The following is a 72,089-nucleotide window of genomic DNA, read 5'->3' on the forward strand; positions in this document are numbered from 1 at the left end:
GTAAGGGGTTGACAGATTTTTATGTTGTGGATTTTAATTTTGTAAGCTGTCCAGGGACACTGTGTGTGAGTTGGGCAGCCATATAAATCTGTTTAATAAATAATAAATAAATAAATAACAATCCGGCATTCCAGAATGTGTACTAAATCAGAACTCCTGATTCTAAGGGGTATCCAGAGAAAGATATTATAGATGAGGCCTATCTTCTGAGTGAGCTATTTAGTGGAAATGGCCATGATAAAATGAGGCTGTATTTGAAAAGATGCCAAGGGTTCCATGGTAGATTAAATATTGCATAGTTTTCTTTAGCCGGAAAGTTTGAAATCCATTGCTCTGTGTGGTGCCCCCAATATACCTTCATCTTTTAATATAAAACATTAAAACTGCCTCAACAGCAGGTTTCTTGCTTCTGAAAAAAGGAAAGGTAAACATACCTTATACTTTTCAGGTTCACTATTGTATGAGCTTTCTGTGGCACATACAATATATGTATAAATTAAGAGAGAAGGACAAGAAAAACTTTGTGTAGTCCATCTGATTATGCTGAGAGTTAAATAAAGTTATTAAAAAAGAAAGGTGTCAAAATTGTGTCTCATGATTCCAACATACTTTTCAGTCTGTTATACAGAACCACAGTATATTCTAATTCTACTTCTTGCCAGATCTGTTTTACATTTTTTCAAATGGGAGTGTGACAAATTTAAAGGTTCATCTCTTTTAGAATATGGACAGTGCAATTTAATCTTGTAACAAGAGATTAGGCTGGTAGAATGCAAAAGGTGAGATGTAGATATTAGGAAAGAGTTGAGATCCCCATCCATATGCTTAAACAGAAATATGAAATATAATGATGACTATAGAAGAGAGTCTCAACCTGGGGGTGAAATGAAGAATATGAAAAAAGACTTCATTAATACTCACACATTTTAGAGGATAGAAAAGCAAAATTATGAAAATGGTCAATTAAAACAAATATGCATGTACTCTCCTAAAAGCTCATTTCAGAAACTCTAGCATAGTTTTCTAATCACTGTCTCCAGTGAAAAGTAAACACTTCAGATTGATGTAAATTATTATTAATTAGTTATAATCAAAGAATTGCAAATTATAAACTAGAAACCATGGTGACAAAAGAGTAGACAAAAAAGATTCCTGGATGGTTTTGACTAGGATTTCTGACTTGTAGTAATAGGAGCAACAAAATGAAGACATATTATGAAAGCAAGAATAGATAGTTTCATGAAAGGACTGTAAACTCAGTACAGGTAGTCCCTGCTTAACAACCACAATTGGGACTGGAATTTTGGTTGCTAAGCAAAACAGTCATTAAGCAAATCTAACCCAATTTTACAACCTTTTTTGTGGTGGTTGTTAAGCGAATCACCATGGGTGTTAAGCAAACCACATGGTTGTTAAGAGAGTCACACGGTTCCCATTGATTTTGCTTGCCAGCCAGGGAGGTTGAAAATGGCAAGCGTGTGACTATGGGACGCTGCGACGGTCATAAATGCGAACCAGTTGCCAAGCGCCCAAATCATGATCATGTGACTGCAGGGATGTTGTGACAGTTGTAAGTGTGAGGACTGATCCTAAGTTGGTTTCTTCAGCACCGTCTTAAGTCCAAACCATCACTAAACGAATGGTTGTTAAGCGAGGATTGCCTGTATAGTTCTCCGAACAAATAAGAGAAAACTAAAGCAATACTGAATGGAAACATTCTGAGCTTTCTAGCAATCCCAGAATAGAACCACATCCCTGATGATGATGACAATGGCTGCAATGAAGAAAGAAATATTGTCTACCACGAATATGTTTGCAGTCATCTAAGAAGTCACACTACATTCCATCTCAGGGCAGCAAAAGTGCAGCCCATCAGCGTCTGTTTTGTGGCTTTCATTTATTTTAAGTTTGGGAAGGGATAAAGATCAGGGAAACTATTTTATCTCTTAAAAGTCCCCAAAGCCACTTTAGAGTGTGCTTTCACCCTTCAACTTTACTATTAGCATCAGACCTGATGGAGACTGCACTCCTGCTCTAGCCCATAATTCTGATTTGCTATAACTAGGAATATTTAGCTCAGCTCATGAGGTTTTTTTCAAGGCTGACTTACAAGGCCTTATAACTGAACGTGTCTGGCAGACAATAATATACTTTGCTGCTTAGGTTGCAAGATGATCATCTCTTTTCAAATTTTGTACCTCTCTGTATACAATATTATGAAAGCTCCCATGGTGAAAAGAGATGTTAAAACAGTATGAGAAATAGTTACTGATATGGATATTTGCCTCTAGGTTCAGGAGTTAAGGAAAAGGATGGATTTCTAATGGGAAGCTGCTTATTTTATATGGCATACATTTCTATTCAATTTATTCACATTCAGCACATACTCACTGTTCACCCTAACTCTTCTTATAGTACCACATACACCTTTTAGTAATTCATTCCCACTGCACTCAACTTACTTTTATGTTTCTCTTGATGTACCTAATCTTCACCTCCATATAACAAAGTAGACAGAAAGATGCTCTTTTACACAGCTGTTTTCATTCCTCTCATTTCTCACAACAAAAAATATCTTTCTGCCAGCATTTGTACATCTTAAAAAGTCTCTATTTTCCCAGCTTTAGTAAACATTCTACCAAGGTACACATATTCAGGTACCTGCTCTAGGTTTTTTTACACACACACCCACACACACACACACACCTTGCAATTTCTCACTCCATTTTCTCTGACAAACACAGCTACCTTGATCTTTGATATATTTGCATCACAAATATGTGATGCAAATGATGGGGTTCTCGGGCAACACAGATTCATCTGCATATAAAGTTATATCTCTATCCTCTACCAAGATATACCTTCTGTCACCACAGGCATATATTATACCTATATTCATAAATACATATATTTACCTATATTCGTAAATACATGAAGTAATCAAAGGGTCATCCATCACACATCCTTATCTTACTGCCTGTTCAGTGGGGAACCATTTTTACACAGCTATTTTCATTCCTTTCATTTCTCACAACAGAAAACATCTTTCTGCCAGCATGTGTACATCTTAAAAAGTCTCTAAGCTTTCTATTTATTCTCATATATGCTTTACTTCCATCATATGCTGCTTTTATTTCATTTAGTCACTGATCTTCATGTAAAACGATATGTTTATTAAATAATAGTAATAATACAAGCCTGTTCACCAGTGATGTCTACAAGGAGATTAAAAAAAACACACACACAAGATGGTGGAAGCAATGTCATAATGCAAGCCCTTCCCCTTTTTAATGTGTGTTCATGTTGCCCATGAGGTTTGCATCAAAATATTGCTTCCACCATATTTTTTGCCCCCACTGAAGACTCCATTGCTATTCATATTATCATTATTCACATTATTGCTATTCAGTGGTTTTTCTAAATCATTAAATGTATAATGAACTTTCTTGCTCACATTAATACATTTTCCAATAACCTGGAGTATAGCAAAAAATCTGGTTCACATACAGTACCTTTTCTCCACCATAAAGCCATGTTGTACTTCTGAAATGTTGTTGCTTGTCATTTCTTGTACCCTTTCAATCAGAATTTTGTCAAACACCTTCCTAGGCAGACTTAACAGAGTAATTCCTATAGTTTTAGCATTAACCCTTGCTAACTTTGCCTTTGTATGAAGGAATAATGATGATGGTATTCTTCCAATCCTCAGGCTCAGATGGTTTTGATATACAGGTTAAGTAAGTCATACAATCATTTCATTAAGCAAATTGCCTCCATACCTGAAGCCTTATCCCTTTTCAACATTTGCACAGCATTTATGACTGCTTTTTTAATATATTTTTTTCTCCCTTGAACAATAATATATATCCCATTTGTTTCAATTTCACTGTTCAATTTACAACTATTTTTTCCATTTACAACCCTCTAAAATATTCCTTCCACTTTTCCTTTGCTTCATCCCAAATCTACTGTTATCTCCTGTTTGCCTCATTTCATCACTAATTTTTAAATTTCATTCACTCTTCTGGAGGCTTCTTGTTTAGCCTACTTTACTTCCAAACCAATTTCTTATTTCTGTCAAAATGTTAAACAAAATTCTTCTCTCCTTCTTATGTTTTGCATTCTCTCATATGCATTTTTTCTCATGCATGACTTCTTTCACTTCATAATTCTACCAACCCTCTTTTTTCATAATTCCTATTAGAATGAGTCCATGCACTTCTGTTATACTGTATGACATTGTTCCTGTTGTTCCAAGCAACATCTACACCCTCTTTCCTTATACCCATTCATTATGTTGGAAAATTATCCTTCTAATATTTTTTTCATAAAGGACACAGGCTTTCTCTGCTTGTAGTTCTACTTTCACTCTCATTTCCTTCATTTCTTTCTTTTTTATTCCTTATCTATTTTTTCCCTCAAGATCCAGCCTTGACACTATAAAAAGGTCTATCCCACACAGAACCTCTTATCAACCTTGTATAATTGTATAATTTACTAATTCTCTCAATCTTTCATTATAAACAATGAAATTAATCATGCTTTTAGATCATTACTCATTCATTTGTTATCTGAATGTATCAAGTGATCTGTGCTTAAACCAACAGATCTTTTTCTGAGCAGACACTCACCAGTCACCATTTTCATTTGTGCTTTGTTCCTTGAATAACTTTTTCTGTACTCTCTCATCTTGTCTCCACACAGAAACATTAGAAATAACATGAAAAGCTAGGTTTTAATCCTCTGTCTGGTTCCACATATGTAACCATGTCAGCTTCTCCCTGTGCCCCCCCCCCCCACACATTATACACAGTTACAATGCTGCTAGCTTCAAGATAGAATTACTTTGGCCTATTTTATCACATCCATCAACTAGGATATAAATTTTAGAAATATATCTATTCAGAAATAGATCTCAATCAATTTCATGGGACTTATATTAAATCTTAGTTTGACAAATATTGTTTTATATCCATTATTTAGCTATATAGATCTTGCGGTTTTCATATGCAAGCCCTAGCAACACTAATGATCTCCCTTAAGCGCATTACACTGGCCTTATCTTGTCTCCAGCTCATGATTTAAATGGTCTTATATCACCCTTTGTGTCCCACAAAACCTCATATTTTTTCCTTATTTAAGCTACAATAGAACCATGATACATAAACTGTATTGTACGTCTCCTCCCCCGTCTCTGGGAAGTCTGTTCATGTAATCAGCTCAGCCTTGAAAATTTATGGCATTGGCTATTCATCAACCAAGCATCATCAGCAAAATATTCTTTCTATTACCACCCATGAGGCCAATACATTTAGTTAGCCAGCAAGAACAGCAATGAGAGTCAGAATAGAATCTCATTATTCCACAAGAAATCATATTAGTATAGCAAAGGCTGAGGTACTCAGAAGATTCCTGGTGAGGAAAGGCTCATAATCATGAAGTAAATATATTCCCAATACTTCCTTTATGTGAATAGGTTATCCTGTATCTATTGTCTACCTGTCTAACTACCTACCTACCTACCTACCTGTAACAGGGGAAACTGGAGAGATTAAACTGAGGGGTTTTTAATGTTTGTTTGTTTTTAATTGCTCTTGGATATGTTAAGATCACCAATTTAAGTTCTTTTGTTTCAGAAAAAGTAGTTGGAAATTGCACTGTCATTGTTTAGCGATTTGATATTGCTTTTTGGCAGCATAATCTTGTGGGGCTCTGAGGGCCACAAAAGTAGGGCTGGAGGTGGTGTGCAATCAGTTGGCTGCATTTTGCCAGCTTTATTTTATATGAATGTGCCAAATTCTTACAGATTCAGATAGTACAATGAGAAGAGTAATATGGCTGTCCTAAATCTACTTTGAGTCAATAGAATAAAAAAGCCTGTCTGCTACAAATAAAATCTCAAGCCATCTGCTCTTTGTGGTTATATATTTCTAATCTGCACTTCATCCAAATCTCAAGGCCTCATTTGTATATTTAAAATAAAACTGGCTTCTAAAACAGTTTCAGCTGCATGTCCAATTTGCTTAACAACTTTACACAATATTGTTTAGAATGAACACCTTTATTTTTTATCACTTTTTAAAAACAACTGTATTCTTTACATTCAATCTTGAATCAGTTCCCTTTAGTGACAGTTGTGAACTGCTGTGCGTTGATGAGAAATATTTATATTCCTATTCTCAGATCAATTGAACATTTCATGAGAGCTCCAGATGTTACCATAATAGCATTTCATTGTTGTTGTTTTTACACTTTATTTTTAGATGGCTTTGAAATACTCCGTGGAGGGGGAAAACTAGCTTTATTGTGCCTTTGAAACTTCACAGTATTTTTTGAATAGATTCAGGTTCTGTAATGGAGAGTGAACATAGTTTAGCCTATGAAGCTAGCAGTGTGGTATAAATAGATAGAATGCTGAACTAGGGCTGAGAAGACCTACAGTTAAATCCACACTTAAAGAATCTAGAGTCATTTTATTCAGTCTTTATTCTCAGCTCAAGACTGTTGTTCTAAGGACAGAATGGGAAGAGGAATTACTCTGGGTACTGTCTATGTATGCTCCTAGAAGAAATCTGGAATATAAATCCAATAAATAAGAAAGAATACCAAGTCAAACCATGAATCCATGTAGTAATGTTGGCTCTGACTAGTCAAAGCTCTCTAGAATATTAGGCTGAAATCCTTCCCTGGCCTGTTTAATGAGATCATTTTTTCTGGAGCTACCAGAGATGAAGCCTGCAACCTTACGTGTTTTTTCTTGTTCTTGTTGATGGATTTCTTTGTGCCTTCAAGTCAGTGTTGACTCCTGGTAACTGCCTGGACAAGTCCCTGAAGTTTTCTTGGCAAGGTTTTTCAGAAGTGGTTTGCCATGGCCTCCTTCCTATGGGTGAGAGATAGTGACTGGTCCAAGGTCACCCAGTTGGCTTCAGGCCTAGTGCAAGACTAGAACTCACAGCCTCCCGGTTTCTAGCCTGATGCCTTAACCGCTACACCAAAATACTCACCTGTGCCAAGGCTCACAAATAATGGGCTACTCCATTTGTAACCAATACGATTTATCTATCTATCTATCTATCTATCTATCTATCTATCTATCTATCTATCTATCTATCTATCACATTTATATGGCCACCCATCTCACACTAGGTGGCTCTTGTGTTACAAATCTTTGCCTCTAGATACGAGTTCTTAGTGAACAACAAAGATATAAGCCAATTTGCTGTAGCGAACAGCAAGCTAAGAAGCCATCTTGAATGAAGACAGATCATTGTCCAATTAGCTCAGTATTATCCACATAATTGACCAGCAGAAGCTATCCAGAATTTCAGACAGAAATCTTGACGTAGTCTGATATGCCATGGATTTGAAGCTAGGTTCTTTTGGATATAAAGCAGATTTTCCACTATATTATATCCTTTTCCCTGTGACTAGAGAGCTGAATTAGATATTCATTCATTCATTCATTCATTCATTCATTCATTCATTCATTCAATTTATTTATTACAAGATGTCTATTCTGCCCTGACTTCTTACAATAAAGAGCACTATAGAAATGGAAGATCTGGGCTCAAATCCAAGCTCAGCCATGAAACTCAGAAGGTGACTTGAACCCAGTCATTATGTCTAAATTTCACCAATCTCACAGGATACAAGTATAAAATTTGGGAGGGGGGTGGGACAATAATAACTTCTCTGAGGTGTGGTATAATAGATGTTTCTGTACAAAATGAATTATTTAAAGCTAAGATCTTTGACTTGCAATTAGTTCTGAAGCATATCTTACGACACAACTGATAATAAAATAATTAAAAGATAAAGCCTGAGTTTTCATATTACAAGTGTGGAATATAAAATGCTAGGAAATATTTTTAATAACACTTTTTCTTTCTTCAAACAATTTTTCTTATACAAATGTGTGTGGTTCATTGAAAAATGCAGCACAACATGAAACAAATCATAGAACAGGCAGAACTGGGACAACTAAAATCAAAATAGAAATGTTTTCTAGATGGTATTTTGTGTATTAGGAGGATGTCTGAATGCAGGTTTCCAAATAAGGCAGAAAACTGTGCAAATGAATGTAATATCATTGCAGGTGTCAAATCTTATTTGACTTTTTGAAAGAAATATCTATCTTTATGGTTCTGTTTTGACACAATTGTAGGTGGAAGTTTTACAACAAAAGCTTACAAGAAAAGATGCTGGCTGATTAACATCTCATTTTGAGACTTTGATAGACATGAATTGGATATTTTTTTTTCATGGAAAGCAGAAAGTACAAATAATGATCAATCAGATCCAGTCTCTCTGGATGAGCCTAGTTTTCTGAGGCCAAAGGTTTTAGGCCAGGTATTGGCACTAAAATGCCAAATCCGATGAAATGTCAGTGAAAGCTGAAGGCATACATCCTTGCTGATTGTTCTTGATCTTGCAATACCATTTTCTTGGGCATAATATGCTTATGAACCAGATGACAAAGTTGGGTTAAGCAGGACTTCTTGTGCTTATTCTTCTCACACATAAATGGCTATTTACAAAAATGGTGCTGGGAGATTTCAGGACTGAATATGAATTCTTCCAAATTTGCTTATGTGTGTTGTCTTCAGAATGTTTGAAAAGCCTGATGCCCATATTATTGCCCTTTTGGCATCAGCTTTGTTCTTCCTATACTCCATCAATATAATTTGTGATTTTAGCCCCTGTATTTACTGCTGATTTTAGCTCCTGAAACATTTTATTGTTGGTATTTCTATAGCTTGTTTCGTTCCACTTGATCTGGAAGGTTATAGTTGAATTTTTTATTATTATACTATTTTCAACTCTTAATGTATATCGCACCATAATTAATATATTGGTTTTATAGATATCTAGTAATAGATGACAAATAAAATTCACTAGCAATCTTAGATGAGGACTGTCTATGCAGAAAGCTAGAACAGTAGCAAGTCTGCCCTTTTATTTTAAATATACCTAATAACAATAAAGATTATTGAATTCAGTAAAACTTATAGCAGATATGGTAGCATTGGTAGTCATTCAACGATTTCTTCACAGTGATTCTATTGCTTAATGAAGGAAATCTCCACAGAGGGTGGAGGTTGTCAAAACTGGACTATGAGATATCAGTTTTCTGCAAATCAGGACTGGAAACTGGGGCCACAAAGCATTCCAAAACAGAAGGGGACAGAAGGCACAATGACAGAACACAAGCCATGCGGTACACACTGGAACTCAGGTAAATCATGATTCCAAAGGCAATCTACATTACAAACAACTTTATTCTGCTTCTGCTCAGAAGGATCCAATAGCCAAGCTGGATGGGCAGATGTCCAGATCTAGAAAGTTCTTTACTAAGAAGTTACTACTTGCAATTTAGTAATTCACTCTATAGAGCAGAGGTTTTGGGGGTTTTGGGGGGTGGGGTACATTATTAATTCCATTTATTCCACATTTTCCAGTTTGGTCCTTTGTTATTTTAACAAGTTCATGAAGCACTGTATGGTGTTAATGTGCATGATGGTTAAATGCTAGACAAGGACTAGGGAGTCTTGCAAGTAGGTAGCATACAAAGCACGAATGAATGAATGAATGAATGAATGAATGAATACACACACACACACACACACACAGCCATGGAAGCTCACTTTGGACTTGTCATCTGTCTCAACTCAATCTTTTTCACAAGGGTTGTTGTTTTCTGGGGTGGAAGATGGAGAAGGGAGTTTTATATATGCCTTCTTAAGGAAAGGTAGGTCCCCCGTGTGGGGGAGATGAGTGGTGATAAAAAATATGATAAATCAATCAATCCAACAAATGAAGCCTTGGGTAAAAGTAGTGAAATAAGGAAGATGCCTATGTCTCCATAAAATTCAGGTATAATTTCTTACAATTTACAAAATTCAGGTCTATAATTACAATGTATAGAATTGATGTATAGAACTGGTGATGGACTAAGTAAGTTTAACTAAATAGTCAGATCAGACAGGATAGAACTAATAACAGCAGAGGAAGCAGAACTATGGATATTGTAAAATGCATCTCTTAGATAAGATCACCTTGTAATGTCACAAAGTGGCATGGGAGGTTTCTTAATTTCTTCTTTTATGAACTATTGGCATCTCCTAAATGTGCTTTCTGCTTTTTTGTATCAGTAAGAGAGACAGTTTGGTCTCATGGTTAACGCATTGGACTAGGAATGGGGAAATCTGCATTCTAATATTGCATTAGGTGGAAAGCCAACTGGGTGACTTTGGGCCAGCCATTCTCTCTCATCCCTAGGAAGAAAACAGCAGCAAGCCACTTCCAAAAATCTTGCCAATAAAACTGCAAGGACTTGTCCATGTAGTCACCAGGAATCAAGACTGACTGAAAGGTGCAAAAAACAAAAACAAAACACAGTACCCTAAAAGGTACATCAAAAAAGAAGAAGAAAGGACTCATTCCCTCTTATGTGTGTGTGTGCTTTCGAGTCAGTTTTTGACTCCCGGCAACTGCCTGGACAAGTCCTGCAGTTTTCTAGGCAAGATTTCAGAAGTGGTTTGTCATTGCCTTCTTCCAGGGACTGAGAGAGAATGACTGACTCAAGGTCACCCAGCTGGCTTCACACCTAAGGCAGGACTAGAACTCACAGTCTCTAGCCTGATGCCTTTAATCACTGCACCAAACTGTATCTCCATTCCTTCTTACCATTGGCTAAACACAGTGCAGAATACAATTTTCTGTAACTGCTTTGGATTTTAAAAAATGGGGAAAATACACAGTTGAATTTTAGAGGTAGTTTGAATACACTGATTTTTTTCTTCCTGTCACAAACTGTATTAAGGTTTATGTGAATTCAGTATTTGATGGGCTAATCCTATACTTCCCTGAATACCTGCATAACTTATATGAATGCATCTAGACAGACAACTTGTTGTTCTACCAGTTTAAAAAAATGCCATTGTGCTGCTTTTTCTTAATGGGTTTCTGTGATAAGAAAAAGATGGAAGAAACAACAGAAAACACACAGTAGGTTATAAAAGCCTGTGAGGTTGTCAGACTCTGTAAATGGAGAAGGGAGAGGAATGAGGCAGAGGAAATGCACTGTATAAGTCTCCTATGGAAACGGTTAATATTGTCTCCCATTAGTAAGGTATAGACTTATTTATTAGCCAATAAACTACATATGAATTGCTCCAGTCAAAATATGACCTTGATTAGATTCCCATATACCACCATACAATGCAGAACCGTGTAGATATGTACTTTGTTCTCCCCTGGAACAATGTTTTAATTCTTTAAAAGCAGCGTTAGACATAGGTTTAGTATCTAAACTAGATGTTGCTGTTATAACTGTCATGCTGAATGTCAGATCATTTTCCTCAGCAAAAAAGATCCAGCTTTTTGTGATAAAGAATAGTCTTTGAACTCATCTGTCTACATTCTATCAAGAAAAAATCTTCTATTACAAATCAGAAGTAGCAGTCATTAGAATTTTTATTTTCCAACATGGAACAGAATGTGGCTCAGCTTAAAAGCAAATATGACAACTTCCACTGTGAACTTTGAGCTGATCAGAAAGATGGCATTTAGAGAGCCTTAAGCAGATGGCTTTTAGAGAGTGATGTTACATAAGTGGCAACAGATACTGTTGTTCTTCAGTTTTCAATGAAGCCTAATGAAAAATCTAACTGTTGGTATTCTGTCTTCTTAATTTAGCAGTGCAGGGGGAGCCTACAGGTTATACATAATCTCTGCTGTGCCCTTTTGCAACCCTTGGGACCTTTTAAAATCTGCCACAAAAATGTGATACAAATTTACAAGTGCACAAAGACGTCTGATATTGTATAACAGCAGTCATCCTACTGACTACAAGAATTTTTTTTTTCCTTTAATAAATGAAGATGTGCCCTCAGAAATCTCTGGAGGGTTGATGGTCTTGTGCACCATAACCTGGATAGCTCAGGAAATGAGGTTCATGCTTTCATGTAAAAGGTTGTTTTGTTGGCAAGGGATACAGATTTGGCAGACTGTGTGTCATTTGGTAAGCACATAATTCTAATTCAATTTCTGTAGTATATTATAAAGCTTGCAGCTTCCAAAGCAGAACTACAGAACTGGTATATAAAAAAACCAAAAAATGCTTTAGAAAATATTTATTTGGTACATACATTTATACACAGATGGCACAGAGTAATGAGGGTTAAGCAAGCTTCTGTCCCAATAAGTTCCATTGATTTTAAAGTAACTTAATACCATGCACTTAACATTGTCACTATGGTTTCTATTTAATTAATATATGAACATTGTGTGGAGTTAATGTTAAATGGCATCAGCTGTAGGTTTTTTGTTTTTTGTTTTTACTTCTATTATATTTAAACAGTGACCAGAACTGACAGCAGATATAGAAGGTTTGAAAAGACTGTCTTCTCCAAGAATTCTCCATCTTGTTCCAAAAAGTTATTTTTATACTGGGGAAAGGTATAGCACATAAGAACAATCTGAGAAACAATAACTTCAGTTTGCCTTATATAAATGTCTGGGTGGGAAGGAGGGGAGATTTCTGTGATAATGTGCTTTTCCCAGCCAGGATTATAGCTTGAAGAAAACAGCATTTGTATTTTATCTTTCCTTGACCTGCAAAACTGTACCACACAAATAATTCATGGAATTTAGCCCTTTTGGAAAAGATGGGAAATCCCTCCTCATAATTCTTTTTCTTAAAAGATAAATTATATAATACAAATTATGTAATACTGTGGATGGATAAGTTTTGGATAATTAGGGGCCTAATTTAAAATTTCTGGGGAGACTAAGATCCTTAATAAGTACAGCAATGATACAGCTATGGCAGGGGTCTATCACAAATTTGGGTGGGGCCAGGATTTTCTCTTTTTTCTGGATTTTGGAGGGAATTTTGGTGTCCTACTCTTTTTTAAAAAAATAGACTTACCTTGTCTGTTTCAGGACTTGTATAACATTTTTCATGTATTTCCTGCCTCAAAATGGGAAGCTAATGCCATTGATTTTTGGTGAGTTAGTCAGAGGAGTCTTACTTTGCAACTAAATTGGCCTAATTCCAGGGGATAGGGATAGTATTGCCATATTAAGTAGCACAAGGGGGAGTCAGCCTCTGAAAAGGAAAGCTTGCTCTACTTCAAGTCTTTTATGCTGCTTTAATAAAAACAGCAAACAAATAAATCTAAGCCTGGATGACGTCTCTGAAAGCTTACTACTTATATTAAAGCTGAGTCCTTTCACTCAGGGAATCCTAATTATAGGTATCAGTCAGTCATTCTTCCTATGCTTCTAACTGAAGGGCATCTTGCAGTAATTTCCTGTTTTTCTTCTTAATAGGGAAGGAAAAGACAGAAGAAGGAGAGCAAGAGGGGAGGTTAGGAACTGGAGATGTCATTACAGTGCTGTGAACAAAGCAGGGCAACTGCACAATACACTCATGCTCATTTGGAAGCATCTTCTGATTACACCAACCTCTTTGCTGTTCCATCAGTTGCTGGATTCACACAGTATGCTAAACTATATGATTTGTTTCATTTTAATGTAGCATGTTTGAATCCAGACAATTTGATTTATAAACTATAGGTTATGAGCTACATTATATCTTAATCCATTGCAACCTATGGATTAAGTTATATGGTCAAACCACACTATGACTAAATATGGGACCGCAAAAAATGTAGCCTAGGGGTTGTATATGACTGACCAGTGTACCTTTTGTAGCCCCTAAAACTCTGTTCTTCTGAGTGACACACACACACACACACTCATACACACATACACGTACATACAGTATATACACACATACATACATACAGAAGTATAAAAAGTTGGGGAGTTTTAGCAGCAAAAATCAATGCCTTAAACTTACAAATGCTTAAGACAATCACCTCACCCCTTGAAATGCCTCTAGACCAGAGCTTTCCAAACTTTTCATGTTGGTGACACGCTAACACACTGCAGGTGCAGCCTAGTCACTGGAAGTCATGCAGAATCAGCTGTTTCAACCCGATTACGCATACTGCGCATGTGCAGTACCTGTATGATCCCTCGACCGCACAACACACCTACACACTGCAGCCAACACACTAATGTGTTGCAACACACAGTTTGGAAAGCTCTGCTCTAGACCCTGCCCCAAACTGGCTCTGGCTCCATCTACTTTTGTGGTTCTTGAGGCTCATATTTCTCAGATATGTATAGTTATATATCTCATTGTCCCTTCCTGCCAGACACTTCTGATCCTTTCTTTTTCTTTCTCATAATTTCCACTCATACTGATATGCATTTATATGTGAATATCAAATCCAATGGGACTGTTAAAAAAAATCCCATAACCTTTAAAAATGGGGAGAGTTTTCATGTATCTATGTATGTGCGTGTGCATGTGTTTTGATAAATTCACTTGAGTTACCTGGAGCTAGCTGCTCTACCTGTGCACAGTGGAGTGAGTTGTGATATTCATTACTGCTCTCTGCTTGTGGTAATTCTTGGCAGCCTGGATGAAATGAGTTACTTGATCGCTTGCTGCTGAAATGTCACAGGTGGACTTGCTGGCAAGGGCAACCTCCTGAAGTTCTTTGATGTCTAATCTTGTTTCCAGACGGTTTCCAGTTCTCATGTTGGGTAGTAAATACTTCAGGAAGGGGTGGGTAGGCGAGTAGCTTCTTCTTTTTGCTTCCCTCAGTGTTTCTCTACCTGATATACCTTCAGGCATGATAGAGGACCCCCATCCCCTCCCTTTCCAGGCTAATATAGGGGGAATTGGGTTGCAACAGGTTGCAATAAGCTGAGCTGCCCTGCTACCTTATCAGGCTCGCTGGCCCAGTTGCTTGGTTCATCTCAGGTTACCTTCTTCTTGCCTCGTTAGCACCTGCTTGAGGCAAACAGCGATGCTTGACATAATAAGGATGCCTCAGCCTAAGGAGACCTGCAGAACGGCTCCAAGCCTCTCGGTTTCTTTGAGCTGCCTTGCGCCTTTGCACACTCAGCCGTTGCCCAGGGATGCAAATGGCCTCGCGATGACCCAGCCTCCGCCCCCCTTTACCAACAGGCCGTTCCCCGCGTCAGACCACCGCCTTGTGGTGCGGCGGCGGTGCACATTGCCTTGATCGCGGCATTCTCCCACCTCTCTCCCATCTCTCTCTCTTTCTCACTCACACCGTGTTTACGCATCTCCCCGTTGCCCACCCCGTCCTCCTCCCTCCCCCTCCTCTCTGTAGCCCCTCCTTAGTCCCCCTCCCGCTCCCAATCACACTCCAGCCTGATGCTGGAGCCCAGCGTCATTTCAGCTTCAGCCGAGCTGCAGACATGGCGACGACGCTGACAGTGGTCCAGCCGCTCACTCTGGACAGAGGTAAGTGCTGCGCTGGGCGCCACGGTCTTACGTCCGCCTTCCCTCGCTTTCCTCCACCTTTTCGATGGCAGCATCGGAGGATGCTTTTGTAGCTGGATGTGGTGTCAGTCTTGCTGCTGCCATAAAAGACTCCCCCTCAAGAGCCTTCGCCACGTTGGACTCCCTGGAGGCAACTCCATGAAGGAGCAATAGATTGCCCAACCGGCGGCAACACGTTGAGGTTCAACCGCCGGCCGGCCGCCTGCGTTCTCTTCCTCGCCCCGTGCCGGACGGGAAGCGCGGGGACGAATAGACAGCCATCAGCCGAGTGGGACACGCTCTTGCGCCTCCAGATCAGTACGGCGGACTTGAGGCGTACGAACAGGGTGGCGGTAGTGAACGAGAAGGGAAGGACAAGGAAACTTTATTACCAAGCTGGGTGTCCGCGTGCAAATTTGGAGGAGCAGGATTAGCACCGCGGAGGGTCAGCAGCAAGATCAAATTTCCTGGAGACCTTGGAGTTGCTTTTGCCAACATGGCAGGTTTGGAAGGCAAAGAACTGTCACTACAAATAAATACAGCCCCCCCCGCAACTGTCAGTCTGTAATGTGGGGGAGACGCATGTTCCACACCTAAAGAAAGGGGGAAACTGGGAGAGGAGAGCATTTGTACTTTTAGCACTGTTTCACACAGTAGTACAAAAAGATGTTTATTAATCTGATTTCCCTGACTTTGAGTTTTAAGACTTGGTTACTAATGGCTAGCATCCGCTTGTATACTGTTATCTATAACTACTTTCTGTTGATATATTATCCCTTGTGGTGGAAATGCTATGGATTACTTTTTGCTGTTGACTGTGGGGAGTTATCAACCAATCCCCTTTTCTTTTTTCATTCAATAGGTTCACCTGAGATGAGGAAAGTCTCATAGATTTGCAAAACTAAAATCTCAGTTGCAGTCTTTATTGCATGCTATTGATAGCAATTCATTTGCAGATGCCTTGATATAAATATACACATTCTAAAGCTATCAGAATGTTTGCAGTCCACATTTCTGAATGAAAATAGAAGCTGGCAGTTTGGCTGGAATCGAATCCTCACATACTTTTTTTTTTTTAAGAGTAGTATGTAGATTGAGGACAATTCCAAAAGATGATGAAACTGAGGGACTAAAGACTAGATGAAGCAGTGGAGTGGAATGAAACAAGAGCGGGTGGAAGAGACAGAGATGTGAAAAAGACATTTCAGTGCAAGTATGGGACTGAAATTTCCATATTTGTCTCTTTAGAACTGCATTTTTCTAGCCTTTCCTTTTTCTAGGTTGCTCAGGACATTGGTTCTCCTGTCCCCCCTTTTATATTAAGTTAGGTTGAGAAAAAGTGTCTGGCTCCAGATTATCCAATGAGCTTCATGGCCACATGAGAAATTTAATATAGGTCTCATTGCCCACCTGGTACCCTGTAGGTATATATTATAACTTCCACACACAAGTGGACTATTTGTTGCTGCACAATTATCAGAATGGCTTTGATGGATCAGGCCAAATGTCTACAGGTATCTAATTTAACATTAGGTTAAATTAGTGTTAATCAGCTCTATTCAAGTGGAAAGCCAGACAAAGGATGACATAATACCTTCCTTTCACTCACATTTTCTAGCAAGTCATCTCAAGAGGCATTCTGCCTCCATTATTGGAGAAAATATATACCCAGCCATGATTTAAAGCTGTTGGTAGTTTTATTCATGAATTTATTAAACATCCTTTTAAGTTGGTCCATGTTATCTTGTGGCATTTAATTCCATAGGTTATATGAAGAAGTACTAACTTTTCTGAATGTCATGCTATGCAGGTTCATTGGATAAGCCCAGATTCTAATATTTTGAGACAGAGGAATAGAAAGCTCTTAGGAATTATACTTTCACATACTTCTCTTTGTGGTTGTAGTTAAATTGTACAGTCAAAAAGATTTCATTTGGAGGAAAAAAAAATTTTTTTCCTAATGCAAACCCAATTCTCTATTTGGCCTAAGAGAACACTTTGCTTTATTAATGTAGAATATAGGAAAGAAAAACAATTTGTTTGCTTTTTAGTACTACTTGTTACCTGTGTGACCCAAGAAGTAAGTTCCATTGATTTTAGTGGAACTAACTCCCTGGTAATATAAGTAAGATTGCCATCTTAGTAAATGACATAAATTATATCCAAGAGCCTTAAAACATTTCTTTTTTAATCCAAATATAGTGTGACTGAAAGCTTCCTAAGAACTCTTAAAAGTATCCTTAATTTTTAAGTAATTAAACTAAGTGCCATGGTTATAAATATATTATCTGTAAATGAGAATTACAACAAATCCCAAAATTCTTGCTTTACCCTCAGTGTAAAATTCAACTTCCCAGTATAAATTTGGACAGCTTGTTGGATTCTAATGAAGAAGAACCCTGGAATTTTTATATTGCCCAAGCTTACTTAAAATTCAGTTCTGAAATTGGCAAATTCATAGTAGATAATCCAAAGAGACAAAAGTATAAAGTGTTAGCAATAGAAAAAGGACCATTGACAAAAAGGAAGGATGTATATTTCTACCAAATAGTTAGAAACTCAGTGTGTAATCTGCAGTTCCAACCCAGTGGACTACTTTAAGCAGGATAAATTATTTCTTAGCAAAAGGCTGAACAGATGGCAATCCATTAGGAAGCATAGATTTTTTTTCCAAAGGAAAGTATTGCTACCACATAGTCATTACCCTTTGCATTTCTAATCTTTATTCTTTAAAAACTAGATAGATCTGAATTTACACCTAACTTTTTATTTTACGTGTTTAAGTTGCAACTGCAACTTTAATGAGAATGTAGAAAAAGTGGTGAATAACAGCTATGCAAGAGTAGAATACAAATATAAATAAATAAAACACCAGGGAGAAAAGCTGTCCTTAGTTACATAAACTTATCACAAAATATAGTACATGTTATTTAGATCAGAATTTAATATTGATATTATATTAAGTAATTTTAATTTTAAGCTACTTAAAATCTCATATGAAATTGAAAATAATTGTTCATTAAGAAATGCATTTGCATAATAAAATAATTATCACATAATATAAGTGAAATGAAATGAAAGCATATATATTTGAAAACAGCCATGAACAAACCTTGCAAAATATGTAGCCTTAACCATTTATAAAGAGATGTTTCTTCTCGCTAATGCACCTTGAGAGACACCTCTCTGAATGCTTTTCACAGTCCTGATAGGGAAGGTGGAGGACAGAACATTTCTGCAGTATGTCCAGGGTAGAAAATTCTCCATATGAATTCAGTAAGATCTTTTCCTTGTAAACGTGATTAGAAATGCTACTAATGTTGATCCTGTTGCAGCCTTGGTACCCAGTAAATCGTATATGTTTATGGATCACCTATGGGCTTCCAGAGGAAAGTTAAAGTTCTGATTTACATCCAGTACAGTAATCTCAACAGACCATACCTCCAATGCAGTTACAACGATGCTTGTGTTTAGAAAACCAAACTAACAGGAAACGATCTAATATAAAAAGCACTGTAATATAAAACAGAAAATTGCTGCTCCTCAAAATAAACAATGTCAGAGTGGAAGAGACAGGGAAAAGAATTTGAACAACTTACTTAAAGGTAGCATTTTGATTACACAGTTAAAGAGGAAAACAGCAGGAAAATTTCTAGGAGGCCTGGCCCTACATTGTTTCTCCTCACTCGTTCTCTCTTCCTCTCCCCTCTACTCATAGCTGCACATAGAAGAATCCCACTCATATCTCAGTAGTAGTAGGACCAGTTTTGTCTTGCCTCAGATGCTAAATGTGATCTCATGTTGTTTGTTCTTAGATAGGAGACAAACAAGGAATGCCAGGGGTGAATGCTAGACTTCTAAGTGAAAACAGCATCCCAAAAGAAGACAACGGGAAACCATTTAATGTATTGCTGCCCAAAAAACTAATGTGGATGTATCCATGAAGTCACCAAGAGTTGAGTTTGACTCAAAGCAGACTTTACTTAACCACATGGAGATATGGTTTAAGTGGAATAACACAAGCCCAGTGGAAAAGGGTCGATAGGTTTCACTTTTCCCCATAGCCTCTTATGAAACGGGAAAAATTGCACTGACACGCCTACAACACTGAACCAGGCTAATCAGAATTACAGATGCAGGGACAAGTGATAGATAAATGATTGTCTCTTCCAAATCCTTTTCAATCTAGTCCACTCTCCCTTGCTGATTATCAATAACTTCTGACAGTTTTCCCTATAGACGTGATTATTGTTGCCACCCTTTAATCATCTATTTATGTACTCCAGTTGAAAGATTTTTCATACAAACTTTAACCAAGGGAGTGTGCAAACTTCTGGAAACCATACAAAATGATAGCTTTTAGGCTGTAGTTAACTAAATACATATAATTTAGTTTAGTGAAAGCTCTTTGTGTCATGTTCACTGTTTCAATGTGCACTGTACATCGTAACGTTTCACATGCCATGGTTCATTTCAATGGAATGTGTTTGGGTTATATGCTCTGCTCAAGGACTTTTCCCGCGGACCATCAGAAGCCGCTAGGAGCACTTGGGATTGTGAGCCTGGGAAGATTCTACGGGGGGAGGGATCTCGTTTGTACGAGGGGTTTTTAGTTTGCATTTGGCGCGCTTTTCCCATTCTCAGCTTTCTTTGTGATCCTGCATACTATTCTTTAATAAATCAGATATCTTTATGAACCTGTTCATGAGTCTGATGGTGTTTTAGGATAGGCAATCATTACCCTTTGGTTTTGATTAAAAGTTAGCAAAAAGCTACAGTATGTTCTCAATAGCTGTTACTAATATATGGGATGTGCATGTTGGTAGTAAATGGAATCTCTCTCTCTTTGCCCCAAAATATTTTACAGAAATCAACCATTATTTGGATCTCATTTGTGCAAATAGTATTCTAGCCTTGTGTCATCTCTTCCATTTTTTAAATGATCATTTGCTGTCATAATTTTATTGGAAAGAGATGCAAGACTTTACCATAAGTGTAGAGAAGATCTATATTAAAAGATCTGGGTTGAAGACCTGAATTACCATTCCTCTGATAAAAAGCACATCAGCTCCCAAATCTATCCACTTCCCACTCCATATCATCATGAATCCCACTAAAATAGTTATATTAGTTTAAGATTGTGATGATGTAACACAATTGCTTTGTTACTGTCACTTTGTCACTGAAACACTGAGTTTTTCTGGTGTAATGAATGTTGTAAGAACCCTATTTCATAAGAATAGCAACTTTGTAAGATTGTAATGTAAACTTTTGTATTCTATTTTTCGTCAGCTGTAATACGATAAAAACCACACTGTATTTTTTTCATTAATAGTGACTTTTACATATGTTATCCAAAATTTGCATTAAATTGTTTAAAACTAATGAACTTTTCACTAGTATAAATAAGGTGAATCTCAAGCACATGAACTTCTTTGTGTAATTCTTGTCAGCACATAGCCTCTTAAGACAGCACAAAATGACTTATTCCTTTATTATTCCTTTATTATGTAGAATATATAATGGAAGATTTAATCACTTTACAGTTTAATCTGAGAAGCATTACCATTTAGCCTGCACAGACCTATTCTGGCAGAGCTAGGAATGTGCAGCATATAATGAACTAGGAGATTGAATTGTGGATGTTCCAGGGTTTAAGGGATTTGGAATACATAAGATCATCTGACATATAGTGGGTAAGACTGAATGATCTATATACTGTACTACTAAAACTCTTTTGTCTGCCTGTTTGTAACCTTCAGTTGGGTGAAACAGTGCATCATAGGGCAACAATTTTGAACCAAGGTACGTCAAATGGGCTAATTTACAGAATGCGTCCAAAATCCCAGACCCATTACTCCCATGGGACTGAAATTTGGCAAAGTTGTGGCCTCTTCAGCACCACTGTGCCTTCTGACTATACTTCCCAGAAACCCATGTTGCATGGTGCAAGGGAAGATGGGAGGGGTGTATCTTTGCCCTCTTTCCCACCTCCCTCTGGCCCCTGTACCCAATCAGCTGGCAGCAAGGCCCAACAGGTACAGTTTCCAATGGCTGCATTGGAACTGAGGTCGAAATTTGAAATCTCTTAATGGTGGTGGAGGGAAGGATGAGGGAGTGACTCAGATGCTTGCTGGTGAGGTAGGGCTGGCTGGGGGATGTCGGGGGTCCTGGACAGAGGGGACCTGTGGGGACACGCCGAGATGGGAAATGGTGGTGCAGTTTTCCTCGCTGTCTGCAGCTCATGCTCCCACTGCATTTTTGCCCACCCATGGTCATTCCTTTGTTCAAAGTGGCAGGCAGTTCCACTGGTCAGTTGAGGAAGAGGAAGAGTGATTTCCAATGCTCTGTGCCAGCTTCCCACTAGCAAAGTCAATGGGGAAACCAGCTGGAAGTCAGAAGTTGCTCCCACTCCCACTGTTTTTTTGCCTGCCTGTGCTCATTCTGTTTCTCTGTTTAGATAAGGAAATATCTCTGAAAGGATGACCCAATGGGTCACAGGTTGTCTAGTAGAATATAACAAGCATTAACTGAGAATAGAGAGGAGCTGTGTATATGAAAAAGAGCAAAACATGTAAGTAGCCACAGCCCAGCTAGTAAAGTCATTGAGTACCAATGTATCAAGTCCAAATTTAGTTATGTTAGTTCAGAATCAGTGAAATAAGTGATAATTTAGCCATGCGGTGGCGCTGCGGGTTAAACCGCTGAGCTGTCGATCGGAAGGTCGGCGGTTCGAAACCGCGCGGCGGGGTGAGCTCCCGTTGCTCGTCCCAGCTTCTGCACACCAAGCAGTTCGAAAACATGCAAATGTGAGTAGATTAATTGGTACCGCTTCGGCGGGAAGGTACGGCGTTCCGTGAGTCATACTGGCCACATGACCCGGAAGTGTCTATGACAACGCCGGCTCCAAGGCTTTGAAACGGAGATGAGCACCGCCCCCTAGAGTCGGACACGACTGGACTTTACGTCAAGGGAACCTTTACCTTTACCTTTACCTATCAGCCCCATTGATTTGAATGGGTTTGCTCTGAGCATTTGGAACCATTCCAAATATATAATTATGAGTGGTAAAACTTAGTGTCCTAAAATATATGCATATGTACCAGTACTTTTACAGTACCAAGAGATACTAGGCATACTATAAGCCATTCTATGAAGATAGTCTTTAAAAAAATAACTATTTTTCATTAGTTATTAAATGCAGCTATGTACAGAATGAGGTTATGGCCTCATAACTGCAGTCCCTAACTGAACTTTCAAACAGCTGTTAAGATACAGTGTAAGCAGAAAAGGAGGCGGGAAAGAACATGGCTAACAGGAAAGCCAAAGAAATTAATATAAGGGTAGTTGCTTTGATGAAATACATTTGTTCATTAAAAACATTTCTATCAACTTTAAGTTACATAGATGAAAATAGTGAAAAAATTCATGCATACAAATTATTGCTTGGAAAAGCAATGCCAGCAAATTACAGATATTTGTTGTATCAATTTTAAACTTACTTCCTTTTTTGTATAAAGAGTACAATTCCATATTGCTGCAGCTATACTTATCATCATGCTGTCCATTAATTTTTAATCAAATGTATAACTTGTAAACAAGGCAAATGAGAAACTGAGCTGAATTTCATCTTAAACCATTAAGGCATTAATACAAGGGAGGAGGACACTAGAAGGATGCAAACATGTTAAAAATCTTTTTTCTTAAAGTTATCCTAAAACATTTGAAAGGCTTTTCACTATACTATTTTAACTTACACAGCTCAGCAATGTCTTCATCCTATAAATGCAGATTACTTTTGAATAGAATGGATATATCAAATATAAAGAATAGAAAGATAAACCTGACTAAATTATTCAGATGAAACATTTGAATGAAATGAACATTCAAAATTAATGACACAATCCTAAACTGCAAATATAACTCCCAAGCTAGAACACCATACACATTCATGGGCTCTGTCTGTCTTCTAATTCTTACTATTTTTCTTTCCTTCCACTTTTGACAGAGTATTTCAGTGGATTTGCTTTTAATTCAGGCACTGGCATTAAAGACTCTGGTTGGTCACCTGAGTTGGTTTTCTTTTTTCTTGATTTTTTCTTGAGTTTGTATAATAATTGGAATAATGAAAAAATCTTCACAAATGCTATTAACATCTCTAGTCAACTGACCAACTTCATATAAATCCCAAATGCAATTGCAGAACTCATTGAATGGAATGTCAGACTAGAAATTGCCTTACACAGACAACCATGTCTGTAAAGCCCTTCTAAAAGAATGCTATCCTGATAAGGAGCCAACATAGGAATCTCAATAAGAAGCCATGTCAGGCTACCTTTATTTATTTTTATACAGTGACTGGTTTAGTAGATCACAGGGATGCTGTAGATGTAGTGTATTTTGATCTCAGTAAATCATTTGACAAAGGGTTTCATTATATCCTTTGCTATAAGATGAATAAATATAGACTACAAGCACTGTACACAGGTGTATATTAACTGGCTGCTACCAGATCCAAATCATGTTCATAAAGGGAAGGAAATATCAAATGGCATCTCTGGGCTCCATCTTCATCCCAGTGCTGTTCAGCATCTTTTGAATGAACCAGAGGATGAATAGAAGGGATGCTCATCAGATTTGTAGATGATTAGCTAACAATTTAGAGGACAAAAATCACAATTCAGATTGACCTATTTGAAAGACTGTGATGCACCAAATTGAATAAAATACATCCTATCATCCAGCTGTGACAACTCCCATTCCACACTGAATACATTTCCTGGCTTTGTTTTCTATGGACAGATTAGGATTATAGTTCTGGATGGGCTGGAGTTAGATTCTGAGAAGCTTAGGGTTTTGCAGGTTGTGGGCATAGAATTAATTAATTATCTAGATAACTGACTATAGGAAGAACAGAATTGCAGAACTGAAATTTATCACAGTAAAGAAAAAAAGTTAAATTAATTCTGGATGGTAAAAACTCACTAAATATTGCACTCTATGCTATTTTAGCTGAAACAATCTCTCTCTCTCTCTCTCTCTCTCTCTCTCTCTCTCTCTCTCTCTCTCTCTCTCTGACTTTTTGCCTTATTCAGATATTGCCAGAGCAATTGAACTACTGGAGAAACTTCAAGAATCTGGAGAATTACCAGGACACAAGTTACAGTCACTTAAAAAAGTACTGCAGAGTGAGTTTTGTACAGCTATCAGAGAGGTATGGTAATAAATTTCTGGCAAAACATTCTGTATGGGGGGGAATGGAAAGGCTACTGCTTTTAATGCAGAGAGAGTGAACAAACCATTGCACATACTTCTGTACCATGCCAATAAGTGAATATTGCTCTATGGAGTTTCTGGAAGTCATTGGCATGCATCCACAATCAATGCTGCAATAATAAAAATAAAATTTTGCATAAAAACTACATGAGGTCTGATCTGACATAAACAGTATCCAGACTCCAGAATATTTTCTATTGAGGTTTTAGGGGATAGCATTACATCATATATGGAGTGGAGGCAGAGGAGAACAAAGCAGGTAATGTATATAGTTATTATTTGATTCATCCTGCAGTCTTATTGTCCTAGAGTGCTGTGTGGTTCCCAGAGTCTATAGTGTTTGTTGGAGCCACCACTCTGAAGACAGGGAGAGAGTTCAAGAGGGAAATCCAGTCCAACCACATAGAACTGTGGCCAGTGCCTCAACATCATGGCAGGCACATTCTGAGAATGTTAGAGGTCGCAGACAAATGTTGCCTACACCACTGGACTGGTATGCCCAGAAAACCTGATTATCAACATAAGCTTAAATATGTTTACTAGAAAATAAAGCCCACTAAGACCAAGGGAGCTTATTCAGTTGCAACCCATAGGAATTTGGTATTGCAAATTTATAACGTTTTCTATAAAAAAAATCATTTTGATTGTAACCCTTCCTTATTTTTAAGCAATGCTGATATATTTTACTACATATAGGAACCTTCTTAGAAAGACAAGTACTGTCTGTTTTTTGTAAGTACTTATCTAAATATTTTTTTTAAATGAAAAAATGCCCTATTATTTTGTTAGAATAATTAAAACTGTTTTAACTGAATAATCATGGCATTACTAATGTACTAACTTGTAGTCAGTGGCTAAACATGAAAGTATTTATTTCAGTGATTTACATGTGCATCAGAGAACCACTTTTCCCTTTTCCCTTAAATTAAACCAAGGCAATTACAATACATAGATTGAAACAGTATCCCCAATTTAAAAAACCTCTTGATTGCTTGAAAAAAGTAAGGTTGGTAACACAGAGTCTCTGGGTACCAAAACGTTTTTACAAGCAGAAGCAGGATCCATAGAAATTCAATTAATATCTTTTTAAAACAAATAATACACATATCTTATGAAATGTCAGTGCTCTTGTATGAAAACCTACAATATCACAGGGTGAGATTTCAAAAATCTTATGAGATTTTGTGGTTTTATGAGATTTTGGCGCTTTTTTTTACTTTTTTTAATTTTTTTGTGTCCCTCTTTGGTCCATAGTACATACTGTAGAAGAGTTACTGAACTCTTTTATAAACAATATTATTCAATGCTTTAGAGCAGATACTGTAATAAAGCCCTTAAATGAATCAGCCAAATACTTCAGATTGATGAGAGAATGTATATAAGTTAGTATCCATATCAGAAAGCTTTGATACCTCAGTGATATTGCTTAAATACAATTCTTATATGTGGAAAAAGCAGCAACCTACATATAGCAAAACTGAGGAAACCAGAAAATTATTTAAACTAATATTCACTATTGATTGAATGAACTAAAAGCTATTTAATCAGAGCTTGACAAGGTAGTTGACAACTGACTATTTTTTAAAGAGAGCTGATTTTTTTGTTCTCCACAAGGAACAAAACCATCTAAAGGAATCTTTGCAGAACAGTCTGTGAAACTGCTTTCCTCCTCAACTCTGCCTTTGCAGAACTAGTGCAGAAAATGAGGATATATGTTCTTTTTTCCCTTCCCTTCAATCTGCTTATTAACTTTCAAAATCTTTTTCTTTGATGGTGGGAGGGGAAATCGCACTGCCCACTCCAGGACTAGCTGAATTTCTAATTTTCCCTTGGGTGGGGAACAAGTAGGTTTGGGATTCTACAGATTTAAGGAATTCCTCAGTAGCACCCAACCTACCCCATTGGCAGAATCCATTTCTGCTGGTGGAATAGCATTAGTATACTACTCTATGGCAGGAGCAGGTAAGCTTTTGGTGAGCAGCAGCTGAAGGCTCCAGTAGATGGGTGAAGGTGCTGTGATATTGCTGAAATGGACAGTCTGATTTTCAGGTGTGGGTTGTTTGTTGGGGGAAGGAAATTTAGGTTTGTTTGGGCTTGCTTTGTGCTACATCTAAATAATGGCTTACACATTGTTTTTCAGTTGTTTGCTGCCAACAAAAAGGCAGTCAGCTCCTGGGAATTTCCATAATAATGATAAAAGTTGTGGGGGAGTGCATATGGCCTGTGAGTTGTCTAGATCATTGTACACTCTGGCAGAGACCCATGGCATATTATAAGATTGCATTCTGAGAACCTTATATTTATATGTTGAAATAATCACTTAATTTTGAAGAAATATGTTTATGTCAGCATATAAGATATTTTTCTTTGGTCTCAGCATTCATAAAAAGCTTCTGGTATTAACAGAATAAAGATAACTAGCTCACAATAGGAAAACACTTAAATATCTAGAACGTGTCTAAATATGGCTGGATTATCAGCTTATGTCATTAATTTTTAGATTCTGAGAGGTCATTACTTTTGGAAACTCACTTTAGCACAAGAAAATGAGTGAGAGTTTGTACTCTGTTTAGAAAAGAAATTATTTTTCTTTTAAAAATCTAAATCCACTAAGGCTTTGATCAACTTTTTATCATCAGCCATGATGGAGAAATATGTAGGAAGTATCATCACAAAGTGTACATAACATGCTTTACAGATTTCTGAACCCCAAAGGTATAACTGATTCTCCAGTCTTTGGTCCAGACATATTATATCATAACAACAAGCAACAGATGGACATCCACAAGTGAAATATACATTATGAGCAACCTTGGAGAATGTTCAAAAATGAGTTTCTTTTCTTCATGAGGTTTCTAAGTAAAATTATACATACAATTATAAAATTATACTTACAACTGTAAGATTGCAGTACTTGTACTGCTCATTTTAAAAGAATAACAGCATTAGCTCATACCTTGGCCTTTGAGCTATTACTATGACCTGAACCTTGAATCTGACTATAATTTTATAACTCAAGGATCTTTTTCCTGCATGCTCAACAGCAGTTTTATGGCTATACACTTTGATCAAGAAGAGATAAAATGAAAATAGACTGAACATGCACTGTAGTAATTAGGGATTTAGCTAGTAGTTACTCTATACAAGGTAAAAAAAAATACCTGCAGATGGTAAGATGAAATAAAATATAAGTTGGACATAAGCTTGAATTTTTAGAGCTGGCCACAACCACATAACTTTTTGGACATCTTCAAAATTTTGGCTTCTCTTCCAAAACAATATAGACAATTTTCTGTTCTAACTGTATATTGAGACAAGGAAATATATTTTGCAGTATAGATGACAATCAGAATAAAGTGGCCTAAAATCAATTTAATAGAAATATTTTTTCCCAAATGACAAATGTGCAACATGGATGCACAATCATGCATCCTGACTTCTGCTGCCACAACCCTGGATAGCATGAATCAGAACTTTTAGGAGTAATTTACTTTTCATGCATCAGTTTGCTCTCAATTGCAAATTATTTGAGTGGGCTAGGCAGCCCGAGACTTACTGAATAAGATGCTTTGTTAAGCCTATTTATGGTTATCTCATTCTGATGTCCTAGTCCAGGAAGTCTAAAACAGCTGTTATAATGGGTGGTAATAAAAATATGATAAATAAATAAATAAACAAATACATTTTACATGTTGTTTGCACTCATGGCATAAATGTAATGCCCCAGGATGTAGTGTTACATCAAATAATTGATGCTGAATCAGAGCACTATTCTCCATAAGACAATTGTAAAAAATATTTCATACTATGAGAATGTGGATATGCTCATTAAGAAATGCAAATGAACAGTAATATTTATTGTGATGGAATGCCAAACAGTCCTTGGGAACACAGAGGGAGCAGCAAGACAATTAAGAGAGGAAACAGGTCTGTTACAGAAGAGATTTACTTCAGGGGAGGGGGAAACTGTGAGAAATTGACTCAGAGTACGTTACCCTACTAGCAATACAGATCTTTCCAGAAATCCAAATGGTTCTTGTTTCCTGAGTTTGCCAGCTTCACACAGCTGACAATTATTAATCATTAATGGCATGTCAATTGTTATATGTATATTGGCTTCATTCAGAGAACTAAAGGATTCTTATAGCTTTACATATTTGATTGTTTTTACATAACCAAGTCTTCTTTGCCCTTCCTTGTCCTGTTTAAAAAGTAGCCTAGCCCATTCATTACTTTGTTCTTATGTGATACCTTTTGTATTAGGAGTACATCTTCCTGATAGTGCATAATGTTGGTATGGAAATAGTCTGTACAGAATGGACCATACTACTCTTGTTATGTCAGTCATCATGTGAAGAACTTCTTGCTCAAATTCTTTGTGATTAATGGAATATTAGATATGACCTGTGAGACAACAGGAACTTGGTAAAGGGGATTTTTGAATCAGTTCTGGGGACTTCTTCCTTGTATCAGTTAAATACTTATATAATTTCCTAAGTGAAATGCTCCATTACAATTCATCCTTTATGCCACTCTTGGTCCATTCCTTCTTCTGAAGCTAAATGACAAAATATAAAACGTGGTAGGGGAAGCATGTTGTGTCTCTTATAGATGTTACACACAGGGTTGTCAAGAGAGATACCTTAAACAAAATATCTCCTGTTTTAGAATGTACCATAGTCTTTCTTAAGATACAACAATCTTTCAGGATATTTAATTCCAAGATTGAAATTAAATTGAAAATGAAGTTAATTCCAAGATTGAAATTAAATTGAAAATGAAGTCAATATTCATAAACACCCCTCCCACACCCACAGACTGTGATGAATTCCTTCAGAAAAAAAAAAAGAATTAATTTACTCATTTTTCATACATTCCTATCATACGCTCTGTAATTAAAAATGTCAGTCCTACTAAGAGCTAAATTAGTTCATTGCAAGTTTGAGATTGTTAATGAGTCATCATAGCCACTGTATGAGGCAAGATGTCACATAGCTTGACTGCATGGCTTCCAATTGTTCTGACATCTGCCATAACAATGCAGATGTTTGTTTCCCAGGGATGACTGCTACCAATATCCTGAACAAAACATGTGACTATTTTCAGATTTTTTTTAAAAAAGTATGCCATAACTCTAGCATAGCTTTCATGAACCTGATGCCCCCGGAATCTGTGTATTCAAGCCTTTGGTTGTTCTTGCCTTTTATTACCTACTTTATCTGGCAACACTGTCCAGGTTGAGCTGCTTCCCATCACCTGTCATAAGGTAAAAGCTTTTCAAAGACAACACAAGGGATTTTAGAACACAGAAAATGTAGCCTACCACTGAGCAAAAGTCCTCATTATTTGTTTCTATTTTGGTAGGAATTCCCAGAGCAATGTACCTAAAATAAAATAGAAAAGCAATTACAATGTAGATAAAACAAGCCAGAAAAATCCTAAAACAAGAAACTAAAAGGGCAGCAAAGTCTGAAGGTATTTTTTTTAAAAAAAAGCAATGCCTAGCTTCCTGTCTTTTCACATTGCAGCTTAACTGAGGAATTCAAGGCAGAGCAGTGCTGGTCCTTGAGCCTAAAAGGCCTGCTCTTAATGCTAGTTCAGTTGCTGATAAAGCATCTATTATTTAGGATTTAATCCTAGAAGAAAGTGCTAACCTGGGTTTGTATTATATAGTCTTGGATGACAGAAGACAGGGCAGTTTATCTGCTGCAGCTCTGTTCATTGAGCTAGTCTATGTAACATAAAGCTAGGACTGTATGGCAGGGAGATAGAGTTGCCATGGGATATAACAGGAATTTTATCTCACCAACCAGATGTTCCGTTTAACAATCTGCTCATTTGTAATGCATGCTGCTGTATTTGGGTAGCTGGAACACTGTTTCTACTGTTAGTGTACAGTGAACCCCAATACAACAGAAGGAGCAGCTCAGGATATTAAATTCCACATGATGACCGTGAACCTATCCCAACTAATATGGATTTGGTGATATGTTTCAATGAAGCTGACGGTTTGAACGTGGAGGACCCTTATATGATTTAATTGTCATGGATAAATCACTGACTGGTCAGTTTAAAACTGATGGCTGATACAAATATCTGCAGGACCAAAGGACTTGGTAAAATGGTTTGACCCAGGCACCTGATGCATTTGCATGGTTCAGTTCCCTTAAAGAATTTTCCATATCATCTATTCGTGATCAGTCAGTGCCTTGGTTAATCCATGGAATATCAAGATGCCTTGGATAGTTAATTCTATTGTTCATAAGTACCCACTTGACTGTCAGTTAAATATATTGAAATGAATGAAACATCAACTGGTGCACAAGAAGATGGAGCACCTCTCCTGCTACAAAACCTGTTTAGTTATTAAGATCTTTAGAAGATGTCTCCCTTGCTAGATGCCAATATTTTTGGCTCACTGGAAATGCCCTTCTATGTTTCTCCCATACTATAGATTGCAGTAAATCAGGAGCTGTGTTTCCTTCTCCCCATTCCAACATTCTGTTGGTACTTTTAAAAAAAATCTATAAGAACACATCACTTTCACCCAACTTTTAATGATTAATTGGTTTAGTGTTAATTTCATGTATCTGTTTAATTATTTAAAGAACAAAAGTAAAAGCTAATTTTTTATTAGTTGCATTGAATATTTGGCAGGATATTCAAGGTATTCTACAGGTAAGCATAACAAAATCAATAAAGTTATTTCATTATTCCCATAATACATACTTAGACACATCCTTGTACAAATTAAGTATCAGTGTAAAAACTGTTAAGAATTATATTTCATTTCTTGGGTGACATTATGAATGTATCTCATATCCAGTCAGAAATCCAGCAACTTCAGTAATTCCAGTAGTCTACTTAGGTGTTTCAAACAGGAGGTTCCCAGCTATGCTACCTAATGTCTTTGTAGCTGGAGTTATCAGGAAGTGAACTGGAGAACTTCAGCAAGCCAAGTGTAAGTTCTGCATTTGGGCTATCATTTCTCTGACCAGTAATGGAAAGAACATGATATGGATATTATTGTGAATTGTTCTTTTTTTTCTTCAATGAATTGCTGTTCTCATAGGAGATATTTCATTTAAGTTTCAAATGAAAATAAATATTTTAAAATCATTGTTAAAATCATTATTTTATATCAATACAATAATAAAGAATTATTGTGTGCCAGATTCCTGCTTGAGCATATCTTACCAGTATATATATCACAAAAGATAGAAGTCCCTCTTTTGGGGGAGATGGGCGGTAATTAAATTTGAATAATAAATAATTAAATTTGAATAATAAATAAATAAAGATCTCCAGATTAGCCCTTAAGGAACTAATGAAGGAGTCTATGGTTTTTGAAATTAGGTCATTATTTTGTAGATATTATGTAATGTGTTCATTAGCTTGTTAAAGTGCCTATGATTAATCACTTTAATTTTCCTGGGGTTCAAAGCCTTAATAAGTATGTACTTCATTACTTTAATGCATCCTTATCTGTTATGCCTCAAAGACAAGTTGTTCTGTTTCCTGTACTCTGCATGATAACAATTGTTGGAAAAAATGCAGTGAAACCAACACAGAATTTTTTCATACCCTGGACAGTGATGGTTCTGAAGTAGATAAAGAACTTGGTGAATTGTCCTAGCTGCTTCAGCCTTTGAACATGCCATTATAATTCACTAACCAAGGAATTGGTTTACAGATGAAGGCTATTTATTTACTCTATTAACAGCTACTAGTAAAGAGCAAAATGAAGCATCAGGATTTAAAGACAGCGTACCTGTCATGAGTACGGATGCTGTGCAGGAGGAGGCCTCTATCCAGGGGGGAAAACACATGTGTAGTTTAGAGACTTTGAGCTGTCATTCAAAGAAACCCAGAACAGACCTACCTTGACTTTTGGGGTTTATCTGTCTGGGTTTTCCCACGCTTCTTCAGTTTGGTAGGATTTTCTGTCTACAATAGCAGTAAATAAAACACTAGAGACTTTCTCCTCATCTCAGCATGGCCTTTGCTTAGTCAGGACAGTACCTAAGAATATAATATATTCATTATACAATAGGATAAAGACATTATGCTTTAAAACTTACTAATAACATGATATAAATCATTGGGCTTCAAAAACTGATAATTTGGCTAATTGCAAATTTTTAACTAGTGAGTTCCATGGCTGGAACAGGGTTAATATTATCCTAGTCCAAATTCAATAATCCAGCAGTTACTCCACACCGGAAGACATAATTGCAAGATCTGTTTCCCTTGTTAGAGGGACCTTGTTTTTAAGATACTATTGATAAATCACAGCATCTTACAGTCTCCATTCTGCATTCTTGTGCTAAGAAAAGAGACAAGTAAATGTCCACTTTTGTGGGGAAGGCATATTTAATGTTCATTTTTTAATTTATTTGCAGTTTCCAAATAAACTCTAGTTATGACTCACTTGCCTTAAAAAAAAAAAGACCCAGTACATCAAAACTGTTTTTGCTGATATTGTAGATTCCTCTTATTGTGTAAGGATGGACCAAGCTACCAAAAATATCTTCATCACCCAAAAACTTTTCAAAATGATCCAAATTACATATGGGTGTCTTCAGAGTATGGGAGTGCATCCTAGCTGTCCCACTGTAAGAATAGTGTTTCTTTGCCTTAGTCCCACAATTAAGGGTGGTTTGATACATTTTGCTGCCACAAGATGGTAGCTTTTCATTTTCAACATACAGAAGCCAACTAGACAGGTGTTTGATTCTTTCTTCAGAATTGCTGATAAGATAATATTCTTCAATGAATTTAAATACAGCACAGGGAGATATATGAGACAAAAATGCTATTTGCTGTACCATCCCTCAGCGTTTGCTATCTGACATCCCTGTCTCATTTTCACTTGTAGGACTAAGCCTGACTAAAGCAAGCCTAGTACTTCTATTTCACTGAGAAATAATAAAGCAGACTTCAAAATATTTTGAAAATGAGTTGAGGCCTTCTTAATTACTTGAACACCAGGAGGTTTTTTTTATTTGAAGCAAACATTCAAGTCAATACAGTTATACCTTCATTATGTATCATATGACTAAGTTACGGCATGTTAAATTATACCAAAAATTATTAAGGATGGATTAAAATGATTTAATATTTGATTACAGCTACAGGATGACAATTTGAAATGTAATAGCTTACAACAGCTATCTCCTATGCATTAATTCAACTCATAGAAATAGAAACATCATGATCTTTTGCTTTGTTGCACAACAGCAACAGAATATGCAGACATTAGATTTGAATAAACTGGTAAATCTCACCTCTTAGCAATATCAAAAACACCTCTTGTTTTTTCCTCTAAATTGTGTTTGGAAATGAAGGAAGTTTTAAGAAAGGAATATGCAGAGATTTATTCATGAAAAGATTTGTTTGAGTGCTCCTTGTTGAAAACCTGGCACTGAATCTTGAGTTTCGATTTCACGTTTTGGAGTCGCCATTTTACACATTTTCTCCTTAGTGAATTTTGGGGCTCTGTCAAAAGCCAAGTATATTCCATAAGGTTATAATTTGTGCACTGCTTCACTATTCTGCACTGAAACAAAATTGTTTCCACTATGGATACAGATTTATTTTTACAGTTGGGCCACAGGAAATGGTATTTTCTCTGTATGGGGGAAATTTTCTTCCAGTTAGTGCATGCATTAAAAATGATCTGTGACAGGGCATGTATTCTGTATGGCTTCATCACTGATAATGGCAACTTACAGCCCTTCAATATATCTGAAACATTTTCAAATTGCTGCCTTTTACTTGACCTGCTTTCTACCCAATGCCATTGCTCAATTCAGATTCCTGATAACAAATCTCTTATAAATAAAGCTGTTCCCTCAGTGAGCTCGGCAGATAAATCAGAATATGAGACTTAATTTCCAGCATCCAAAATGAGTGAGGAATTGTATATTTCCAAAAGAAAAAAAAGTAACAAGAAATAGGACAAATATTGGCATAAAATTTGCAAATATGGTTTTATACAAAACAGATAAATACTGAAAATAATGTCTATTATCAAGATATGGGAAAAATCAGGCCCATTGATCCACCCAGAGGCACTGGGAGTCAGGTGACATATAAATTTAATAAAGATGATGATGATGATGATTGTATTTTGTTATACTGTCTGTGGGCAACTTCAAGCTTTGCCTTCACTTTCTTATATATATTTTTAAACTGGATTTGGACTGGACAACCCTAGAAACAGAAGATGATGACAAAGAAAAGGCTAATTGTTTCCTAATTAGCCTTTCAAGTTGATGAATGGACTTTGCAAGTAAGAGACATGGCCATCCACTCTAAGCAAAACATTTCCCAGTAGCTAAAATGATCATTTCCAGAATGGCATAAGAAATTAAGGAAGATGAATGGGAGGACAAAAAAGGGCTTCATTGTGGTAATTAGCCACGTTTCCCACAGTGTCAGTTTTCCCAGGCAGACCAGACAGGAAACACAACCAGATGAGCTAATACTACTTTATTGTAAAGTTACATTAACAGAATCTTGCAAGTCTGAAAGTACAAATCTGCCACTGTCTCTTTTACAGTCTGAGAAGTTAGTGAGGATCCTTTCTGAATCTCTTTCTCTTCCCATTATGCAGCTGTGGGCTATGCCCTCTTTGATCATTCCCTAGGCAGCATCTCTTTCCCCCTCTCCCAAGGTCTTTCCCACATACCATTACACACAGCCATTAAGAATTGCAATGGAGTTCACTTTCGAAGTATATTTCCTCCCTAAATTAAATGTCAACTTTTGAATGCTTAGCAGATCGAAATTCTTCCAAGTCTTAAGGGTAGGCATCTCGTATAGGAGAAACACATACATATTTATTAACCAATGATACAGAAACATTCTTGGGGTAGGTTTGTTCAGTGCAGTGAAAAACTTCAAGGACAATGAAGACTGCTAAAACAAGCACTAAATGTTGTTTGATTTGTGGAGATAGCAGATTATTAATTTTGTTTCCATCATTCTCTTCATATCATTTCAGGTATATCAATACATGCATGAAACCATAAATGTTAATGGCTGCCCCGAATTCCGTGCCAGGGCTACTGCCAAGGTAAGAGACTTGTAGTTTTAGGAGATCTATTCTCCATATGGCCTAGTAATTGACTGTGCGCGTGTATGTTTCAGGTATTCGTGTGTACACTATAAGAAAATTTAGACATCAGTGGCAGCCCAGAGTCTAGAACCAGTGCTACTTCCCAGGTAACAATCATACTGGCAAATTCAACCCTTGTGCTACTTCTGTAGTTTAAGAAAAGAGAATGCTGTATGCAGCCAAGAAGCTTACTGGGGGCGGGTGGGGGGATGGAGTAGAGTGGAATCAGCTTCCAATCAAAATCTGTTTTATTGCAATTAAATACTGACCATTAGCACTTTGATGGCTAAGTTCTCTAATACAGTCTACTTATAGTACGGCCAAAAAAATAAGAGGTCTCAGAGCTACCATTTTCAGAAGTACTTAGCATGTATTTCTTCAACACAAAACAGCAGGACTGGTGGTGGGCTTTCACTTCTCCTGAAAAACTGGTCTTAGGTCAAAATGCTGTAAAGATGCTCTATAAATCAGTGTAAGTTCTCTGCATCAAAAAAAAAAATACTACCCTATGGAATAAATCTGAAATGTACTTTTTGTTTGCATAGTACAGAAATAAAAATTAGTTACAAAATAGTATTTCTTCATGGAATAAATTCCTTTCTTTACTATTGATAAAGCATAAATGAATTTCAAATAGGCTCTGTGTGTATATGTGTAAAATAGAACCTTATTAACCTAATACATACTACTGGAGAACACTTCTTTGTAAACCAGAGCAATAAATACTAATCTTCTTTCCACACTACAGCCAGCAACAGAATTACATTAATTTTAAATTGAGATAAGTCATGGAGGAATATTACTGAAGCCATATAGTACATTTAACATTAAATATACTGAAGATAACTTTAAGAAATATTCTTTCATTTGCTTATCAGATAGTAGATTTCTTTTATTCTAGAGGGTATTGAGTTTGACCTAACATAAATACTACAGATATTTAAGCTTTATTCTGCTGATTATAGAAAGATGTTTTTAGATTGTTTAACTTTACATTATATAATGAAGTTAAAAATTGCCATCACGTGGTGAAATTAAAACTCTCAACAAGGTCTGTCATTCTCATTTCTTATTCACATGGAACAGCAGGATTGTACAGCAATGTTTCAATATCACAGTCTTTCCTGGTTATTTCTGGGCTGTCGGCATTGCATTTTTCTTATGCATTTATGTCTGGCATGCATGATGACAAATTTTGCATGATAATGTATAATGTAACTAAGACATTACACTCATGCTACCTAAATCCATCCATTAAAATAAGATCCTAATGGAATTTAGCTATCCTTTTACTCTAGGAGATTTAGAACTCATGGAAATGGTCCAGCTGAAATTAACCACCATAAAGTGGGGCTGTAGACACATTTGATTTGAAGGCAACTTGATCAATTCTCAGAATCAAATGAACTTTCTGAACTGAACTGATGATTGGAACCAAACCATCAAATTTGGTATCATCTTTTCCATTTTTTTGAAAACTTATTCAGATCAATACCGAAATTTGAACCGAACCAATCTGACTTTCAAATAATCAAATCAGATAAAAATCAAGTTGTATCAGAGCTTATCTTCATAACTTACTGCCTAGTCTCATATATTTCAGTATACATGCTTAACTCTCTCCTGTTTAAATCAATGAAAGTATAGTATATTCTGCTTTATGTTTTAATAAGTCAAAAAAGTGCTCAGATGTGTCGTGCACTCTGATAAAGAGTTGGTAGTGGGAAACTACTATTTTCACAATTTAAATGTGTTTTTAAAAATTATACTACCCAGAAGCTTGAGCTTCTACTGCTCCTTATTTTAGCTACTGTTAAAATTTAAGGAACCTTAACATTGTATTGGCCATATACACAAAACTGTCATATTTTAAAAGGTTATTAAACTTTTTAATACCACTGCATGTTCCACTGCAATGTAAAGGACTTTAGTATGCACACACCTCTTCAGTCTTAAGGTGTGCTTTGATTTACATCTCATCATTCTGCTTAACCAAGTGTTCAATAAAAGATAATTTTTTTAGAGAGGAAAGAAGCATTTTTTGCAATCTGCTTACATGGGTGTCTGTGTGTTCAAAGTAGTCAATAAGAATTTGAGTACATACATGCATACATACATACATACTAATCATACCATTCCCTTTTCAGGAAAGGAAATTTATGTTGCAAGGATTAATGCCTAGATTGAATTGGGGATCACATAGTAGAGAGCACAGAATAATTAATTTCCATTTCACTACTTACAGGTACAATAATCAAATGTTTACATCAAGTTGCCCTCTCAAAAAATCTTCTATATGTAGAACATAGAGCCAATGTTCATATTTTCCTTTGTGTGATATGAATTGCACATATGAATATGTGCAATAATGTGAAATATGAATAACCACATATGCAGGAATTCCACCTGAGCATATATGGAACTGAGACCTTGAGATTTAAGCACCGTAATCCTCAAAATAATACTACTCAGTTAAGACTGTACACGAATACCTTGGGCATATCTACATTACATTTTATTACTGTAATGTTTTTTTCTTCGAAAGAATGAAGCCATTTTTAAAAAACAAATTTTAAAGCATTGTTTTGTGTGAATAAATATTTGAAACAAAAGCAGCAGAAGTGCTCCTAACTGTGTTCATAATATGTTAAAAAATTGCATTTTTTTTCTAGGCAACAGTTGCTGCATTTGCAGCTAGTGAAGGGCATTCTCACCCCCGAGTGGTAGAACTGCCAAAGACGGATGAAGGCCTTGGCTTTAATGTAATGGGAGGAAAAGAACAAAATTCTCCTATTTATATTTCTCGCATAATTCCTGGAGGAGTAGCTGAGAAGCATGGAGGACTCAAACGGGGAGACCAGCTGCTTTCTGTTAATGGAGTGGTATGTGAATATGCTGATTCAGATTTCATGAATTCTGCTTATGTAGACAGCTTCAGACTGAAAAAAATCTGGATGACTACTGCAGTATTTTTGCTGTCATCTAGTAGTATCCAGATTTTTGCAGCTCCAATCTGGTAGTTCTAGTGCATCCACAAGAGAATAAATGGACACAAATATGTCATTTAAAAGTAAACACATTCAGAAACCTTTAGAAAATATTTTAGTCTCCCCATGACATATTAGTTTGCAAGTGACTGTTTTTCAACAAGAAATCCAGAGGGAGACTCCAACATGCAATTACTGAACTAGCATTTATTAATATTTGATTTTATTTATGGTTCAGTTGAAACCAGAGTTTTTTATTCCCAGCATAGAAGTAAGTTATGTTAGCAAAATTAAGAGACTGTCATCTTCTTTACACACTGTATAAAAGAAGAAGAATGTTTTGCATACAGAAGGAGAAGCATGACTATTGGCCCTGCTACTAATATTAAGTGCTTCCATCCCTACCCTTTTCACATCAGTGCACTGATCCTGAAGAAGCCACGTCTGTGCACAAAGATTTTGCAGGTACTGGGATTCAAATGCTCTGAGCTCACAGAGCCTCATCCATGCTCAGTTCATTGATGTTAATAGGAAGCATCAAACTTAAAGATGGGCCATGACAAGTCCCTGATGATATGAACTCTTGATGCTAGCCTGATCTGCACATATTGATATGTGGAGCTTTGATATCTATATTCCTATACCAATGCTTTGAATATCTTGAAGCTAGAAATCCCAGATTGACAACTGAACTGCCCTCACACCTTTCCCATTCTGAAAAACAAAGAAACCAAGGTGCAGTGCAATTGCTCAAAGATGCAACGAAGGTGCTGGTTGTCACCTTTAAATCCCTACATAGCATAGGACCAGGTTACCTGTGGGAACATCTCTCCCCAGTGGTTTCTGCCCCCCCCCCATGGGCATGCTCCATCTGCCATTGATAAAACATTGTCATCTTGTGCCCTCCCTGCTATGGCACCTGCCCTATGGAACAGCCTCCCCTCTGAAATATGGACAGCCCCTACTCTGTTGGGCTTTGTAAAGCCATGAAGGCCTGGCTCTTCCCCTAGGCATTGGGGTCAGGATGTTAGTATGGGGGCTTTGGCATGAATGTATGGGTACTGGTGTTGTGGTTTTACTGAGCCTCAATACAGTTTTAGTTGGCTTTTTGCTTTAATGAAATTCTTTGTTTTTATTTTGTTCACTGCCTAGACTTTCTTGGATAGATGGGTGGCCATATAAATGGGATGAACAAATAAATCACACCTATGCTACTTGGAGGATTTTGATGATGCATCTCCTGCTGAGGTGGTTTTGCTTTCCTTTTTCCTTTCCCACTGAAAAGGAAGGGAGTAACAGAGATATAGGGATGTGGTGGCGCTGCGGGTTAAACTGCTGAGCTGCTGAGCTTGCCGATCGGAAGGTCGGCGGTTCAAATCTGCGTGATGGGGTGAGCTCCCGTTGCTAGTCCTAGCTCCTGCCAACCTAGCAGTTCGAAAACATGCAAATATGAGTAGATTAATAGGTACCGCTTTGGCGGGCAGGTAATGGCATTCTGTGTAGTCATGCCGGCCACATGACCGCGGAAGTGTCTACAGACAAATGCCGGCTCTTCGGCTTTGAAACGGAGATGAGCACCGCCCCCTAGAGTCAGACACGACTGGACTTAATGTCAAGGGAAACCTTTACCTTTACCTTAACAGAGATACACCTTGAAGTGGCTACTTGGGGGCTGAAATGTCAGAGAGGAGCACAAGCCTAACTAGAGACTCCACAATCATAATTGGGAAGGCCTAGCGGGACCAGATTCACTCACGGCATAGATTTTTCTTTGTTCTCCATTCTTGTAAGGCTGAAAACTTCTTGCTTTTTGCTATTTTTAAACATTCCACAATCAGAGTGTGGAGGGAGAACATCATGAGAAGGCAGTGGAGCTTCTGAAGGCTGCTAAGGACAGTGTGAAGTTGGTGGTGCGTTACACTCCCAAAGTTTTGGATGAGATGGAAGCTCGCTTTGAAAAACTGAGGACAGCACGGCGCAGACAACAGCAACAGTTGTTAATTCAGCAGCAACAGCAGCAGCAGCAAAATGCACAGCAAAATCATATGTCATAGGTGAGAGTATTCTTCTGCTTTATTTTCAACTATTTCCTCTATCTGAATTCAGTTTAGCATAAGAATTCAGTTTATCATTTGCCAGATGTTGATCTGCCTTACTTAGAGACATGCATATTGCCCCATTTCCTTACTCAACATTGTATTATATTCTAGATAATTCAGTGAATAAAATAGCTGCTTGTGACTTAATTGTTTATTTTGCTGAGTATGTCACAGAAACTGAAAAACATATTCATTGTCTTATGGGATAATTTCTCATATTACAGTATTGTATTTTTTAAAACTTGCTGCAGGGGGGAGTAGAGCAAATAATGTCATGTGCATTATGATAATGTTGTAAAATGGTGCAAATCATGTAATTTGTGTCAGTCCCATTATGCAACTGATACAAATTATATAATTCATGTTATTTGTTCAATGATATCATGATGCCCATGATGGAAGGCTTATACGAGCTGCCTGTGCTGTCTAAAAAATAAACATCATATGAAATCAGGCAGTGGCTGATTCCATGCACTGTGTTAACCATAGTATGTCTTAGCATGATGTTGTAACCCAACCATTGTGGTTAATAAAGCATGGTCTCTGGCCTAATATATAAACCAGGACAGTATAGTTTGTCCAATAAATCTTGGTTGAAATAAAACATAATTGTATGTGATTACATATCACATACATGAGCCAGGCATTATAGTGCTTTAAAAAAACTGTTTCCAATAGTTTCTAATATCAGAAATTAAGCTGATATTGCCAGTTGTTTATGTGTATGTATTTTGCTTTTAGATTCACAAGTTCAGCTATAATTATAAGGGCTTTTAGACACTAATCCATAATTTTCACTTATGTGTAATGCCCTAAAATCCTTAACTTTGATTAAAATAATAGGCAATTATTTTGTGATTCAAATTACGCATAACAGTTCCAGATAACGTTGGTCAGGTTCCAATGTAAGCTTTCATCAGATGCAGTTCATTTCATCAGATGTATAGAGTAGCTAAATTGATGTAGGATTAAATTGGGAAAAATTCACATATATCAAAAGGTTTCAACAAGCACGCTGAGTTTTTAACATGTTGTTAAAAACTCTATTGTAAGCCACCCAGAGTCCCCCTGTGAGGGAGAGATGGGCGCTGAATAAATTTATAAATAAATAAATAAATAAATATTACAATGGTTAATTGATAAGGTACTTGTAATCTGTCTCACACATAATCCATATCTATATAATTACTTCGTCTTTTCCTTCTTCCCATCCCATCCTCCCAATTTAAATCCTATATCAGTTTAGCTACTTTATGTACGGTATCTGATGAAGTGAGTTGAAGCTCATGAAAGTTTATGCCTTTTAATAAAATGCATTAGTCAGACGGTGCTAATAGATACCTTCTGCTTTTTGGCTACCATAGACTGCTATGGCTCTTCTCCTGCAAGATTCCAATGTGAAATTCAGGAACTCTGGTGGTTCAGTCATATACATATTTAGAACTGAGTTCCACTAGTTTCTGTGCAGTTTTTTTTTTAATATCTGTGTAATATCAAACACTGGTTGAGTTGTATTACAGCTGTTAGTAAGTTGTAACAAACACAGGTACTGTACATATTTGCTATGAAAAGTTAATATTGTTCTATATAATATTATATTATATATTAATATAAAAAATAATAAAAAGAACTAATTACTCTAATAACTAGTGCAGTGCCTCCACAAGTTTTGTAATACATACATTAATATATATATATATATATATATATAATAATGTATGTATGCCCATACATACTTATTTATATATATATATATATATATATATATATATATATATATATATATATATATAATGGAGAAATTAAAGGAATGGAGAATGTCAGTCCATTGCTTTATACTTTTGAAGGTTTATATTTTTGTTGTTTAATTATAGATGGCTCTCAAGAAAGACTTTCTAAATCAAGAATTTAACAACTCAAAGCTGTGCTTTGTATTCCAACTTTACAGTAAAGAGCAACAGCAGTGAGAATACAGCAACTGTGTTCACCAGCAAACTGTGAAAAGTACAATAAGATCAGTTTGGCAAATCAGCAGCATAATAAACTCTTCATGTGATTTTTCCAAGAATTGAAGTCTTAGGATGAAAGGTTTCTTTGATTCCTCTTTTATATGGTAAGGTTATCAAAATAACAACTTGTTAGCAAAATTCAAGAATATTCTGAGAAATCACATTCATGGCTTATGAATGAATGAATGAATGTATATGTGGTCCAATACATATTCTTTATAGTGAAACTCCAATGGGAATTTGCCAAAACAATGTAAGATGGGTCCCCATCAAGAATGAAGACTGTCCTGAGTTTGTAGCCCTAATGCAGCCGTCATCTCGCTTTTAAACTATATTTATATGTGATAGACTACATATAGGGAAGTACATTAGATTGAATATTCCCATGAAAAGCAATGTATTACGGACAAATGGGCTCCATATTTGCATGATTTCCCTTTTTTATCCATGGTTCCTTATCTAGCACCAAGCAATATATATGAAAAAGTCTGCTTTCATATATGGATGTCTCCTTATCTGAATTAAGGCCTGTATGTGAAATGAACAACCTGAGGAAAATATTGCATTGACTTACGACATGCTATTATCTTGCATAATGTTCTCCCTTCACAATCATGTACAGTTGTCACAACCAAATTATCATAATTCTCTATTTTTCCTTTTGCATAATTCTCCTCTTTTTCCTAGTTACAATGTTTTGTTGATTAATCAGCTGATGAGGTGTGGGATGGAAAGGAGAATGTTAATTACTTGTAATGTGATTACTTATAACTCGTGGTAGGTATTATCCTAAAGCACTAATCCATCTTCTCCCTCACATAAAGATATGTGAAGGAGATATGCAGATAGTAAGAAGGAATGATGATGCTTTTGGTTCAGTGCATATTATGTCACAAGCTTAAATTGACTGAAACAGATGAGATTTTTTTTTAAGCTGTTTAGTTTTAGGCTTCAGAACCATTCCATGAAACTTACTCCTGGGTAAAAATGTGTAGGTTTGCAGTCAGAATCATATATATCAGATGGGTTGGGATTGTCTTTAGCCATTCTGATTGGAAATTCTGGTAATTTCAGTCTGAATACATTTGGTGAACATTAGATTGGAGGTAGCTGCTATACCTTTGAGTCAATCCTACTGAACTCAAAAAGACTTAGTTCTGAGGAGACATATATAGTAGGCTGTGCCAGGTAACCACACTTTGCCTTGAGATAGGACTTTGTGTCACAGAAATGAAGGTATTTGCCAGTGCATCACTTGCCTCACTGAAATCTTCTGCATGTCCAGTACCAGAGAGAGGCTTGAGCAGTAATCTTTCCAGCTACTAGATGGGCCAATGTGGGCCTGAGATGTATCACAAAGTGAAGCAATGTGATGGCTTAAATTCATTATTTACAAGTGGGCTCTACTGCCTTGTGAAACAGCTTCAAAGGGCTGCTTGAGGCTCAAGACACTGGCAAAGTGAATCAGCCTTTTCCCACTTGCATAGCCTCACCATATAGCATTACGCTGCAAGTCATATGCAAAGTTTATGCAGATGTAATCAATTAATTAATCAAGCAAAATATTCTTGATTTGATGGAGCCCTCATTTGTAGGCCATTCCATTTGTAGATAAAATTCTTACTCTTGAAGAATACCAGGAACAAGTTTAATTCTATCTTTTGTGAGCAGTAAGATTAGAAAACTGTATTTTTAAACATAGGCATTCCTAGTGTATCTATTATAGCTATATCCCCAAATCTAAGCTAAGTATACAGTATATTGATAAGATATATATATATATAGAGAGAGAGAGATTGTTAACTAAAATAAATAAATAAATATACAGTATATGCATATGTTGTCAGAATATATTTGCTCCAGATGTAGGCTCTGTACTTACTGTATATTGCAAACATTTTTGAGATGATGTTAAAATAACTAACTTGGTATCCCACAATATTTTCTCTATTTTTCCAATGTATTTATTTCATGGATGTTGTTAGATTTAGTACTAAAACACATAGTGGAGACTTATTTTTTGTGTAACATTGCAGCTTTTCCCAGTGTGGTATGCTTTGGATGTGCTTGCATTACAAGTCCCAAAATTTCTGGCCAACATGGCTATGCTTCCTTTGGAATTCTGGAAGGGTCCACCTCAGCACTTCTGGAGGGCACTACCTTGAGTGACTTATTATATAGGACTGTTGTGCTGATTACAACTGGGTAATGGATATTAAGCACAGATGTATTATTATTAAATATTATTGTTATCTAATTTCATTGTTAAAGTGGGAAGCAATCTGCACCAAAGAGGCACAAATGTTGGTGCTGTAGTATTAGCTTTAGTTAAGTAGATTGGTATCAACCTCCTTTGATACACATAGAAGTTGATCATTTAGTAAAAACTTTATGCATTCTGTCTCTGACTTATCTGGATGTGTAGCAGTACATTTTCAGCTATGGTATTAAGTCATTTGCATGAAGTCAATTGTATTAAATCATTTCAGTGCCCTGTATAAAATGAACATTGAAATAGGATGTGGTCAGCTCTTTCTATTTCCTCTAGTCTCAATGGAAACATTCACTCTGCTGTTGGAATGTCACAAGACTTGCCCCCACCCCCCGCTGCCAACTGTCAGCTTTACCCAACAGGGCTGAACCAATTAAATGAACTCCTGAGAATTCAAGACTCCTAATAAGTAGTGAAGTAAGTTAGGAAACCATAACCCAATAATTCTAGAGAGTGCTACATAGAATATAGAATAGATATTCAAATCCTTTTGCACCTTTTTCTCAATCTTGCCCTATGTAATGGACTCCTCTGTTGTGCATGGGAGGCCAGGTTTCATGTGCCCTTGTTTTTGTAATGGACAGAATTAGTGTCATGTTCTTTGTTGACTGTGTGAGAACTAATTCTCATACCAATAACCAGGAGGACAGTGTGTTTAGTCTGGACACAGAGACTAATATCACTATCATATTTGTCAGTTTGTAATAATTTATCACATCCCTTTGATGATTGAAAATCAATACCTGATGTCTGATTCCAGCCTTTCCTCTTAGATTCAAGTTGATCAGTGACTGGGAATTTTTTTTTTATCATATGGCATAGCAGTTCGGTGCTCATGCTGCCTTTTCTTGCAAGGAAATCTTTGTGAGGTCCAGCAGCCAGATGTGTTAACTATTTAGCCATGACAAGTCACGTTGCCCCGGGTGCACCATGAGGAGGCTAGTCTACATTGCACCGAGCTGGGCTGAGAGAAAGTGACTGGCCCAAAGTCACCCAGCTGGCTTTCATGCCTAAGGCAGGACTAGAACTCACAGACTCCTGGTTTCTAGCCCAGTACCACCTTGTTCAATTTCTATTTCTCAAGATTAGGCCAGCCTGTACTAGAGAACTAGAGTGGGTAGAAATTGAACAATAAAAACTACTTTAAGTCAAAAATTCAACCAAAAAAATCCTACCTTGCCTCAAACATATGCCTCAAATAGATTCTAGAATCGTATCACAGCAACACATTTGCTACACAGTAAGGAACGTGGAAGCTGTTCAAGGGAATTTCAACTAAACAGTCCTCTTTGCAATTGAATGCAAGTTTCATAAGGCTCTTATTCATACCAAAAGAACGATAGATGAAACTCCAGCATCATCCACATACAGTAACGCAGCTAATGGCTTATCTCCTACTTGGAGGATGAAAATCCCTCTTAGTGTTTGCACCATTTCATTCACATACATGTTCAAAATAAGCCCTGTCAGAATGTTTTACCCCTTCTGAGTGGAGATGGGTAGGTAATTGTCCATGGCCACCATAATTAACTAGTTAGTTATTACAAACTTCTATAGTACAAACTTCTACTGTACTGCAAGAACTCCAGATAGCTTATAATAGTAAGGTGCATCATCACATAAAAACAAACCACCCTCAGTGCCCCAATAAAGCCATCATCAAAACTAAAAACCACAAGCAATAAAAATAATCAGAGCCCAAAGTGCAGCCCAACAGGGCCACTAGTGCTCAAATATCTGCCAAATAGAACAGTTTTTAAAGCTTTTTGAAAAGACAACACGGCAGGCCCAAATATACCTCAGGCAATAAGTTATTCCACAATGTGAGGGCTGCCACTGAGAAGACCTGCCTCTGCACCCCCACTCCCTCAGGTAGGTATCCTCAGCATCGCTTTAGGATGGCTTCATAGGACCAGCTGATTCTAGTTGGAAGAGACAGTCCTGAAGAAATAGGAGCCAAGCTATGTTGGACTTTATAAGATTAACACCAGCACTTTGAACTGGACCTGGAAACAACTGGTAGCCAATATAGTGATCACAGCCCAACTGTAAAGTTGCTGAAATGTCAAAGTCCACCACATCTAGGCAGCCACATTTTTAACCAACTGCACTGTCTGGAACAACTTCGAAGGCAGCCCCATGCAGAGTATTACAATCGCTTTGACAAAGGGTATTAAGGGCATAAAACACTATCTTAAGGGCTTCCTCATTCAAAGAAAGCTTCAATTTTGCTGAATCTGGGAAATTGACTCAAATGCTGCATTTAGTTCTATAAATGTCACAAATAAGCACACAATGAAAAACTAGGATACTGCTCAACCAGATGATGGATGGCATGCTAATCCATTGTTGACCTTCCTGCCTAAATCTAACCTGTTTTGCTGCCAGGATGGTATGTTCTAGCAATCCACTGGCTAGATTATTATCTCAGGTAGTAACCATGCAGCTTGCTGTCCACACTCAGTAGGCTTATTAGACAATAGTGGGCTGCATCCACTTAACAGGTATAAAATAGAATTTGTCCTTTGGGTATCTGCATTTTTAATCTATATGAGATACAAGGAATTCTAATAAAGGGATCAAGCAGTTCGTTCTGGCTTTTATTAGCTCAGATAAAGTTATATCTCCACCTCCTGCTCTTCTATTTTTCAATAAATGAAATGATTTATGAACTTCCAAGGATGAATCTGGGAGCTGAGCTGGGAGCTGAATTGCCATTGAATTGCCAGCTGTTCCTCATGAATTGAGATTTTATCACTCAACAATACTTCATAATATTCCTCCTATATGTATGCAGGAACTATTCCTAATTTACTTTTTACTTTTTACTTTACTTTTTTATGGAAAAGAATTCAGAAAAGGATTCCTTAGCTTTACCTAAAGTCTTATATATTTATTATTTATATCATCTCACATAAATATAAGTTTATATAAACAAGCATATACTGTAAATAATATTTGGAGGTCAAATCTGCAACTCTGCCAAGTTGGAGCAGTTTTAGATCTGTGGGCCAAACAATTCTATCTTTGGCTGCAAACAGGGTTATATTCCCCCACTCACAGATGGTCTACAACTTGGAGAATCTCTTGGACTGTAGAGACCTAAGAGAGGCCTTGAAGCAAATATTCAGAAACCATTATGGAGTCCTTGGTGCTCTCTGAGCCTTGTTGTTTGCTTGCAGACATTTCATTGCCAGACTAGGCAACATCTTCAGTGCAAAGAGGGAGTGGGCCTTGCTCTCAGTTTATATACCATGGCTTGCCCTGCTTGTGTTGGTGGGGGTGTTGTTCTCTCCTTGGGAGTTCTTTGATTGGGCTGTTGTTTGCTGCTTGGTAGATTGACTGAGTTAATAGTTCCTTGATTAGGGTGTATCATGCTGTTTGATGGTTCATCTGGTGTTAATCCTAGTGTTGATTTTTGCATATCTGGGTGTTGATTGCTGGCAAGGGAGTGTACTGGTCTTTTGGCTTTTCTATTGTCTCTTTTGAATGGTATGTAAATGTTGTTTACCTCTATGTGTCTGTTGATGGCTGCTTTGTCTGAGTGCCAGGCTTCCAGGAATTCTCTGGAGTTTTTGGATTTGGCCTGGTTTAGGATGCTCACAGTTTCCCAGTTGAAACTATCAGTCATATCCTCCCAGGTTGCCCAGTTTTGTGCTACCATCTGCACAATATGTCGCACCATCACTTAGATTTTTAATATAGTATTTTATTTTTATTTATTTATTATTTTTATTTTAAACAAATTTTGGATCATAGTATATTGATTGTTTTTGTTTTTACGTACATATATGTATTAACGTAAGATTGTTATTATGTATAGGTTTATTGTGTCTGGCCTTAGGGCTGTAATAAACGTGATTGATTGATTGACTCCCCAATCCAAGCTATGAACCACTCCAGTAAACAATCCAAAATATAGATTTGCTGACGTTCAGAGGTGGCAAACCTATACTTGAGACTAGAGCGAAGTTAAGTACAAAGTTATATATCTGACTTGGTTTGCCTATGCACAAATAAAGGCACAATTTGAAAAGAATGTGAAACGAGGAGGTATAGGAGGGAGTAGGAATGAATTTGAAATAGAATTATGCAAAGATGACAAACATGTAATCGCAAGAATGTATAAATTGCTGTTACAATATGATACAGACAAGATGTAAAAGAATGTAGTATTAGATGGATGATAAATTTTGGGCACAGTATTGGCATGGATTTTGGGGGGAAAAATGTGGACTAAAAATATTAAATTTACTCTGTGCAATAATTTAAGAGAAAGTTTTATAAAATGATGTATAGATGGCATTTGACACCTGTGAAACTATCAAAAATGTATAAGAACATTTCAAGTAAAGTTGGAAATATGGAAAAGAAGATAGAACCTATTATCAGATGTGGTGGACTTGTGAAGTGACCAAAAAATTTTGGTTGGTGATCCACAGGACATTGGTGAAAATAATACAAATTCCTTTCAAGATGAAACCAGAACTGTACTTATTAGGGTTTATGGAAAAAGAACTGAGTAAAAAGCTTAGTGTTGTATATGATCACTGCGGCAAGATTATTATATGCACAGAAAGGGAAAAATAAAGAAGCTCCAAATGTTAAAGATTGTATATTTACGACATATACATCTTGGCTGAGATGGCAAAACTGACATGTCTAATGAGAGAGAAATCTACAGAGGCTTTTATTAAAGACTGAAGCCCGTTTATGGATTATATTATAAAAGTAGAGAAAAATAGCTTCATGATAAAGGCTTTTATAGATTAAATACAGGGAGGTAACAGAAAATTTAAATAGTTATTACAATAGTATAATAGAATAAGAAATGGTTAATGGATCCGTGAGGAAAGTGAAGGACAGAAATACACTATATGTTTTTTAAGTTAGATGTTTAGTTTTATATTTGCAGATTTATGTTTTTGTATATGTTCATTGTGTTTTTTATGTTTATGTGTAGAATTTTAATAAAGTTTATTTAAAAAATCAAAATATATACATATACATTCAAAAGCAGTAAATGTCCTGTGGAAAGACTACTAAAAATATCATTTTTCTTAAAATAATTTCTAGAAGTCGATACTGGGATCTTCATAGGTATAAAATACACTGTCAGATTTCACTGAAGTTATTGTGAGCTAACATGAGGTCATAAGATTGGGACTTCCTGTTCCTGTTTATGAAGACAGGCAAAGTTCATGCACCCATTTTTAAAATAAGCTGTGAAAAGTATATTCAAAGCCAAATCCACAATCCTGTTACTAATAAGATGTATTAGCTTTATGAAAATCTAACATAAAAAACATAGTTGTGTGGAATTATACATTATTTCAGTGGTGTTTGAACGATGAAGCTGTATTTTCCAGCCTTAATTGTGGAATGCTGTATTTTGAATTTATTTATCAACTGTGTTGTATCTCATGAAATATTTAACTTTTGAACTATATTGGACTGATCTAATTGTAGGTGTATGCAACAAGACTGGTGAGAGCAGATTTCCCCACCTTCCTCTTTAGCACTGCCCCATGTATTCCCACCTTCCTCCTCTATATAACATTTAGTTATACAGTGGGTTGGGGAACCTTGCTAACTGGAGTAGAGTTTCATTTTCAGAAGATGTTTCCATCCTGGTTCAAAAAAAATTTCTTTCTTCATCTTAGTGAAGCCAATTCAATCTTGGGCTGAGTTCACACACTGTGGCTTGTTTGATTAAAGCTTAGCAGCATGATTTGTGAAGCCTATGATAATATGATTTTGTGTTGTCTGAACCAAATCACTATACTGTAGCTTGTTCTATATATCATATTTAAAACAAACTATAGTGAAGAAGAATATGCAAACCCAGCTTCTATGGTAGTTTTTTTGTCAGAATGGAGAAACAGTGAAGCTCAATTCCATCAACTCAGTTGTGTCCACCTAAAGCTGAATATAATGTGTTGTTTGGAGAGAGAGGGAGGGAGGGAGGGAGGGAGAGAATAAAAGCTAATTTTATTTTCCAGATGAATTACATTAGAACAATACAACTTCTGCTTTGTAAAAAAGACTCTTATATAATGGAAATACTGCAATTTCAAACTCCACAAGAAAAAACAAGTTTTGGATCAATGCTATTGTATAAAAGAGAGTTTGTAAGTAAATTGTCACTCTTGTCTAAATAGTGAATATCAACATTTTTGGATCTTAAGATTTAATAAATTATTTACAGAGAATACTCTTCTCCTGTTTCAAGTGTTCTTGAATAATGAGCTTATACCATGCAGAAATATCCAAGCACAGCATGTTTTCCTTCTGAGAGTCTTTTAAAGAATCTGTGCAAGTGTGCTTAGAAACCTTACAGTACATCTCTTTCAGGTAAAATGTAGAAATTCAAAGTTCCCTCTTTTTCAGACCAGATTTGGATATGGAATCTATAGGACATTAGAGTGAACTGTGACTACACTGGAGAGAAAGGGGGGAAGCAGGAAAATAAGGTTTTCTGTGAAGCACTGGAAGAAATTAGGTAATTAAAGTCACTTGCAGAGAAAGGGAACATTGCATCATATTTGATGATTACGTATTCCTACTTTTGGATATACCAACATTTGGAATAGAAAAAGGGAAATGTATTTATTCTTATTATGTTTGCTCTTTCTATATCTTTGGACCTGGATCTCAACTGCTGGAATGGTATATTGTCCTTAAATACTGAAAATGTCTTCATTGATTTCTGTACTTTTACCTCTTTAGGTTCATTTCCTTGTCCAGATACTCATAATGACAAATGTTTAAGCAAGCAGTTCAATGTGAACTTTGAATTCATTTTTTCTTAATTGAACCAACAAAAAGAGTGCTCATCATTCACACAAGCTATGCCCATATACTGAACATCTCTAGATGAGAGAGGATATGAAAGGCCATACTTGGATCCATAGCTGATCACTTAAAGTAAGTCAAATCAATGTGACAGATTTTAAGTTAGTCATAGGTAAAACAATCACTGGATTCTCATATCCATTGCCAACAAGTGCTCTGTGGGATAAATCCCTACAGGAGAGCTGGTAATAGCCCTCACAAATGTTTCTTCAGCCACAGTCTTCCCCCTCTCCCCACCAAGTTCCAGAGAGCCATTGCCAACAAATGCTAGTGGGAAGTTTTTAAAATTTATTGGGTTTTTATTTATAATTGTTTATAGAATCCACTGAAAAAGCTCCCTTTGGATGGTTGTTATCTTGAAGGCAGTATATCATTAATTATAATAAATCATTCTAATATTTTCAGTAAATCTACTCTATGAATGATTAAATTTGGGTATCACCCAAATTTAAGCTGAAACTTCAGAAAGAAAGTTTAAATGAAAGTGTGAGAAAGAAATCAAAATTGAAATATTAGTATTACCTTATGTTATGTACACTTGTGGTAGAAACAATGTAGAAACCCACACTGTGCTTGCCTAGGCCTATCAATTTAGGTTCTCCTTATTACTCTGAACTACTCAAAATTCAGATACATCTTTTAAAATTTCAGTGCACAGGTAGTACCAGATTTCATGTTTCTAAGGTGTATGAAATCAAGTCAGTACCTGATTAGTTTCAGGCTAACCCTAACCCAAATCCTAACAAAAAGTTAGAGTAAATTCTTTAATATGTTCCAAACAACAAGCAGGGCCAGTTCAAGGCATTGTGTTGTTGTTTTCCGCTTACATCTTATTTTACAATAAGAAACAAACACTAAGTTAAATTTCCCAGTGCTTCACAGAATATTGTTTTACTATTATAAATAATCTGTTATATGTATATAACATATGTTGCCTCTCACATCTTTACATGTTTACCTTTACAAAGATATCTATATGCCAGGCAAGCAGTTGGGGATCAGAAGGGTCTAGATTGTCCCCAGACAATCTTCTAAGCTACTTCACTGCTTCTTTTCCACTGAGTGTAGGCAACAACTGTCTCCAAGATATTAAACAGCTGATACAGAATTCCTTGAAATGTTGGTACATCACTTAGTTGCCAGGACAGCTCTGATTACACAGCTTCAGTTTTGCATATTTCTGCACTTATGATACACTTGTGTAATGTATTTGATCCACAAATAGCTCAGTACAAAATTAAGCATTGCTGTTTGAATAAAAGCATGGTTTGATACACACAGAGATTACATTGAGCCTGCCAGGTTTTATTCTGATTCAGTTGGCAATTTAGGAATTAATCTAGGATGTTCAGTTTCCAAACTTTCCTGAGCAACTTCAGTTTTTTTAAGCAATTAGAGTAGCTGTTTGATCTAAACATTCCTTTCTGCTGCCTAACCTCTCTAATAAGCAAGAAGAGACTATCTGTATTCATAAATTTCAACATTTATCTCAAGTCTGCCAAAACGTTTGGTAGCATATATATTTTTGCTGAATAAAATTAATAAGGATTCTCTTAGGTTCCATCTTCCATCTACAAAGAGTTTTTAAAAGTGAGAATTCAACATGTGGCAAATATTTAAAGTCAAATACCAACTACCTCCTCATGATGTTTGCAAATCAGTAACAAGTGATGGTCTAGTATAAGACTGCACAACTGTAGAGGAGAAAGGGTCAAATAAATTAAAAATTATTGCGGCCACAAAGGAATACCTGGAGCACCAATCAGCTGTTTGGTGACTATCAGAGCAATAGCAATGGCAGTGAATTGAGTGACTTCTTAAAAAACGCTGGCAGGCTGCACAGGGCTGCTTGGCAGGCCACAGGCAACCTGTGGGCTGTCTATTGTGCAGGCCTGGTCTAGTGAGTTCTGATCCAGAAACCTCCATAATGCACATGAACCTATTGAAACTGAGCATCAGTCACTTTTCTCCTTTTGAAACCAATGACAATTCTGTGACATGTTCACTTGACATTGTAATTCCATGGTTGATTAATAAATGGTATACTGGATTAATCCAACTGCCTGTGTTTGCATAACACACTAAGCTGCAAACTAGCCCACTACATTAGAAATTATGAACTGGTTCATATATTGTGTAAAGCCATACTTTGAGTATCCAAAGTTTATTAAGTAAACCACAATAATGTTTACGGAACATGCTAAGCTAAAAGCCATTCTGCAATAGCTTGGTTTATGCATCACATTCTAACACAGTTTGCAACATATTGAGCCTATTACTTTGAAAGGTTAATGAAGCATGTCAAGATCACTGCTAGAGTGAAGTTCTAGGTGCTGTTGATTCTGAAATAAATTCCATTGAGGTTAGTAGGGTAGCTGCTTGGGCATATATTAAGACTGCATTCCTAGGAATATCAGTGTGTGCTGGAGCCAACTCACAGCAGCTTGTGAGAGCTGATCGATAAATTTTCTGAAATTTTGCAAGCCAGTTGACAGCAGAGGTGAGCCTCAGTGCCTAGCATGCAAATCAGCTATTCCACATCAATGGAGCTAACAGAGCCATTCTTAAACATTTAGCTGCAGATGTAATGGTATGGGGGAATGACCCTGAGAGACAGGAGGAAAAGCTGCAGCCTAGACAACAGCCTGATAAACAAAATCTAAGTCCAAAGGAGGGATGGGGTTGGAGAAAGCATCTCAGTGGTTTTTGGGAGAGGAAAAGTAAGGAAAGGGAGAGATACTTTCCGACTTGCGAGCTGCTGAGCTTGCTGATCGGAAGGTCGGCGGTTCAAATCTGCATGACGGTGTGAGCTCCCGTTGCTAGTCCCAGCTCCTGCCAACCTAGCAGTTCGAAAACATGCAAATGTGAGTAGATTAATAGGTACCGCTTCGGCGGGCAGGTAACGGTGTTCCGTTTAGTCATGCCGGCCACATGACCGCGGAAGTGTCCACGGACAAACGCCGGCTCTTCAGCTTTGAAACGGAGATGAGCACCGCCCCCTAGAGTTGGACACGACTGGACTTAATGTCAAGGGAAACCTTTACCTTTACCTAACCTTAAAATAAATGTAGTGTTAGTACTCATGTTTGGTGGTGTTTCTTGTCTGGACTACCTCAAGGAGCTGACATCATACCACTGCACACAGTTGACTTAAACAGTATATAAATTTCCTGAGGATGATTTTTTTCCCTAGTCTTTGGTGTATCTGATCACTTTTATGGAAGAACCCTTAGTTATCCATGAAGTATAGATGTTTTAGGTATATACTGCATTTTCCTTTCAAAAGTAACTGTTGCATGTTTCCAACATTATGAATATTTTATTCTTAATTCCAAAGTTATTCAACATATGCTTTTTTTTCATTGTCTTCACCACCCCAGACCTCTACTTCCCTATATTTCATTCACCTCAGTTATATATTTGAGCCAATTTCCATATCTGCACCAAAAATTGCAGAACATTTCATCTGGCAAATAAATCACAGTTGAACACTATGAAATCACTTATGCATTTCTCCTTTGAGAATCAGAAATCAATCAGTGACACCTAAAAAAAACAATAACAAAGTGATCAAACTCTTTAAACCTACAATCTATGCATACCTATCAGGGAGTAAATCCTACTGAACTCAATGGATTTAATTCTGGGTAAGGATGCATGCATCACATTTCATTATTTTTCATGTTATCTTCTTTGGATTTAACTCCAGAATTCTTTAATGTTTTATAATTCTTTCAATTATAAAGCATTAAATGAGTGAGCCTGAAACTTGTAAAGAAATACAAGAACTTTAGAGTTACAGTAAATGCAAGGAAGATAACCTGAAAGATAACGAAATGCTTAATATTTGAAAAGATCAAGGGAACTGCCTATATAAAGAGAGATCCCGTTTGGTGAAAGATCTGTAAGGACTAAACTGTGTAAGACGGTGAAGGGCTGGTTCATACCGAGGTTTGCATCATGGTATTCACTGTCTCTATTATACTCTTCCCTTTTTCCCCAGCTGCTCCTCTACACTTTTCAATAGTTTGTTTAGATTCTTTTAATAAACAAATGGGTAGCTGGCATCCTCCAGTGTCATTTTTAGGCCCACAAGTATTCTTCAAAGGGAAATGGGTGGTTGGCTGCAGCCCAGGGATTTGCGTGGAAGTATGCTTACCTGGCTAGGTCAAAAAGATAAAAGCTGGAAGGGTAGAAGGGTGCATCCTACAGGGGCACGGGGCAGGTTATCCTCACAGGGAAAGGAAATCAACAGGGAAGCCTCTTTGATATCCGAATAGATATTTTGCAGAATAAGTTATGTGATTGTGGTTGATCTTGAGTATTTTAACATTCAAAGTTTATGGTATAAACTAATTTAAATCTGAGACCCAGTTTGGTATAGTGGTGAAGGCATCAGGCTACAGACCGAGAGACCAGGAGTTCGAGTCCCATCTTAGACACAAAGCAGCTGGGAGACCTTGGGCCAGTCACTTTCTCTCAGTCCTAGGAAGGAGGCAGTGGCAAACCACTTCTGAAAAACCTGCCAAGAAAACTGCAGGGACTTGTCCAGGCAGTCTCTGAGAATTAGACATGATTGAATGGGGAAATAAACATCTTTTCAAAAAATAAGGCATGATGTTATCATTTTAATGTGAACCATTTAGCAGGCAGAATAAGAAGTCCCCTGCAAAATTCATAACCTGGAACAAAGAAAGCCATCTAGTGTTCCAAAAGGATATAGCACTCTAAAATTAATCCTATTTATTGTCACCTTGCTATCTATAATTGAAGTATTTTGTTTTTTGAAGATCTGTTGGATTATTCTTAGAGAATTTAAGGCAAGAAATTATAAATTATAAACCACTGTTATTTTTCTGTCATGTGCAGATCTAGCCATTTTCAACTGACAACTGAAGTTGTAAACATTTATGTCTTAAAAGTACTGCTAATCTTAACTGAAGCAATGGTTTCTTTAAGAAAAAGAAGATGCAGACTTGACTTGTATCTGGAAGCCACAAATCTTCTGACTTGTGGTTTCCTAGATGGCTTGGAACGCTCAGTCACTGGGGATCTTGCGCATTAACAGACAAATGCTTCAAAATGTTGAAAGCCTATGGTGCATACCCATGGAGAGACCTGGGCTGTATGGATCTTTTCAGAACATAGAGCTTGTAGGCAAATATGTAATTAAAACATATTAATTTTTAGTGATTGTGCCAGATGAGATAAATACAAGTTGTTCCTTTAAAAATTAAAGACAGATTAGTCCTTCCATCAATTTCGGCTGTTACTAATTTAAATGCAAGCCATATTTGGTCACTGGAAAATTCTCTTACCTCTTCAAGATAACCGTGCTCCTCTGCACTTTTGTACACAATTATTAAATGAAAATGATACTGTATTGTTACCTACATGACATTTATTGCATTTTAAATTACGAGATATACTGACAATTGCTTCTTTGTTCTGTTTTAGAATTCTCATTCAGTTCCATGCTTTCATTTTTTAAAAAAAAGTAGAATAAAATTCCTAAATAAAATTTAGTCACAGGGTGATTGGTAGGTGTATGTGGATATCCTGTCCTTCATTTTGTTTCAATCAACTCTCCACCGATCTGCAGCCTTCCTGGATCCTTTTAAAAGCACAAGAGGCGGTGCTTTTTCATATCAGGAAAGATGAGTAGCAGGAGCACCCACCAGAGGGCAGAGCTCAAAAACGTCAAGAGTTCAAAAAAGCCACAACCACATGACTGAAGCCCCCCTTTAAAATATGTGTTGCATCTGCTATCTCGACTTTCTTGACCCTCTCCTCATGGATGCCTCTGACAAGCAGCAGGGAGGCTGCAGAGTGGTGGAGAGAAAATAGCTCCTTCATCCTCTCATTAAAAAGTAAGCTCAAAATCACAAGTTTTTTGAAAAACGACAGACATTTGAAAAGACCCTCAAAATAACATAGAAAACAAAAGTCTCTTTTTACATAAGAAGAAAAACTTTGGGGAAATTGGAAAACAGTATTCAGAATATTATTAATAAGAGGTAAAATGTACTCCTTAGAGCTCAGCTTCCATACTTCTGTTTTCTCCTTGAAAATGCAAAAATGAAAGTTTAAGATCTGTTCTGACTATGTTAATGCTTATTTTAAATATAAAAATATGAAATGCATTGCATGCCATTCAAACCCTTTTTCAAATAACCAAAGGCTCATGTGGACCTGAAAGACCCCAGTTCTAGTCTAGCCCCAGCTATGAAAACTCACTTTGGGACAGTTACTCTCTAACAGCATAAGCAACCTGGGTATGCTATCTTGAGAACGTCGGGAAAAGGCAAGGTATAAATCTAAGAAATAGACAAGCAAACAATCAACTCAAGCATGCATACATGCATGTATTTATGCCTTTTCCTCCGTAATGAACTGTAGTACCACAACTTTCCAGCAGATGTCCTCTTGTACAAATTTAATGATTGATTGAAATCATTAAAAAAAAAAGGCAAAGGAAAATTTCTGCCAAGTAATTCCAGCTTTGCCTTAAAAACTGCATTAATGAAAACCTTTTTTTCTGTATTTATTTTATTCCATAACTATGTTAGTCTTCAATGTAATATTCTCCAGGTGTTTTAAATCATTAAACCAAATAGTTAAATGTATAAGACCAAATTCTCAAGTATTACATATTTAATCCCACAGTCTGATCTGAAAACACATGATGTAATTACATTACTTGTGGGAACTGATCAAGTCTGCATGTGGTCAGTACCAACTAAATGAGAAATCACAAAATAATAGTTCACAGTTTTACAAAAACCAGTTCAGAATAAATGCCATCAGTGGGAGTTACTCTTAGGAAGCTACAGACTGAAATATTGGTAATGAATGGCTGTTCTGAATCCAAAGAATGGCTGTTCTCAGGAGAAATTGGATCTGGAATCTCATTAATCAAATGAGAACATTAAACCTGCATCATTCTAGTGTCCAAGATTTTAATGTGTTGGAAGACAAAAAGAATGGCTTTTGACTTGTTGTACAGTAGAAGTGCAAGTCTTCAGAATCTGCAAGTTACATCAGATGAGCAGATGGTTAAGAGTTGCTTAAAAAATGGCAAGAAATGATAAAATGTGACAAGGAAGAATAAGGTAAAAAGAGACTGTAACTTAGCTGGTGCAGAGAGTTGTTGATTCCTGGAGATCACATCTCAATAATGGAGGATCCTAGGACATCTTGGGCCTGCAGACCATGCAGGGATGTCTTTGGATCAGGTTGCATCCAGGCTTGACTAAGCACTGAAGGATTTTAGGATTTAAGTGGCTGTGATGTGTTTGGCCACAGCCATTACTGTGAATGATGCCATCTATTCTAGGATGTGACTGTCATGGATGTTTAATAGTTTTGGATTTTTGTTGTAAATTGCTAGGAGTCCTTGGCAGATTCAGCTGTGTTGCATGTATATAGATGCAATTAATAAACAAACAAGAAGCAAATAAATACATAGGCAGGATAGATTACAGCAGTGTTTCTCAACCCTGGGGTCCTCTAATCCAGTGTTTCTCAACCTTGGGAACTTTTAGATGTGTGGGAGTTGAAGTCCACAAATCTAAAAGTTCCCAAGGTTGAGAAACACTGGATTAGAGGATCTAAAATAACTAATAACTTGCAAACTAGCAAGCATTAGGACCACAACAGTCATTGCCTATTGAATGGGAATAGTTAGGGCACAGTCTTACAAATGTCTGTTGAGCACTAGATTCCATCACTGAGACACCTTCAAGGAATCTGCCATCTTACACATTGCTAACCATTTACTATATCCAGAAAATGGCTGGGTTTACATGAAGACTTTTAGTGAACTTACCTAGCATATCATGTAAATTTGGAGAGTCAGTTTGGTGTTGTGGTTAAGGCACCAGGATAGAAACTGGGAGATTGTGTGTTCTAGTCCCACCTTAGCACACCAAATACAAACTAAAAACCCTCGGTGCAAATTAAATCCCTCCCCCCTGTAGAATCTTCCCAAGTTCACAATCCCAGGTGCTCCTAACGGTTTCTGATGGTCTGCGGGAAAATAACTTGAACAGAGCACATAACCCAAACACATTCCATTGTAAAGAACACAGATACAGAGCTTGGCACAAGGTTTCACAGCAGTTCCCTCCCAAACAGAAACGCGCGTCAGCGCCATGGCATGTGAAACGTTACGATGTATACTGTACGTTTAAACAGTGAACATGACACCTTGGGCCAGTCATTCCCTCTTAGCTCTGAAAAAAAGCAATGACAAACCACTCCAAAAACTTCCCAAGAAAACTGCAGGGACTTGTAGTCAGGAGTCAACACTGACTTGAATGCCCAAAATAAATACATCATGTAAGTTCAACTGCCCACATGGCTACTTTAAGGTTTAGTGTATCATGTAACTCCCAGAAAATTGGGTTAATTGAATAAGCTATGATTAAGCTAACTATGGGACAATGACCTTCCAAGCAAGTGAAGCAGTAAAAACATGTTAGTGCCTATGAAAAATTCCCAAATCCTGTATGGGCAATATCTTATTAGGACAAACCAAAATGGCATAAATACTGAACAAGCTTCTAAGTTCTCCAGAACATTTAATCAGACAATGTTAAACAAAGCAAGGTAAGAGGAAAGAAAATGGGTTTGTTATCTTGTTATCCAGGCCTTTGTGTGCAGTGGGGGAGTATATACGTATTTGTAAAATTATTAAATATGTGCTTTGGCTACAGTTTTAACATGGATCTTACTTCATGGAGTCTGTAGTCTTCTGCACTCAGCTTCAATATCAGGGGGTTAACACCAAGTTAGTTTTGCCTCTTCCTGCAAAATAAACTCAGTGTGTTTGAGGAGTTGATTCTCTAAAGCATTCTCTACCTCCATATCTTTGCCTCAGTTATAATATGATGTTCTTAACTCTATATATTAAGTTAGTGATATACATAAATCATGTCAATATTTAAAACAATAAATTAAGACTTATTTTTAACTTACTTTTGAAATGTTACTATATTTGTCCATTTCAGTGACATTTTAAGGTCATGATTGTACCATGAAAACTAGAAACTTGAATTTTGATGCCTAAACAAGGTTATGTGAGGTTATTCAAAATGTTTTCAAAACTGCATGCAATCTTTTGAAATGTAACTACTTCTCCAACTAGAAAAAGCCAAGAAAAGAACAAATTGAAAACTTAATTTTACTTTGTATAACTTATTGTAATGAAAGTATTTCATACTAAGTTGTTATTAATCATTTAAGTTAATTCATCAATTTGAGTTGTCCAATATTTCTTCACATGTTTTGTGTTTTACTTTGTTTTAGAGTCTCCTGCTGCAGGTTTTGGTCACACAGTTAAGCTAAAACTGCTTATTAAAAAATACTGTTGTGGTAGTTTCAATTTTTTTTTCTCTTTATTTTAATATAAGGGGGAGGAGTAACTGTAGTTAGTGATTTTCATTATGTGCTAAAGTGGAATGACTTACAGAAATAATGTGGTTTTGGTTTAATATAGAGTAAGAGATTGATTATGGAAATTTTTGTATATCCTTGCTGTTAAAAATCAGAAACCACACCTTTTTGTAATTTTGAAAAAAAAATTCTCTTGCGTTTTCACACCTTTTTTGTTTCTTTTTTGGTAGGTTTTTTGTTTGTTTTTTTGTAGCTTTTATCTTTGTCTTGAAACCTAATAAAATTTTATATATAAAAAAGAATTTTCTCTCAAATACAACAGCTTCTGTCAACACTGAAATCCAGTATCTATGTTTCTTTCACTGTAGAAAATACTCCTTGAATCAACATTCTGAATGCAATTCTTCCTGGATATTGAGTAATGATCAGCCAACAGCTTTTACTAATCAAAGATTAGGGGGTGCCTTCACGGGGAACTCTTCAACTGTTAGCTTGCCAGAAAGAGATTGTTGTCAGCATGTGATCTATCAATTTATAGCACATGGAGTGGGGTGATGGAAACATGGTACAACATCAGTCACCATGGTTTAATTTGCAGCCTTTCTCAAACTGGCCTCTGGATGTGTTGGGCTAGAACAGTCAACCTGAACCAGCCTTTGTTTCTTTGTGTTGAACATTAAATACAGGCATTGCAGTCTAACACATCTGGAAAGAGAAAGATCAGGCAAGGGAAAGTTGGTCTGATTTAATGAGTAGTCAGCCACCATAAATTAAAGTTGTAGATACTTTTATTAGCTAGGGGAGTTTTACTGCAGTGGGTACTTTGTTCTGTGTCACTGAGAAAAACAGAAAAATATAAATTATCTAGAAAATGGTATTATGGAGCAGAACAAAAAGAAAACACCAAACAGAGAACAGAAAAGCAGCAGATGTAGTCAATCATGCTTAGAGCAGACATGCTGGAATTAAAATTAATTTAGTTCAAGGATCCAGTCTATTATATTACTTTTAAAACTTATTTCTTAGCAAATACCTAAACTGCTTTTCACTATTTAAGGTTTTGACAAGTGATAAATACAATACTGTAATACCAGTAGAAAATCATCACTCTTAAAATTGAGATTACACTTACATCCCACCTTTCTTCCAAACAACCTTCATACTTTCTCATCCCCAATTTAATAAATGGAATTACTCTATGAGGTAAATCAACTCCAGGTTGGTGACTCACATATGAAAATCTCTCCTTTTCTTGGTTTAGCATTTTATGTGAACAGAACAGAACCATACCAGCCTGTTTTGTTTAAAACTAATGCACTAGAATGAATGCACAAATCACATTCCCAAAACATTTTGAAATGTAGGTTCTTCACCTTATACAAAGTAATGGCCAAACTCAGGAAGAAACTTTGACCACTACAGAGGTAACTGACTAATCCATCCTGATAAATATGTATCTTTCCAGTGTTGTTTCAAGACAGTAAGAAATAAAATAGGTTAGCCAGGAATAAAAGTGGCCTAGCAAGGACCAGTGATTCCTAGTCTAATGAAAACTGTTATATCAGCCTTTCTGAACCTTTTGACCCTGGAGGAACCCTTGAAATATTTTTCAGGCCTCGGGGAACCCCTGCACATTTAGGCTCAGATATAGGTCAGAAGTTACAACATTATGTGTTTCATGTGTAGGCCTGTATATATGCATTAACAGTGTTCTTAAACTAAAAATAAAGAATGAAACTTACCTCTTTAATGCGAAGTTGCCTGAATTTGAAATAATTTTTTAAATAAATTGTGATCTCCCAGGGAACCCCTAGTGACCTCTCACGGAACCCTGAGAAACCTTGCATTATATTAACAAACCCCAGCTGCCTCCCATGATCTTGAAGAGAAGGCCAAATATCAGTTACCTCACAAAGGTAGGGTGGAAAAACTCAGAATTTGATATCTGGAATACTGCCTCTCTCTCACTCACTCACACACACATACGTTGTGCATGTTTGTAGTGGGCAGATCTTCAGTTTGGTTAGCTTCATTCTTGCAGTAAAAGAATCTGCACCAGCCAAGTGATGTCTGAGAGTCCACTCCTGAGTGAGCCAGCTCCAAAATAAGGGGTTTTGAGTCTGAAAAATTCTAGATCTACATTGTATCAGGCTGAAGTATGAACTACGGTTTCTTCTATCAAATACTAGTTTTAATTAAAATAATACTAGGTTTACCTTGCTATTGTGCTGCGCAGGATCAGCACCTTAGTGTAACTTAGAACTACAGCTAGGTACAGCTTAGTTTGTTTGGGTTTGTGCATATGAACACAAGTCCTAGAAAGTCCAGGTTTGGGCACAGGCTAGGTCAGCTGTCCACTGAGGAGCAGCCATCCATCACAAAACAAAAGCATACCCTTCACTGAATCAGTTTTGATATGCTCCAGGCACTGAGTTGCATAGAGAACAAAAGTGTTTTGAAACATTAGGCTATGAGTCTTCTGAATTTAAAGAATGGAAATGTCACATTAAAGAACTTATTATTCAAAACCTATGCCAAGGATAGTTTTACACACCTTGAACAGAAATTCAGTGGATAGCCATTCTTTGGGTTGCACCTTTCAGCCCTTCCCACCGGATTGGCATCTTTAGAGCCACTTGGATTTTATATTTATTTATATTTTATATTGGTATTTTTTTTAATCGGATTTTAATGTTTACTGTTATGGTACGAATTTTATTGTAAACAGCCCAGAGTCCCTCTTTTGGGGGAGATGGGCGGCAACAAAATTTGAATAATAAATAAATAAATATTCAGTAAAACTTTTATTGTTATTATTGGAAGCATGAGTATAAAAATAAAACCAGAACTTTACTGTCTTCCCCTTTGATTTCCCATATTTAAAATGACAGAGGCTCACCAAAGCACCTCAGAGCTTAATATTGTCCGAGAGATGCTGGGTGTGGAAGGAGCAAAAGAGAATAACAGAAGCATGATAGAATGCTCCTGCATTCCAAAGGTGTTTGTCAGTGTAGGTCTAAAGCAGTAGTAGGCAAACATCTGGAAGCCTGAATCAAGCATTCTAAATGTCTCCCCCTAGTGGTAAAATAAACATTAAACAGTGATACTGTAACATACAGGTAGTCCTTGCTTAACAACCACAATTGGGACTGGAATTTTGGTTGCCAAACAAAATGGTCATTAAGTGAATCCAGCCTGACTTTATGACCTTTTTTGCAGCAGTCATTAAGCAAATCACTGCAGGCATTAAGCAAAGCATGTGGTTCAAATCACATGGTTCCCTGTTGATTTTGCTTGCCAGAAGCCAGCCAGGGAACTTGAAAATGGTGATCATGTGACCACGGGATGTTGTGATGGTCATAAATGTGAGACAATTGCCAAGTGCCCAAATTGTGGTGTGACTGGGGGGGCGCACACGCATGCTGCAACAGTCGTAAATGTGAGGACCGGTTGTAAGTCAGTTTTTTCAGCACTGTTGTAAGTCTGAACTGTCACTAAATGAATGGCTGTTAAGTGAGGACTACCTGTACTGTCCTAAGCCAAACACCTGCCTTTGGAACCATGCTGCTTTCTCCTGGCTAATTGTAGAGTTGGCTCTGGGTTACATTTTTTATATATACTATAATGTTATAAAGATATCATGTAGCTAATGTATTTCTTATTAAAACTACTCTTATGAAATATAATTTAACCAATCCTTTTTTTTTTAGGCAATGCAAAACATGGATCTACATCCATGCATTTGGCTTCTATTCTTTATGATAATTAAGACAGCGATGTCATACAATTTAAAACATTAGTATACTGTATAATTATAGTATATAGTATTAAAAAGTAGTTTGATTAAATATGTCATTCTCCTTCTAAAAAGGGGAGATAGCACAAAGCTACCCACGATTACACACATCATAAAGTGACTTTTTCCTTATATGCATATTTTTGGTCCACCAAATTCCAAGAGCCTCATATTTCAATGGAGCATCTCCTTGTTGATGCTGGGCATTCTTAGAAATACCCAACTGTTGGCCCAGCTGGTGTCAAATCTCAGGTAGCTCACAGTACATGATAGATGAGCTTGGAATGAGGGGCCTCAGGAGAGGCTGGCTGAGATTCAGGGCTGGCAATAGGAGAAAGGGAAGCAGCGTCCTGTGGGGACAGCCCCACCTGATCCGAGGAAGAGATTCGATCCACTATGCTGATTAAACAGTCCAGGCTGGAGAGGGCAGTGCTTGCTTCCGAGGGATAGACTGAGAAGGGAAGACAAAATGGCACTTAGTGGAATGAGACACAGAATCAGAGTTTGAGGCTTTCTCATGAGATAGTCTAATCCAGCCCCTACTGAGGGTGGGCATGTCCCTTTGAGCAGGCCATCTCCATTAATGAAGGAGAATCCACAATTTTTCTCCCTCAGACTGTTCCCCAGTTTCTGCTAACACACAGGAAACATGCCCTTTCTTATCATTTCAGTTCAGCTGCCTAGAGTTACTCTGGTGACTGAGGTGCAATGCAAGATGGAATAAACAAATACATATTGGAGCAACTTTGGCTAATGTTTAGGACACAAGCTTCTGCTTGTTATGTGAAGCCATTGGTTCAGGCCTGTCCTCTGGAGCAGCTTTTCCCAAGCTTTATGTCCTCCAATGTTTTGGACTACAATTCTCAGAAAAATTAGTCAGCAGGGCCAGCATCTGATTCGGAATTCTGCAAGCTATGCTGTAGAAAAACCCTAACCCTGATGTGCCAACATTTCGTATATTAGAAAACTGTTCTCATTCTGTCTCTTAATTATTTCTTCTCCCAGCTAAACATACTCAGTTCCTTTCATTTTTCTCATGGGATGTAATTCCAGAAATTACCTGAAATCGCTACCTGTTATTTTATATAGTATTCATGTATACCACTCTGGACATTTTTAAAGAGAAAGGTAGCAAACAAACGTTTGAATCTAATGCAGCTGAATTTCTCTTTTCAAAGTCTACCAGGTACTGCCAGATATTGCCAGAGCAGTTACTGGACTATTCTATCCAGCTGACTACCTGTGTTTGGGTGCTATTAGTGCTGTCCTTGCAGTGTGAAGAACTATGAGCCTTACCATTTTGGTGATCAGAGCAGTAACTCTTGACATAAGTGCTGTTCCTTCTGGACCACATGGGGCTGTTGCATTCGGTCTGAAATAGACAAGAAGCCATGAGTTATATTTCTGCTACATCTATGCAGGCAGGCTAGAGGGGAATCACAAATAAAAACAAGATTGTGGCTTATAATACTATGATTTCTTTAAATTGGTTTGCTGAATAAACCAGTTCCTAGCTTCACACAACACATTCACAGCCAAGTTAGCACAAAAGGCTTAATGTGTACTGTGAATTCAGCTGTAAACTTAGAACAAGTTGGCTACTTCTAAGAGCTGAGATTGGTGAGGTGGCTATCAAGGATTGTCAGGCCAACAGAACCATTATGTAAACATTGAACAGATGTCTCTGGCTTTCAAGACTGGGAAACAGCTAAAAGCCCATTGATTAGAAAGGTGGGAGAAAAGGCCAAGAATTTAAACTCTAGGACTGACATATATACATAGAACATGCCTCTGTACTCTATAGTAATCAGATCTTCTTCTTGAATAAAGGATGTCTGCAGAATAGTAGCTTATTTCACCATGTAGAGTCTACAAACCTTCTGCTGTTCCTGAGTGTGGGGTTGAGTTTCAAGAAAGTCAATATTCCGTGTCTGATACTAACTTTCTTGAGCAAGACTATCACATTATTGACTGTCATTATTCCTAGTGCTGTAGCAGTGCAAAGAAGGTGGTTGCCATCATTCATCTTTTCATCTGCTTTAGAAGTCAAGATTATTGGCAACAACCATATGCAGCACAACTTCTCTCTTACATCATACCATTAGAGTATGACACTGGTAACTGCCTGAGCAAACATTGAAAAATCTACTGTGTACATTGACCAGCAGGAACTCTTCAGAATTTCAGGTAGTTCTTACCTTCTGGAGGTTGAAGCTAAGAAAGACTGCGTGCAAAACATGTGCCAGGGTGTTATCTAAATTAGGCAACAATTGGTTCCAAAAAGTAATTCCAACCTGCACAGATCTTCTAAGGAGAAGAGCCTATAATGCCATGAGATTTAATCCCAAGAAAACATAGATAGCTCTACCTCCTTTCTCAAACAACAGTGAGTGACCATTAGATGCCTTAGCATCCACCTCTCTACCCCACAAGTTTCTTTTCTGCGTGATCTCTGAAGGCCTGAACTATTCCTTCTCCTTCTGCACAGTTGTATGTACAATTCTGATTGCCTCCCTGCCCAAGAAGCCCAGCAGATCACTCCAGGGAGCATAGTGGAAGGACAAAAGAATCTACATTTCCAGTTCTCATTCAGCTGCAGCCCCATCTGATGGAGGAAGGCAAGGCATTTTCTCCTCTTATCTTCACTGGGTCTCAGTACTGATTGTTGTTGAGGTTTCACAACTGATTGGGGACCAGAAATGTTGTTCTCCCTCTGTGGAGTTGGGGCACTCTAAGTCCTCTTTTTTTAAACTCATTTCCCTGTCCTCTACCTTGGCTGTTAAATTTAATCAAACTAACTTTTTAAACAACCAGTTCACATGAACCAGACCAAACCAGCTAGATATCACCCCCAGAAGTGTTTTGCAACTGAGTTATGGCACTTCACCTTATTCCAAATCCCAGTTAAGGTTCTCCTTGCAAAATAGCTTTGAGCTCAAAGGCTGACTGACTGCTATTTGCAGCTGTATTAGATGGAATCTTCTCCCAAGCTAGACTAACTGGTCTAGCAATAACCTTAGAATAAATGTGTATGGGTGTTTGGTTTTGCATTCTCCAGGACTAGGTTCCTTGGGAGCTTGTTCGAGAAACCCTATTAGTCTTTTTTTCTGACAGGATCACACTAAGTAGTCCTATATGTTAGGACTTGCAGAAAACTGGTGATTAAAACAGACTGGATTCTTGTAGCTAAAACAAAAGGATCAAGGATTCTTGCATGATGGGTAAAAAGAGACACTAGATTTGAAAGGCCAGGTGCTAATCCCTAAAGTCTGGTAAGTCAAATACTCATGGAACTTGGAATCTGTCAAGGACTGGGGATGATGTACAGTAAATGATTTCTGGTTTCAGCTTCCTTATTTGAATGATGCCCCCAAACAGAGCTCAGTGAGTAAATTGACCAATGACCTAATAGTTACATGGATCTGGCCTCATCACTGTCTTTATTACTGGGGATTTTTTTTTCAAGAAGTACAATAACTCCTTCCAATCAGAACAGTTATTTTGGAGAAATGCACATCAGTGCATGATGACCACAGATGGTATTTACAAATACAGAATTGGAAATATGAGTTACATTTGTAGCCATGAGTTCAGCAGCATGTTCTGTACAAGATGAAATTGAATGGTATTGTCTTGTTTCTGTCTAGGATATGGCCAGTCATGGTGCTCATGTGAAAATATTAGCAAGAAAAAAGAAAAAGGGAACTAGGCTGAGCACCCATAAGCTGAAAGACAACCAAAAACCATACACGAGTCATAGCGCTGAATAATATTTTGGCTATTTTGGGGGGTTACAGAAACTGTCGAATATGGGCTTCCATGCCAGTAATGGCCAACATACTGTATATACTGTAGAAAAGAATAATGGATGTATTTCTTATGCAATAAGCTTTAAGCTACCCCACCTCATAGAACCATACTTCTAAGAACTAATACAACAGCACTGAATTTATCTGCTCAGTGCTTTTTGTACACTCAAGGCACTGTCAGTTGGGTTTCACCTGCCAAAATATCTGGAAAGAATAAGGAACTTGGGCAGGTACTAGGAGTACCTGGCATGCATATAAGTACAGGGGTGAGTGTAATCCACTGCAGTCTCCTAGAGGATGCTTCTTGGCTGGGTGGTTGTTTGAGCTAGTGTGGCTCAAAGTACATCAAATGCACAGACTCTGTCTCTGATTATTTTATGCATAATTGATAAGGTTGGTCAAAACATTTGGAAAAGTAAAGTGATCATTTCAGGCAGCTTATTTTTGCTGTTAGGAAGGGCAACAAATTGTCTAGTTTATTATTGTGGTGTTTTAATGATAGGGAGGAGGGCAACATTTGCAGCATTTCCTGCCTGGGGTGTCAGAATAATGATCAGGCCATACAGTGCAGCTTGACAGGGTTATTTTTTTCTTCTATTTTGCATTGGGTTCAGTTCAGTGATATATGGCAGATGAGGTTATGTTAGATATATACTAGGGTTATTTGAATGTTTGAAATCTTATAATAGGGTTCACAGTTTCAATACAGTATCTTAGGCTTTCTGTCTGATTTTGCTATCATTAAGAAGGGTACAGCCTCCTGGCAGTGTCTTGTACTCTCAGAGTAGATGTGATTCTACTACATAAAATGCCTTCATCGTATTTTGTGGTTGTATGGGGTTTCTCCTAATTATGTGGGTTTTAGTAATATTACTAGTAATGGTACTAATTAAATTAGCATATTGCATAATGATTGCATTTCAGATATATTAGTTAAATCAGATAGATGCTAGGAATTCTACTGATTGGAATCTGAGCCTATGTACTTACTGTATGTGCCCCCTTCCCAAGGTCTAGCTGCCTTATCCATGCCAAGAAAACTCCTTTGTGTAACAAGCTAACTAACCAACCTCATTCACACTGTAATTTACCCTAGAAGGAAAAGAAGAAGAACCAAGGCCATGCACAGCCTGATGCATCTGTAGTGCTCTGCTGCATGAACAGAAACAAACTGGAACATAAGACATAGCTAGCAGGAAAAATGGCTTTTTGCTAAGCTTTAAAGGCAAGCACATCAAAGCTTGGTATCTCCAAAGGAAACTAAAAAGACTGTGGCATATAGAGCACATCTGTGGTTGTGTGTGTGTGTGTTCTGTCCACTGGCAGATGAGGCATGCCTAGTCTATTCTCTGTCTAGTCATGCATACTATTTCACTAGGGAGGGGAAAAAGATAGAGATAGGTGATATAGTGTTGTTCAGACAGATGCTGATCTTGTATACATTGTTTTGTATTATGTATTTTCTATATAGTATTGTTGCTTTGTTTCAAATTAAATTAGCCACCCAGAGTAATCTTTGATTTGTGCAGTGTCTAAATCTAATGTAATAATGCTAAATTCCTATTAAAATAATTTCTGCATTTTTTGAAAATAATGCCACACACACACACCAACACGTAAGTACAGTTACATTACTAGAATATCCACTCTCAGCAAAAGTAGCTGAGTTGTCCACAAAAATAAAAATCCACATGAGGACAGTATCTTTATTAGGACTACTCAAAGGTCATACAAATGTGTAAACTTTTAAGATCTGAAGGTCTCTTCACAGGTGACACCTTCCCAAAGTGGGATTACAAAAGGAGTGAAGAAACTGCCTTCACATGAGGCTTTCATAGTTGAACATTAAGTCAACTTTGCTGTGGCTTGTTTGTGCTCCCACAAGCTTCAAGCTGGCCTAATGAAGGAATTGACTGAATATGGGTTTTGAAACAGTTAAGAGCAAGGCCCATCAGAGGCACTTTAGCACTGAAGTGGACAGCTTCTGATTCTTAACTGCTTAAACTGAAGCACAACTGGTGTTTCACTCAAGCAGGGAAGCCTGTTGATATCATGAACTTCAAAGCAAACACTTTATTTTAACAGACTCAGGGTCAAGCTCCTGCCTTCAGGGATCTGTAATTTTAGTGAACAACCCAATCGTACCCACAGACAATCTGAATACCGCCCGCCCCCCAAGTAAAATTCCCACCATTGTCTTACAGTTGCAACCTCAATATGCCTAGGATCACTACCTACACACCTTTATTTAAAAGAAGTCAGCCCTGAGATTCAAATAAGCATGTTTATGGTCACCACCCCTGAATATTAAGTCAAGGGGTCTGACTCTAATCCTTGATGGATCTGGCTAGATCACTTAACCTCCCATTGTCTCCCTTGGGAAAATGTCAGGGAAGTCTGAGGCAGATTTACAGGGAATTTATGTATGCAGTGAGGTGCAGTGCAGCTTACTCCCAGAGAAATTAGCACAAGGATTTCCCTGAGTCATTTCAAGACTTTGCTATTTGATAATATTGTTTGCAAGGAAATTTGAAGGATACAGATTGCCCTCCCACCCATCAATTCTTACATTGCAAACTTACAGCTCTTCCTCAGGAGTATGAGTTAGACTAGTGTTTCTCAACCTCAGCCACTTTAAGATGTGTGGACTCCAACTCCCAAAATTCCCCAGCCAGCATGGGAGTTGGAGTCCATAAATTGCTGAGGTTGAAAAGCCCTGAGTTAGACAACTGTTCAGGAGATGCACTTGTTACACACCAACACACAAATCAATCTATTCACAAAATTTCAACAGGTTAACCTCAGAATCTTTCTCCTCCTTCCTTTTGTATCCAAGAAGGCTGCCTCTGGAAAAAGGGAAGGTTGCCTAAATTATCTTTTGATCATATACCCAGCAAACAGAGTATGGAAACAAACTTTTGCTGTGCCATTATTTGGATGAATAATCTTACACCACAGTAGGTACATGCAGTATATAGAGATACTATGTGTAAGTAGTCCTGCATAAGACTGCAATTACATGGGAACATGCTAAACCAAAAAGCAAACAGGTTCCTCAGGAAATTCGTCTCCATTTTCCACCTGCAGAATGTGGAAGA

At 37.1% G+C, this 72,089-nt stretch overlaps 2 protein-coding genes across 2 annotated transcripts in view; one reads left to right on the top strand and one right to left on the bottom strand.

The window, feature by feature from the left end:
* The first annotated feature begins 15,262 nt into the window (after positions 1 to 15,262).
* LIN7A (lin-7 homolog A, crumbs cell polarity complex component) lies at positions 15,263 to 44,078 on the top strand. Its single transcript, XM_063309000.1, is given in 7 exon segments — positions 15,263 to 15,292; positions 15,295 to 15,352; positions 24,466 to 24,584; positions 35,655 to 35,726; positions 38,441 to 38,650; positions 40,594 to 40,809; positions 42,729 to 44,078. Coding segments are annotated over 6 exon segments (705 nt in total). The 3' UTR covers positions 42,729 to 44,078.
* A 21,059-nt stretch (positions 44,079 to 65,137) lies between these two features.
* MYF5 (myogenic factor 5) overlaps positions 65,138 to 72,089 on the bottom strand; it is an 8,215-nt gene continuing 1,263 nt past the window's right edge. Inside the window, exons 2-3 of the mRNA XM_063309334.1 lie at positions 66,479 to 66,554; positions 65,138 to 65,633 (exon numbers count right to left, since the gene is read on the bottom strand). Coding sequence (XP_063165404.1) covers positions 65,440 to 65,633; positions 66,479 to 66,554 — 270 coding nt within the window. The 3' untranslated portion in view covers positions 65,138 to 65,439. The remainder of the gene's footprint in view (positions 65,634 to 66,478; positions 66,555 to 72,089) is intronic.

Source organism: Candoia aspera, chromosome 7 (assembly GCF_035149785.1).
Source record: "Candoia aspera isolate rCanAsp1 chromosome 7, rCanAsp1.hap2, whole genome shotgun sequence".
In the NCBI taxonomy this organism is placed as follows: Eukaryota; Metazoa; Chordata; class Lepidosauria; order Squamata; family Boidae; genus Candoia; species Candoia aspera.